This window comes from Anomalospiza imberbis, chromosome 2, assembly GCF_031753505.1.
Source record: "Anomalospiza imberbis isolate Cuckoo-Finch-1a 21T00152 chromosome 2, ASM3175350v1, whole genome shotgun sequence".
NCBI classification, from domain to species: domain Eukaryota; kingdom Metazoa; phylum Chordata; class Aves; order Passeriformes; family Viduidae; genus Anomalospiza; species Anomalospiza imberbis.
The window spans coordinates 66,306,598-66,361,620 of NC_089682.1; the positions used below are offsets into that span (position 1 = coordinate 66,306,598).

Consider the following 55,023-nt stretch of genomic DNA (forward strand, 5'->3'; position numbering starts at 1 on the left):
CTTTTGCAGGGAGTTAGACCAGGCTGCCTTTGTCCTGATTTTCAGACATCTTTTTTTTCATTTAATACTTTTCCCCTCTGTATCACTCCCAAAAATTGTACAGGATGAAACATTTCCAACTTTAACTTGAAGAATAAAGTATTTTTTTCCAGATGATCCCTATTTATGGGCTTGCAGCACTGGCCCATGTGGTCTCAGAAGGCTGAATTGAAGTAAACAACATGTTGAAATACATTTAGTGAATTATCATGCAAACCACAGAAGAACATGAAGAGAGAGAGAAGAGGTTTCTTGATGGATAGTGATTTAATGTTTTCTGTCAAAGAAATCAGATATTAAAAAGGCCTATTAGGTCACTAAGCTCAGCTTTCCTGGGCCAGGCCATAATTGTTTCTTATGATAAACATAATTTCAAGTGCTTTATCTAGTTAGGGTTTAAACCCTGCAAGTGAAAAGGCATGTACCACCACCCTCAAGGAAGAATTCCACAAACTATCACATCTCCCCGTCTCACACAATTATTAGGATGTGTAATAGTAAGGATGGGAAGTCATTTTAGTGTCAGAGTGTGCATAACATCACTCAGGCCACAAAGTTTACCTGTTGCTCTTCCTTTCCCTAACAACATAACATAAATGCTGTGCAAATGATATTAGGATAGTGCAACAAAAATTATGATAATGAAGGCAGGGCTATCACTCATTTGACATAATGTCAATGGGCTATATTTTTGGCCTGAAGAAACTACATCTATTTGCCTGTGTATATATGTTCAGTATGTCTTTACTGAATGACTCATGGAGTGATGAAATGTAAGGCATATGACATGTGTCAATCAGCTCGTTTAATTGTAGCACTTCACTGTGGCAGTCAGGGAGCTGGGTAAGGCTCCAGAGCTGGGTGCTCAGGTATGCTCTCTCTTCCTGCTTCTGGGCAAAACTTGAGGATCTTTAATTTCATATGGGATTTCTAGTCTTGCAGCAATCCAGTCAGAGCTGTTGCATGGCAGCTGCCCACTCCTGTCCTCTCTCTCCAAGCTGCTGGATGTCTATGAATAACAAACATTTCCACTGCATAACGAGTTCAATTTTACAGCACTTGATCTTGTCAATCTAGCCTTTTCCAGAAGCATCAAGCTGTTCAATAATGTATGAACAACAAAAGCACTGCACACTTGTAGAGTAGGTGCATAATTTAGGGAAGGGTCATGTAGATTTTGTGAGCATCCCATAGCACCTGCACAGCACATTGCCACCAGGCTGATTGTTTTGGGACATACAATATGATCAGCGCAGTCAATCTACAGATCAGCTTCTTATTGCTCTTGAAAAAAGTGTGTCTTTATCACTCTGTGCTCCCTTTCAGAATGGTTGTGCACAGCAGACTGTTGTTGGGTGTAATGCTCTCTGGAAGACAGTGGAGATGCATTTTGACCAAATTCCAGGTGGAAATACTGCAGCCTCAGTGGGAGTTCAAAGCTTGTATCACACTGCTATAACACAGCATGAGTATATGCTCTGGGGGATGAAGGCAGCCCAGTGTTTGGACGCACCTGTGTCTCTCAGCCAATCTGTTTGAACAATGTTAACTTGAAGGCTGCACAAGGCATTAGGAGAAATTTGACCTTCTAGCAAAGGCCATCACATCTCAGCCACTCCTATGGCAAAGGCAGCAGTCCACTCCTGGCTGCAATGTGTCTGCCAAAAATACATCTGATATTTACAGGAGGCAGAGTAATCCTTACTTCCTTTGGAATTTTGTTCCTGCCTTGTTGTTTCATCATAGTGTTTGTTTTTTAAACTTTGCAAAAGTTATGATCATTGATGATTAAAAATCCATTTAAACCAGTAACCACTTGTGCAAATCTATCCCAGCAAGTCAGTAATCTCTGTGAAAGGATGTGATGGTCTCAAGCCAGTATGCTCCATATCATCAAGATTAAAAAAAAAATCTCCACCTTACCCTTACATAGCAATAGTTTACAGCCTGTCTAGTGACCTCAGCAGAGACAACTGACTGGGTTTACAGAACTGACAATCTTGGTAAAATTCCTGGGCAGGTCAAGATGTCATGCTGCTTGTAACTCAAGTACCTCTTAATTTCAGCATTCTGCTTTCCTTTATGTCTCCGTAGCTGGGCAAAAACTGAAGGAAATCCACAGCAGTGGATGGCAAGTGCGGTACAGTTGAATCATAAAAACTCCCAGACAATTGTGAAGGGAGCACTGGATATTTTTGCATATTTTGTCTGAGCAGTAAGCTTACAAGGAGAACTTTCAAGAATGTGGATATGTTCACCAAGAAACCAGCTTATACAAAGACAGGCTTTTATTCTGGAGAACTTATGCACTTGTTTAACTCGAAATGGAGTAATCCAAGAGCTCAAAATCAGGCCAACATGCACAAGCCTTTGCAGGCAGCAGGACTCCATGATGCTGTAAACAGAGCACAAAACTGGCATTTTACAGGAGCATTGTCACACAGAGCCCAGCAGTTCATTTCCAAATACGACATCTAAAAAGTTTGGGTGTTTTGAAAATCATCATATTGTCTCTAGTCGATACACTAATTTTCTAAGACTGATACTGGGTAAGCATTGGCCCTGTTAAGTATATATCTGATCTCTATTAGCAATAAAACTCTTTATTAAAAAAATTGCAGAGGGGGAAAATGAACTCTAGGAAAGATATCCAATAGAATTTTTGTTGAAGGCAAAAAAGGGTTTTAGGCAACTTCTATTTGCTGTATTGTTTCCAAAAACAATGAAACACTTTCAAAGTTTATATTTCTCTTGACATTTCTCAGATACTAAAATACTGAAAGGCAAGACTGGGAGCCACAAAGGTACTTAAGTGCTTCTTGTTTAATTAAGGGTTAGTCAACCAAATACTTAAGCATCTAGGCATGCATGTCCTGCTTTCTTTCACAAGATGTTTGTGGCAGAACAGAGACTAGATACCAAATTTCTTTAATTTTAAATTGCCTTACAAGTCAACCTAACTTTCACACCTGGTTAATGGAATTTTTTTCCTGGGTTTAATGGACTATGCTGAAGAATTGAAGTTGTCACTCAAGGCAGAAATAATTTCAGCAGGGGAATGGGACCCAACCAGGCTTCTAAGAATGTTTAGTCATGTGTACTAGCTACTGTGGATGTAAAATAAATGAATGGATGCTATTACTGAAATCTGAGTATTTGCAAATGTTCTGATCTTAAATATTCCAAGTAACTCAGCCAAAATCTTTCTTTTACCTTCTCTTACCTTTTTCAAACATATCTGCTACCATCATTGCCAGTGGGTTTGAGTTTTGAACCAGACACTTTACTCTTCAGCTCAAATAAGATCACTTCGAGTAATTTGCTGTTCAACTCCCCTCTGCTTGTGGCTTAATAGTACTGATCCTCTACTGCTTCTTTTAAAAATTCCTATTTCAGATAACATTATAATGAAGTTCAGCAAGAAATAAAATGCTGTTTACATCATTCACGTAGTTTACTTAGATTTTAGCATTACATTCAGATTACATGATGAAAACTAACCTGTTTGGCTACCCTTCTCCCCTGGTTTAAATAGCACCATGCTGCAGTGTGTGGGATTCAGACGTGGCACAGCAAGTACCTGCACTAAAGCAAACTGTTTTCTCATGTTGGGGTGCCATTTCTAGTACACTGTTTGGGGAAAGAAAAGCCCAAAACAAGGAAAAAAAAAAAAAAAACCCAACCCCCTTCCATGTATTCCTCTCCAAGCATTTTGTATGGCTGCCTGTGAGTGTAACATTTGGATGAATTCCCAACAGTGGAGTCCACAGGGTGTCCGTCTGTTGAAGGCTGCTCTGCCTGAGGAGAAGATCCCTTTTCAAATGGATAGCAGGGAAAGAAAGGATGGAGGAGAATGTTTCGGTGGATGTGGCTTTACTTATGGTGGCAAAGTCTGATCTGAGAAACTTTTCGGTAGTTCTCAAAGACAGATCTAGGTTCAATCAGTCTCCTTTAAGGTATGTAAATTACTAATTACATTGTGTCCTTTTTAGCCAGTCAGTTGACTAAATTATACAACGCTTCATTTTGCAAAAATAGAAAGTATTCCCAGGCAAAGCAAATCAGAGTTCTCAAGAAGCTGATTTAAAATTCTTTCTCCGAGAGAAACCTTGAAAACATTGTAACATCCCTAATCTGCTTAGAAATTTCGCAGAGTAATAGCATTCTGTTCCCATTAAAAATAAAAAATAAAATCCTTCTGTATCATCATCTTTCAAAACATGAGTTATATAACGCTCGACATTTAATGAACTTTTATTGACGTCGGTGGGACTACTTATGCTGAAGCTCCTCTGTGCGCACTTCAAAGCTAAAGAGCACACAGGCAAGGGAAACTGCAGCGATGCCAAGATGCAAAAAAAAAAGAGGTTCATACCCCAGCTCTCCTGCAGATAATAGATTTGCCTCTGTCCTAATTATACACTCCATCTCCGTGCATTAGCATGGAGCCTAGAAAACCTGACTCATCATCCCTAACAATCCCGGCGACCTGAGGCAAACACACACACACACACACACACACACACACAGAGAGACTCTCGCATGCGTGCTCGCAGCTTCCCCCAGAACAAACGCCTCATCCTGCTCCGCCTGGCAGCAGCGAGCGCAGTCGTGTCCCTGCATGTGCAGCCCGCCGCTCTGGCAGCGAGAGCCGCTCGCCCCCCGCCCCGGGAACCGGGGTATCTGGAGACGAGGAGGACGGCGGTGGCCGGGGCCCGGGTCCGGCCGGCAGCAGGCGGGGTGGGAGCGGAGCCCGCCCGCGGTCACGGCGGAGCCCCGCACCGGGCAGCTGCGGGGGCAGCGGCGGCGGCGGCGGCCGGGACCCCGGCCCTGGGGGCGCGGCCTCTGCGCCTGCTTTGCATGGCGCCCACCCTATTGGCCAGCGGGAAGCACGCGCCGAGGCGCCGGCCCCGCCCCTCTCTGCCCAAGGCTGCCCAGAGACGCCATCGGCCACGCCCCTCCACTGCGCCGGCCACGCCTCTATCCCCGCCCCCTCTCGCAGGCTGCCCGGAGATGGGAGCCGGAGCGGGCGCTGCCCATTGGCCGGCGGCGGGCGGCCCGCCGCGATTGGCCGGCGGCGGCGGCGGCGGGCGGGGCGGGCGGCGCGGATTGGCGGGGCCCGCGGGGGTGTGCGCGGGGGGCGGCGGCGCGGAGCGGGCGCTGGGGCCGCGGCCGGGGATGGGGGCGGCCGGCGGCGCGGGCAGCTGAGCGGCGCGGAGCGTCCTGGGCCTCCCCGTCCCGCCCGGCCGTCGCCGCCATCCCCGCCGCCATGAACCGCCTCGGCTCCGGACCCGTGGGCAGCGCCGCCGCCGGGCAGTACCGGGTGTGCGGCAATTGCCGGAAGGTGCCGAGACAGGTATCGGGGGGCGCCCGCACAGAGGCGGCGGGAGCTGCGGGAGAGGTTTGTGGAGGGATTGGAGGAGCGAGGGGCGGTGGGACAGACACTTGGCGGGGTGGGACACGTACGGCGGCAGTGGCGTGAGGGGAAATGGGCAGTAGGGCAGCTGTGGGGCGGAGGGATGGAGGGAGGCAGTGGGGTGGGGGCTTTCCAGGAGGCGAGTGCCTGGGGACTGTGAGGTGGGGGTAGCAGAGGGAAGCAGGGCGAGTGGAACCCAGGGGGAGCCGAGGGGTGCCAAGTCCCGCGACCCCATCCGCCCCCGTGCCCCTTGGGACGGCTGTCACTTGCCCAGGCTTGTCCCGGGCTGCCCCCTGCATCCCGAGGGTTTGGGGAGCACTCGGCATTGGGGGGACTTGACCTGGGGCCCAGCCGCGCTCGTGGAGTTTATTATCCACGTATTCCACCGGCGAAATTCATCACCGCGATCTCCGTCAAGCGTCAAGTCTTGGGGGGGGGGGGGGGGTCCGAGATCAGAGCTTTAAAAATGTAAGAAAAGCTGCACAGAATTGCCAGCCCGCCGTCCCCCAGTCCGCCGAGCCACATCCCCGCAGTGCCCGGCCGCTTCCCTGCGGATCCCCCGTGCCCCCCGGAGGGGTGCGGTGGCCGCACCCCCCGCTCCCGACATCTGCCTCACGGCGAGCATTAGTGGAGGTGCTTTTTGTTTGTCCAGTGCAAATGAATTAAAATTGCTGAGCTGTTCAAATGCGCCGAGTCTCCGAGCGCCCGAGATGAACGCGATGCCGGTTTTAGTTTTATTTTAATTCAATCTCTTCCAACACATTTTGCTCCAGGTTGGTTCTAGCAAGTGCTAAGAAAGCCTGTAAGTCAATGAGCTCAAATATTTGCGCTCTTTGTCCAAAAACTGTTTTTCTTCCTCTGTGGGTCAGGCCAAGTGCCAATCAAAGTTGTTTTTCAAGCCTCTCTTCCCTGCAGTAGGACTGCTTTTTTCTTTCTTCCCTTTTTTTTTTTTTTTTTAAGGGTTTGGTTTTTGGAAAGGAGGTGTGTATTTAGGGGAGGGGGAGGAGAAACGTTAAAAATCGGTCGGAGAGGGAAGCAGATCTTAAAAATCGTGTTTCTTGAATATTTTAATGGAAACAAAATCTTATTAAAAGTGCATGCTTGGTATGTGCAGTTATTTTTTCCATAAACTCTTGGATCATATTACAGTTGATACTTGGTGCTCAGCTCTTAGCTCAGCTTGTGAGAAATGTAATGGATCAGAGAAGCACACATCAGCAGAGTCTGATTTTTAACCATTTCATTGCAGGACCAAATCCCTTCTTGGCTTTAGCTTGCTGCTGTTCCCACTTTAAGAAAAACAAGTACTTAAAACAGAGAAGTTCTGCAGGTTTAAAGCCTGAAACAGCTTCAGACTTGACATATGTCTGAAGACATACAAATTAACCAGTGCCAAATATGTCTGTAGAACAAGCAGGGAGGGAGCTTGCTTTGTTATGCCAAATAATCAAAATGTTGACAAATAAAGTGGTGCTTGGCAGCACTTGTAGATCTAAAATAAAATTTAAGTTACTGAATTTTTTTGAAGCCGTATTCCAATCCTGCTGGGTAGGACTTTTTTTGTATACCTCTTTAATATCAGTGGGAGGTAGGAGGTGGAGACAGGGTTAGATGGTACTTTTCTGGTAACGGGATACTTGCCGGATTTGATTTATTGTTGTATTTTTATTTTTTTTAAGTAGTTATGGGATGATCGTGAAACACGGGAACACATTTGGGTCTGTTGAAGAAGGCAACTTAGTGCTGCTCTGCTTTGGCTATGGTCGTTTCAACCATACAGAACTGGGGAAGAATAAAGAAACGGAGCGACAGCCCGTGAAACCCACTTGAAGCATAGGTGCTCTGTGCTTTCAGTGGTGGTACTGGGACATCGTTCCATCTCTGTTGTAGGCTGGACAATAAAAACAGAAGTGCAAAGCTTCTGACTACGTCTGTCATTATCTAAAAGTTGGTGTAATAAAAATCACTGTAAATTTTAACCTTTTGCACCTCATTGGCAAGCATGCAAATAGAAGACACAAGGAAAAAACCAAAACAAAATGGTTAGAAGGGAGATGTAAGTTTGACCTGAATCTCGAGGAGTAATAATCTTCAGATAAGTGCTGCCTCATGTGTTCTTTTGATGGTACTGGGTTTTTTTTCTTAATGTTCATGTGATAATATACGGGAAAAAATTATTGGCCTTGGAAAATGTTGAACCTCTTCTGCCCTCCTCCGTTTTCAGTCTTTATTTGAAGTCATTTGAATGCTCAGTTTAGGTAGAGCTGTTGTCAAAATCATAAGGGGCAAAGCAGCCTTTCAACTCAGTGGCATATAATGAAGTTTGAAATAGTCTAGCAGGTTTTGGATTCTCATGGATGAAGGTAAGTTTCTCTTTCAGCTGGGAAACAGGAAAAGCCAGATGCAGCACTTTATGCTTCATCCAATTTCAGATTAATCAAAGTTATATTTTATTATGGAAAGTTCTATGAGGGCAGCACTGAGAATCTCGCCACGGATTCATGGGTGGAATTTGCCTATGAAGAAGGTTTCTCATATTTAAAGGATACAATTTCCAGTTGGGTTTATTGTTATGGCACTCTTTAGATAATCAGATCTACTTGCAGAAGAATTGTTGCTAATCAGAAGGGCTTAGACAGTCATACAACAACTGCATCCTTATTTGATTTGGAGAAAGAAAAAAGGACAACCAGTAATAGATGATGCTGTCTTGGGTTTGGTGAGTGAGCTTGTTGAACAGACAACCAAGGCTAATGCTTTTAATCAGTTTAAAATAAATGGAAGCATGACCAAAACAAGTTGAGTAGCTCTGGTTCATGGGATGGATGGTCAGCCTTCGTAACAAAGCTGTGGCGTACCAGTAGGGAAAAGTGCTTAACAGGGCATAGGAGTGCTGTTGCCAAGTCTTTCCTAGAGGTGGCTGAGAGTTGCTGCCACTTCAATAACCAGGACAGTTCCAACTCTCTCCTTTGAAAATGCGACATGTAGGGGAGTCCCTGGGAGGGGAGCTCCAGGGTGTTTTCCTGGACCCTGATAGAAACCCATGGTTCTTCTGCCTAAACAAAATCCATATCCCAAGCAAGAAAGAGAATATTATATAGGCAGAACTCACTATTTCTTTGGATAAATAACTGCTTCAGGAAGGCTTTTAGGAATAAGCAAAAGTCTTCAGGGGATGGAAAAATCCTGATATGTCAGGAAATGTAGGAAGAGGGAGGATTTGCTTGTTCAAGCTTGGTTGTAAATTGCAAAGTGTGTGAAGTAAAAGGTTCTTTTACGTGTACATACAAGTTGGTAGGACAGAAAAGTATAAACATGGTTCCAGGATTTGGTTTGTGTTAGATTTCAGTGAGGGAGATAGAAGGGCAGTGGCCAGGTGGGTGATGGGGGAGTGTGTTTTAAAAGCAACTTTCAGTGTTGGCAAAGTGGAAGTGGACCCAATTTAGCTGACCCTCCTGGCTTGAGCCAGTGTCTTGTGCTGGAGTGCAACATAAAGGCATATTAAATCCAGGACTTTTCCTGGTATTTATAGACTTACCTGATCAGGGTGACCCTGTGAGAGGGGAAATACCCATAAAAATGATGGACATAATTTGCTCCTTATCCTCCCATGCCTGTCTCCTTCTTTAGTACAACTCTCAATACTGTATAAAGTTACTAAAACAAATATGAAAAACACATGTATGACATGGTAACACCAGAAGCAGGCTGTACTAGGCTAATGTAGTGATCTTCTATTAATAAGACAGCTGCTAGAGTGTCCTCTTCCAAAAGCTTTGAATGGACTAAAACTGCACTGTAGTAATTAAACATCTGAAGTAACATCAAAGGTTAAACTTGACACTGCAAGTCAATGCAAATTAAATGTTTGTATTTACTCACATCAAATGTTCTATATATCAGAAAGTTTAATTGGGTTTGAAAACTATTTGTGCAAATTCATAACAGAAAAATTAAACAACACATGTAAAAATGAAATAGCAACACCTCTCAGTATAATTTCTGTATGCTTTCCTTGCTGTTACATGTATCCTATTGTCCCCTGGCAGTGACAGGTTACTGGGCAGGAGGGACCTTTGATCTGGCATCGTTTGTCTATTTTTCTGTTACTGTTAATTACAGTGATTGGGAACTGATGAGAATGGGAATTATGGCGAGCCACGCTGAAAGGAGAAGTCACTGTTCTGAGAGAACAATACAAGTAATAAATGTTGTTGATCCAGGGAAAGAGGGACATTTCATGGAGAGCTGGGAGATCTTGAGCACAGGCATGTTTGAAGTGGTGTGAAATCCAGTGGTATGATATGTGAGAGTTACAGGCTTGGCTGTTTGCAGCTGATCACTTTTAATAAGAGCAGCTCCTTGGAAGGAGCAGGGAGAAGGATGTCGATGCAGGGGGACCAGCACCTTACTGTCACCCTGCAGGGCTGTGGTGTTGAAGAGGAGGGAAGTTGGGAAGGATAGACCCTAATTAAGAGTGGAGCTGGCTTGGTGCTAGGAGAGAGGGTGTACTGATTTTGCAGAAGGAAACTAAAAAAGTTTGTTTTTTTAATTCAGCAGAAACAAAGGCTGAGAGAGGATATGATCAGTCTATAAATACATCTCACGGTAAGAGCAAGTGAGGAGAAATTAGCTCCAGAGTAGGTGGATGTAATATGGTCATAAATCATTTAGGCTGGAAAATTGAAGTGTCCACAGGTACGAGGATCTGGAAGAGTTTGTTCTAGGTCTGATGCTGCCAAAAAAAGCACCCTCTTTTAAGAGAGAAAAATGTGTGAATGTCATTAAATGATGCCATGCTTACAATAGCACTAGCCTAGGCTCAGGGAGTTGAGGTCATAGAAAAAAAAAATTTTAAAAAAAGACACACTTTCATTCACATTATTCATATTCTTCTGTGTAGGTGAGTAAGAAAGTAGCCCAAAAGTGAACCAAAAATAGTTTAATGTCAGGTCTCATAAGCCTGTGTAGGCTAAAATATGTGTCACCATGAGTCATGAAGATGCATGGAGATGCTGTTACTTGCACTGTAAAAATCAAGAGGCCTTTCAAGGATATCTCAGCTATTTTGAGGGAAGTCAGCCTGGTTCAATCTATTCTGAGCGCAAGCAAATCAAAGTTGCTATGCCTTTGCTTGGAAAACACCCTGGGTTTTCCACAATACAGCACTTTTTTTGTTGTTGTTGTTGTTCTTGTTGTGTTGCATAGTCTAGTTGGCTTTGGAAATCTCATCAACAAACCTTGGCTGTCACAGAGAATCTTAATTTGTAAAGTCAAATTATGTCTTCTATAGTTTGATGCCTCTTATTAATAATCTCTCTTCCCATTGTAGGGAGTGTGAGGAGCTGCCTAGATGGCTTTAAATCTACAATGTATTTCTTCCTAAAGGAGTTCTCAAAATTATTTGCAAAGTCTGTAATGAAAAATCAACTCTGTTTGCATTGCTTCTAATTTACCAACATTCTGTTGTGTAAAACACTGTGTCTGCCTTCAGTATTTGTGTCTTCCAGTTCCCTGGAGCACTGGTGAAACATCGTGAAACCAGCTCAGGTCACTCCTCCAACTAATCCTGCATGTGCAGCTGGGGGGACAAGATGGGATTTTTAGGATCTAAGAATGTAAAGATATAAACCAAGAACAACAAACCAAACTTTTTAGGACAGTTAAAATTGACAGCAACAGGCCCCTCACTTTCATAATTCGTTCTTACTTTTTCTTGAAAGATTTGGTAAAAAAAAACTCCCAACAAATGAACAAGATTCTTTCCTGTGAAATAAATGCAGTGAAAATCCAGAGCTGACTGGTTTTTCTCCTTCCCCATCCTCATGAGTGTTTCAAGAATTTGTTTCTTTTCAGAATCTTATCCATTTAACTGACTGTTCTCCCATCCCCTGTGTAGAATCTTTGTGTCCTGAAATCATAGGGTGATATTGCTCTTAGCACATGTATGCTGGTCCTAAGGTTGCCTGGGTTCTCCTACTTTTGCCTTAAAAACTACTGTAAAGAAATTTATTTGTGTTTTCCTAGTTTTACTGGCTGAAAATGAGATGGCAGAACTATTAAATTTTCATTAGACCTGTAATGAGAGTGGCATGAGTGAAATGAACCTCTGGTGAACGACGCTGTTTTGCAATGAAAAGCTGTAAGAAGTGGCCTCGTAGCAACCATGCTCATTTAGAATAGTCATTCTATTTAAAAAAATACAAAAGCAAAAACACAGTCTTTCCTGAATTACAGGGAGAGAATGGAGGTGAGAAAGGAAAGAAAGTGGGCAGGAGGATTTCTTCAAAAGAAACTTTGAGGTTTAGTGTTGCGAGTGGGTTAGCCAAGTGTGGAGGTTGTCTTCTGCTAAGACTTACTTTTGTGAGTGGAGCATTGCATTAGCCAAATCACAGGCTGTGGTTTGGAGATGTGGACTCTGTGAACATTTGCTTTAAATTTATGCATATTACTTAATTAGGGCTTCAAATCTCCCATCTCTTTAAATGGCAGTGTTTTGAAATCTGAAAAAAATAATATGGTTCATTAAGCATCCTTGGTTTTTCCTCTCTCCCACATTGGTGAGGGAGCTGCTAATACTCATTTAGTTCTTTATTTGAACCGTTTTTTTCTGGCTAGGGAGGTTTGAGAGAGGGAAGATAGTGGTGTAATTCTCCCCTGGCTGTGCGTAGCTGACGTCTGGAGATTTTATTATCAGATTTCCATTTACAGGGTGGGAGAATAATGGGGGATCTCAAGCACAGTTTGCATGTCCAGGCTGAGTTTTGGCTTTTGTCTAAGTGGGTCAGGATGGACCATGGGGAAATGGGGCATTTTCAGTAGAAATGAAATTTGAATTCTCAGGAGGGAGACCTCAGTTAATGAGAAATTGTGCCTCATCATCTTTGGAAAAACCTGTATGGAAATAATTTGTGCTGTTTAATTTCTCTGTTCTTTGCAGGTGTTCCTGTTTGTATGCAGAGGTGCTCCCCATTGTCTCTGCAGCCCAGCCTGGTAGACTTTGTGCTTTGAGTAGAAGCTATAGGGAATGTAATGCAGATGAGTCAAATTGTGAAATGCCCTCACAGGGAGGTAGGGATATGCTCCACAAATAATTTTTTTTTCTCATTGTTTGCCCATCAGTCTGTCCATGAAATACATTACAGATAGTTCAAGAAATTCTGTGCAATTCTTGGTATGCTATCCTTGGCAGACCAGTGTTACAGATAATAGGGGAGGCATGATCAAGGGGTATTAATTTTAAATGTCTCTCCTAATTACTAGTTTCAAATTTTTATTATAGGATGCTTCTTGCATATCAGACATTAGATAACTATCACTTGGGCCAAAATACTGGTAGAGATGGTAGGCAATATTATGTGTTTATGAAGCTGAAAAATTATTTTGTTCCTGTTACAGACCATATCAACCACTTATTTATTCAGATATCTTCATTCTCACATCTTTATTAAATTGAGAGGAAGGTGTTTTGAAGCATAGGCTTTTTTCTTGTGGGCATAATCTTTGTGGTAGTCATGGATTTAAGTTAGGGAGAAGTTGAACTGGATGTAAGTGATGGTGCTCAGGGTAAGAGACAGAAGTCAGTGCTCTTAATCTAGCAAGATATATTAATTCTTTCCTGAATGTCCCTGTTTACCTGAATTAGGGTAAGATAAATAAACAGATACAACCTCCCGATTAAACACCTTTTGTTGTTAATGACTCATGTTACTCCTAAGGTAAGCATCTTGTTTTGTTAGACTAGCAATGGATTTCTAATGGATTCTGAGCTCAGCTTCCAACCTTTTGAACTTGGTAATAGTGTGAAGCTACCTGTAGTCCCCTTCCTCAGGGGATCAGGTGGTAAAAAATAATAATGGAGTGGAATATGAAGCATTCCTGGCTCCATGTGTTGAGAGTAGGCTGGAACAGAAGTAATAAGTCTTTATCACAAGGGAATATGGTGTGGTCAGTGTGTGGACCACCCTTTGGCTTAAGGTTTAAGTCTTCCAACATACACTAATGTTAGGGTAACGTGTCGGAAAGCCAGGAGGAATCGCATTCATGAGAATTCTTTGGAGTCATAGATCTTTGTTACCGCTGCAAGTGCAAAAGACATTTGGAAGAAAAGTAAAAGGTAACTTGAAAATCAGGTTTTCATCCATTCAGAATGAGCAGTAAAGTCATAAATACAGTCAATATGTCTCAATTGCTGGAGTTTGGAATCAAAATGCGTAATTGTGTATCTGTTTTAAAGGATATTAAATTTTTAAATTTCAAATTAGTTTTGTCATTAAACTGGAGAGAAATGTAAATTCCTTCAGAGTCATTTGACACTTTATAGGATGGATTAGAATTGTTCCTTAGAAAGGAGGAATGGTTGCAAGAATGGCTCCTCACTTAACATTTTCAAATTAAAAATTCATGCTTCTGAGCAATTGCACGTAACCTCAGTAAAAACAAAGTTATGTTCATGACAGTGAAGGAATACAAGCTGTCTTGGTGTAAACCATTCTAGAGCAGTACACAGCTGCTTATTCAAAATCATCATTTATTTGTCTCTGGGCAGTTTATTATTGCATTGGATTTGCTCTGGCTGATACTAACAAGACAATTGAAAGCTAGCATATGTTCTCTCCTCCATATGAATTCTGCAGTTAAAAACTGTTTAATAAGACAGTGTCTTAACAGTGTTGAACCTAATTTAATAGCACATGCTTGTAAATATGTTTAATATCTCCTGCTGTAGCATGTGGTAAAGGGAATATAGTTACATTATTGTCTAAATGTATCTGGAGGGGTTTTGGCCATGTGGTTCTAAATCTGTTTTAAAGTAATTATCCTATTAACTAAAAAAATAAAAAACATTGCCCTCTGAGCTGATTGACATTCCTCTCAGTAAAGCACCCTCATTGCTGATTAGAGGTGTGGAAATAGTAATTTGTTCTAACATTTAGAAATTTGATTAGACCTCTAATGAAATGGAGCACCTACATGCTGTCTAAATATTCTACCTGACACCGGCTGGATCTCATCCAGTGTGGAAGAACACTTGAAATGTTGCTTTACTACAATATGTTTTGTGTCTTGAAGTCAACGTGCTGCCTGCATGCAAATATCCACTGGCTATTCAGCAGGCAGAGCAAACCTTGTGCCTCCCTGGAAATCAGCATCAGGATGTGATTATTCCAGTAAGCAATGATTGCCTGACTGCAATACCAGGCTTAGAGTTAGAAAATTAAGGCAACTGTTTATAGAGTTATACTACTAACTCTGTAAGCTGGACTTCAGGTGGTTGTGCACATATGTTATACACAGCTTGATGTGTATATGAGGTAGAAACATGCTGAAGTTCCCAATTTGTCCCTGTTTTTGTCCAGTAATAAGGTGACAACAACACACTCAATAAGAATTTAAAGTCGAAGCACCACATTTCTCTCCCCTTTACGAGCTAGCTCATTCAGTTCCCTCCAAAAGCTGATTGCAACACCCTTTAAGTGCAGTGGCAGCTGTTTGAGCGCCCTTGATTTTTAAGTCCTCTTTAATTCAGTTGCAATTTCACTCTAGACCACTATGGCTAGAAAACTCCGAACTGGGACTCTTTTAGTATTCTGTGGTGGAAACTTCCAGTCCCCAGTGGTAGGAGACCTATCAAAATACTTTAGGAACATTTGAGGTGCTTGGTCAACAGTTCATTTTGACTGGTTACCTTCTCCCTGTGAAATCCAGAAGACAGGCTCTAATGCATCTCACTAGAATCAGACATGGCCTTTTGTGTTCTTTCTTGTGTTTTGGTTTTTATGGGGTTTTTCTTTCAGTTCTGTTTCTCCACCATATTTAATATTTTTACATTTTGCAGTTGCCACATTTAAACAAATGCAGTGGAAATGCTGAACCAGAAAAACTCCTGACTAGTGTATGCCATATTAATGGTTCATAGAATATTTTAATCTTCTTTTCCCTCCAGAAAACACAAACAAATTGTTCAATTAAGTTATTATTTTAAGTTTTGTGTTACTGGGGAAAGACTGGATGAGGTGGTAACATTGGGGGTCGGTCAGTCAAGTAGAATCTCTTCTGAAATAAGTGACTTTTATTCCAGCAATTTAAAAGTTGTCTCGTTTCTATGCTGGTGCTTGACAAGTAGTTAGGAGGAAAGGTGTGTTGGTTGAAAAGGTCAACTTAACGTAATTAAAGGTTGAAGGAGCCTGCAGCCAGCATTGTAGTTCTTCAGGAGAGATGGAGCTTGGTGCCTCTTCCACCAGGGAAGAGTCTCAGTGGAAGGGAAGCAGGTTGCAGCCATGGAGGGTATGCTGGGAACATCTTTCACACATGGCTTAGAAAAGCAAGAGGGGAATGGAGGTGGAAGGAGGGTCTCCCTCCATGCCCTTGCTCTTTAGGCCACTAATGCAAAAGGTATTAGATAAAGGTGTAGTTACTTGACCTATTTATCCAACAGAAACTTGCCATACAAGCAAAAGCAGTTTGACTATCCGGTGCTGTTGCTGTTTTGTATGGGACACTCCTTTGAGTTAAGCTGTGCCTCATGAATACATAGAGGCAGCATCCAGCCATCCAAAATTATTAATTTGTCTTGTTTGAGAAGGTAGGTCTATGGCGTCAGTTCTTGTTTCCCAGAAAAGCTGGACAAAAAATTGCATCGTCTCACCTCTGTGTAGAGGTAAGGCTGGTGCAAGTAAAGGCTGTGAATGTGTCTCTTAGGAGCTGGGCTTACTCTGCTGAAAAGGTCTCAGTTTGGGTTTGGTGACTTCATTAAGAAAAAGGGCAAGTCGACTGGAGGGCAGTGAAGAACCTTATTATGCAGTGCATGTTAATCACTCTTCCATAGCTACAGAAGTCATTATTCAAGCAGAGTATAAAATAAGTGAGTTTATTATTTCTTTATTACTTGCTGGTGTTTTTTTGGGTTTTTTTTTTGTTTGTTTTGTTTTTGTTTTGTTTTTAGGTTTGTTTTTTTTTTAATAGAGTCATTAAGTCACCATACTTTGGCAAAAGCCCTCTTAGTAAAAGTATAGGCAGTACTCTGAGAAAATGGTAGCACCTGCCAGCAGAGGCTGGAGGTTAGTCTGAAGTTCTGTAAATCTGCTGGCCTGGGTGGCTGGAGAGAGCAGGAGTAGCTGATCTGTCTCTGGACGAGTCCTGTATTTACATGCAATAAATCTTCTCTAATACTTAGGAGTCTTCATTTTTGAAAATCAACATATCTTTTAAGCTCTGTCATGAAAATATATTTGTATCTTAGGTCTCTGCTGCCACCAGCTCAGCTACATTAAGTCAGTGTGTTTTGGAGATTGTATTTCACTAATGACTCACTTTGGTAAGATGTAGCTTACGATGCAAAATTTTCTAAAAAAAAAGAAAAAAAAGGGGGAAGAAACTGCCTGACTGCAAGAATTCTTAGGGTTGGTTGCATATGAATGTGCTGCTGAGATGAAGCTTTTCCCCTGTCTGTCTATTACCCAGACTTTCCCAGATTAATCAAATGTAAAACAGTGTGTCAGCTCCCTGCTGACAGTCTCCTGCCTTTGCAAACAAGACTCCTTGGAGAAATAATTTGTTCTTATTGGTGACCATTTTAGGATTTCCTATCAGGTGAAAAATCAGAAGGGCTCACCCGTGGTTTTCCATCTGTGGCCTCAGCTCCTGTAAGATTTTTCTGGACTTCCTTCAGGGAGACAGTGTAAGAAGACTTAGTTCAGTAAACTCAGAGGCATGGTGTGGATGCCACCTCCTTCTGAAAAATGTTTACAAGTCTACTAATCAAAAGAGGCTTAAAGTCCTGGCTTAGACAGCAAGGCGCTTGCTCTTGGAAATTGTACCTTTAGGCTAGATGTAAAGCATGTTAGTCAGGGAGATTTTATTTTTGTCTGGCACATTCTCTCTGAGTCATCAACCAAAGAAAGATGGTGAAAAAAGGTGCTTCTCTTAAAGCAGGAGGATATTGCTCCTTTTGAATGTCCAGGAGGGCTATCCCTTCCCAGGCAGAGTGAGGAGAATAGCATCAGTGTGCCTTACATTATTTGAACTGTCACAGAGATGTCAGTGATCATCAGTTGTACATAAGCATTTGTCCAAGAAACTTGTGCCAAGGGGACTTCTCGTTTTCTTTTAAAAACTTTTCAATTGATTACCTGAAAATTTTAAGGAACATCAGCTACAAATTTCGCTATAAATTAGAAACCTTATGTTTCTGGCTCATGTTTTCATGTTTTGATGTTGTCTTGAATGTTAACACAAACAGCTTAAAGTTCTTTTTGGTGAGGTAGCATATGTGCTTATATTCTTCCAGTACCATCTATCTAAACAAACGTTCTCTGCCAATTAGGTGAGTAGTGAGGGTCATAAGTATATTGTCTTCATGTTTTAAGACATTAAAATACATAAAGACAATAGGCATTTTTTTTCTTCACCTTTTTCAAATCTAAATTGAGGAAACTTCTGATGAGGTGCATTCAGAAAATGGGAATAGTAGCACTGGCTTCCTAAAACCATGTTAGTAATGACCTGAAGTGTAATGTACTTCAGATTCTGAAGTAAATTATATGGTACCACCTGTGTTGAACAGGCAGTGTAGGAATGTGCTCACCCAGGCACTAAGGAGCTCCATAACATGGCTGGCATCATCTACCCTGGATTAGCACAATGCTTATTTCTGAAACGGTTCAGTTTAGCTAAAATGCTTCCTTGCTTGGGGGATGCCAATTCCTACCTCTATTAGAAAATAAGTTCCATTCTTAATAGGACGTGAAGAATAAGTGTTATTTTTGAACCAATCTATTGCAGATATATGACAGCATTAGGGCAGATACAGTGGGTCGGATTGCAACTCAGACTCTGGTCTCTGACAGTGGCCAAGGGAAGATACTGAAGAAAGGAGACACAAAATGGAACAGTTTATTATGCACTCCCACAGTACTACCTCCCAGGATCCAAGTATTTGCCATTTGAAATCTTCCTGAGCTGGAAGTGAATTTTCCATAACTGTTCTTCTATTTCTCTTCCATGAACTTGAATGCTTCACTTTTAAACACACTCTGGCTTTTTGTCTGTAGCATCTTAGAGCAAGGATTTCCACAGCTTAGTTGCACATTGTGGAAAAGGCTAAGTATCTCTGCTTGAGCTTGTCGCCTGCTGGTTGGTTCATATTTTTTTATTGAAGGTGGCAGAAGCACACTATGCATAAACTGTGACAGCAAGGAGGAAATCAATTAAAATTATTTGACATGCTTGTGACAGCAACATCAGCAGCTCAGATTTGCTGTTTCCAAGACTCAAGCTACTGTGTTTCACAATCCTGTATGAAAAAGATGGCAGAAAACTAGCTGAAGGGGCTCCAGTACTGAGCAGAGCACATTTCTCTCTTTAATCTGTGTGAGAAGATTTTGCTTTCTAAATCTTGGCGAGTTACTTCCATGTCACTAAAGATAGTTCATACACAGAGATTCAGAATAACTGGTGTGATTATTTGATACATTAAAGGTATGGGGAAAGCCATTTGAAAGCCCATGCTTGTGCCATTTGCTTGACTTCCTTATGTCTCTGAATAGAATTTGGTTTTATGTAGTACTTGGTTAGTGAAAGGTGCTTGGGAGTGTATGTCTGCAGCAGCATTTACTACTCAGCAAAGAGATGGTGTCCTAGAAATTTTTATCAGGCTGAAAACACTGCAAGGACACGGATTTATCAGAAAGGAGTATTGGCAGGGACACATGCTAAGTTTATTTTTGGAGTGTGGGGCTTCTGCTCATGTACCTATTCCCTGAAATGCAACAAAGAAGCACCTGTGGTATGCTCCAGGTAGCAAAATGTGTCTGCAGTGGATTTGCTGCACTTTTGATAAAATTCAGATTTCCCACTTATATGTTCTGGTTCAATGGCTGATCAGGGGAGCAGGCAGAGTGCACCTCCTACTGAATTTTAAAAGAACAACTGCAAGAAGAATAAGCTGTACAGTGACATTGCAGGGTGAAAAGTAGTGGAAATGCCTGGGAAGCTGGATTGTGTGATCTGAAATCTCATAGTTACAGGTCAAACAGGTTTTCACATGGAAAAGGTCCTCAACCTTTGCCTTGTTGAGTTAAATTCTGTCGTGGATTTCTACCACACTCGGCTTGTGAAGATTTTTCAGTATTTGGTAGTCTGTAAACATGAAGTGTCTGACATTAGTCACGAACATTGCTTGAATAACACTGCAGGCAGCAAAATACTTTGTGTGTTCAGGAGACCAGTGCAGGAGACCTTGTTGCTTTTATTAGTCTCTCATGCAGGTAAGTTGAAGCTGGGAAGGAAACCATTTTAGTAAGCTGGTGCAGAGGTCAGAGCCCAGCTTCCTCCCCTGCAGCTGTGGGGGACTGAGATGCTAATCAGAGGAGGATATTGTTACTGTTTTTTCCATTAAAGTGCCAAGGTAGGACTCCATACTTGCTGTTAGCAGATCTCTTTATGTTCACTCAGAGCTGTCAAGCTTCATCCTTTCAATTGGAAACTCAGCCATGGCTGACTCAACAGTTATCTGGTTTCTCAAGCCTGTTGTGCAGCAGAGCTTCATATGCCTGCCTGACTTAGGAACTGTTAACCAAGGACTTCTTCAAAACCAATGAAGCTAAGTCTTTAAAGCTGACTTGTAGAAGAGCGGCAGTTGTGCTTGCGACTGCAGTGTAGGCTTAGTATCAAGAGTCTCACTTTGGTAAAAATCCAAATCCTAATGTTTTAGGGCACACTGTGCCTAAAATGTCTCTCTCTCTCTGCTCTTTGTCACAATGAATGCAACACCAATAACAAAGAGGAGAGATGAGAGAATGCAGCGTTGATGATCGTCCCTAGTTAAAAATTCACCCCGTCTCTTTTTATAGTAACATGCTGTCAAATGCATCTTCTTTTCTATAAACCCTTGGTGATGATGGTCTCTGCTGAAACACTGTAGCATTTGAGGATTTTCTAGCATTAATTGCAGTGGAGTCCTTTCAAGACATTCTTTAAAAATTGTCCGAGTGTTGTGTAGTGTACTGCCCTTACATTAATTTAGTGTTTCAGTCATTTAGCATCTTTGAAATACTTGGAAATACCAAAACCAAACAACAAAAAAACACCAAACCCTGGGCCACTTTCTTAACAGTAGGAGGATGCCATTATGCATTTACAGTATGGATGAATACCATTCTATTTTGCTTGCTTACAAGGCATGTCTTTTTAGACAATACTTCTATTAAAAATTTGGTAGAGCATTCTTGGGAGACAGTTCTGCTAGAGATACATGATGGATTTGCATACCCCAGGGGTCTTTCTCTCTTTTTGTTTTTTAATCTCCAATTGGCAGTATGCCCAATAAATCAAATGTGTGTGTGTTTATGAATTGAAGTATTTAACCATTCAATTGCTGTATTGTAAAGAGGCTGTGCTCTCAGTCATTAATTTAGGTATTAATTCAGGCCTGTCAAAGCAGCTGCCGTTCTGACTGCACTTTCTAGCAAATGTTTGTTGTACCTGTTGGCAGTGTTCTGCTGCATGGATCCTATGGGGAGGTCAATCCAGTCTCTTCATAAGAGGATGGAGGCCACACGTGTGACCACAGTCACTGTCCTTGCCCACGCTGAGCCTGCAGCCTCCTGAGCAGATGGGACCCTTCTGGCAGACTGAAACCAGTCTCGGTTAGATGGGCTGTGCTCAGGCAGGACAAGGCAGCCCTCTGCATGGAGGCAGGGGATTAAAGGATATGCTGTGCTGCTTCAGAGAGCCTTTCTTAACATGCAGCGCTCCTGTCCTGGCTGATGAGGAGACAGATTAACTCAGTGCAGTTTTGCCAACTTAATGGCTAAAGGCTATGTTCTTGGAACTAGATAATGCTGGTATGTCTCAGTATGTCAGATGTGGACTAAACCTGAAGGTGGAAGGGAGCCAAGGTACAGATGAAACAAGTCCCAGCTAAAACCACCGAAGTTTTCTAACTTTTGCTCTTTAATATCTGGTGCTGTTGAAACATAGAAAATGCTTTTCTGCTGTGCTTGTAGTGTATTGAGTCATCTAGACATTCACTCACAAGATCTTCTGTCCTGAGGGCAGTTTTTGAGGAGCTTGCAAACTCCAGTGTTACTGCTGGGTGTGTAGGGAGGGAAGGAGGTGAAGTTCTCCATGGATGGATGAGAGAAGCATTGTTTCTCCTTTTTTCTATTCTCCCCATAATTTTGGTTTTGATTTTTTTGTTTGGTTTTTTGAGTGGTTTTTTGAAGGCTGAAGTAGACCAGAAGACCATTTGTTGTCTGCTGATGATACGTGCTTTGCTGGTCTTCAGACCTATACCTGGTTAGCCATGAAGTGCTGTTAGTCTGTGGTGAAAATTCAGGCTTTTCCATGACACAGTTGTTCTCACCCTGAGTTAGACATCACCTTCCTTTTTTCATTTTAACCTGCAGGCGGCTGGCTAACTCTGATTTGGGTGCCTGTGTTTGGTCAGTTGAGTTTCATCCTTGGTATCTGAGAACAACTGGGGCATAAGTAAGAAGTCAGACTTTGAGTTTGGCTTATATTAAATGGAAGTGATCCTCAAGCAACAAGGAAGTAGAAAACTAGCTGTTTGTCTCTTATCCTTTTCAGTGTTAACAATCAGTGTTTAGGTTTGACTTGGCACCATTAGTTGAGCAAATTTTCTTGTGAGGTTCTTTCCATTTTTCTATTTAGGAGCCTCAGACTTACTTATACAGCTAGACGTGCTCTGAACTTCAGTCAATATTAAGTTACAGGTGTGTCTTTAACTTGATACATTTAGATCTATTCTGACCAAAAAAAACGTGAAATACAGTTCAGGTTTCTTAAATAAAGAAGTGTTTTTCAGCATACTTGTTACTCTGGTGTTTGGCTTGTGGTCCTTGTCTTTCTGCTCCCAGTTGCAGTTGGAGGTTGGTTTTGGTTCATAGGAATGATCTCCAGGACAAGGAGAGAGACACAGCAATAGGAGTAGTAAGGATGCAGATGTAGGTTTGCTTTATGGAAAAGGTGACAGGCTTTTCTGCCAGTACCTTCGTGTTTGTTGCCGAGTTTTTCTCCCGTGGGCCGAGTGTACCGGATAACCATTGCGGGACTTCTCCTGCCTGACCATCCATCTTGGGTTGGGTAGAAATTGCTGACCTTTGGTTTCTAATTAGTGTGGATTGTGTTCTTAATAGCTCATAGATGGACGGGAACTTGGGATAGGCTTCCTTTTATTGTGTGAAATCCAAAAGGGCTGTAACCTGTTACCAGAGCAAAAGCTCTCCATCAATTGTACTACATTGGCTCTTTTCCCAGCTCTTTGCACCACTTCATCAGCTGTGAGGCACAAAGATGCCAAATTCTTAATGTTAAAAGTTACTGGTTTAAGTATTTTGAAATGCTGTTCCATTTAAAAAAAGATTTCCTGCTGTTTGACTTCCTCTGCTACTTTTCATCTTTATGGCTTAGCTTGCATTTTTGGAGTTGGACAGTCTGTTAAGAGGAAGAAACTGTTGCAAAATCACTTGAAATACCCCTAACAAATGACCGTAGGCTAGGACTTTTGCTTTGTGAACTCTCAATATTTTGACATTGTTTGTTCTGAACATTTCTTTTATTGCTTCTGGAGTTATATCCTGGGTTTAGTTAGAGGAATAAGTCAGCTGTAAGGAGGAGTTCTGCACTGCCTGCAAATAAAGTGTTATGCATCATTCAAATCATTGGTCTTTACATTTTTGTCTTTTGGCTTTTCTTTTTCTACAGAAATTAATTTGAATAACAAGACACCAAGGTTTACCCTTCAAATGTGTATCTAAATTTTTGAAGTTGCAATGGAAACTTCATGTGAGATGAATTGTAGATATGTTCTGAAGCTATAAAGCTCCCCATTTTATTACATAAGATGCCATAAACAGATTTTTTTCTTTAAAGAATGATACATCAATAAGTTGTTGTCAATAAATATCAAAATTTCACAGCTTTGCTGAATATACTTCTTTGTTCTTGTCAATCAGAGTCTCCCAGAACTGTCGTGTGAAGACAGGTAAACTGTGACTATTGAGGTTTTCAATCTAGTCAGCAAGATTATGTGTAGTTTTAACTATTACATTAATCTTCTGCAAATTTACAACAAATAATAAAGTTACCACCTAAAATGAATTGGATGCATCCTATGCTTCTGCCTCATTTCTAAATTGCTCTTCCTCTACCAAGGGTGGGTGGCTAAATCAAAAGGCAGCTAGGCATACGCAGAAAGAAACAAAATCCCTCCTGCATCCTAGGGAAGGGTTCGAATAAAAGTAGAATGCTAAGACACAACCAATATTCAGGTAATTTTTTAAATGCTTCTGTTTTCAGTGAGGATGGAATAAGCAGATGGTCCAGTATGACTGTATGACTAAAATTGTGTTACAATTTTACAAATCAGAGCATTTGACTGTAATTAGAGCCAGTCGAGGTAGACCCTGTTCCAGGATCCAAGAACCAAAAGTGAAAATACGTTAAGTAACTACAGTGGGAGTAGGAGAAACCAGTTTATAGGTAGGGTTTTAACCAGCAGCAGCAGCAGCAAATAATGCTGCTTGTAATGTGAACTAAAATTCAATGCATTTGTGTCTGTCAGTTGAAAACCAAATGTGGGCTCCGTGGCATTAAGTCTGTGAGATTGAACTGGTGTATTTTGAGTTTGAAGAACTGTAAGATAAAGCTGAGACTGGGGAAAAAGCTATTCCTTTGGTAAGATTCAGCCCCAGATAGGGAATCCTAAACCCGGTTCTCCACTCCCACCCAGTGACAGACTTAACTCAGATTATTGCTGCAGATGATAATGAGTATTTTAAAGAGAGAGACCACTGAATTTAAACAACAAAGATCCTTACAAATGCTAGATGGTAGCAAAATTACTTGTAGATTATAATGTAAGAAAATGTTTCATAAATAATAAGTTATTCAGTACCTTTCCTCCCCCCCCCCCCCCCCCCAAAACATTTTTGCTTGTTTAGGAAAAAGAGTTTGTTCCTCAGGAGAAGCTAATTTTGGGAAGCTCTTAGGATTTATATTTGATCTGATGTTGTTTATTATCCTGATGTCTTGGCAGTGGTGGCAGGTGTTGTGAGAGTGGAGGTTCTGAGCCCCTTCATGAGTGTTTCCCAGACACTTCCACTGCTCTGAGAGCTTGCAGGGACACAAGTGGCAGCGCTGTCATGGCTCACAAAATTCCCTCTTGAATGTTTCTTCCCTGTGATCCCACTCCCCCCATCCCGTTGAAGTATGACCACCTTGACGTCAAGTTCGGGATGAATTCGATTTTATGTGCCATGTGCATAAGAAGCCTCCCTGCACCCATAGCAGTGCAAGCACTTGCTTCTTGCTCATGTAGATATTCAGAAGTGCTTCCTAAAGCTGCTGTTTGATCAGCCCCACCAGCTAGCACTTCCATTCTCAAGCAAAACAGTCTCCTTTAACAGCTTGCTAAAAATAGCCATTTCTTTAAAGCCTGAGGACACGGTGATTCATGTGGTGAAGAGGAAGAAAGGTTATTTCTTTTGCTTTGGGCTTTGGGAGGAAAGCTGCTGTGCTATGCCAGTGCCAGCTGGGCTCTTGCTTGCTCCTCCTTGGCCTTCATGGCCACATCACCAACCCCAGTGGGTCTGGCATTCCTTGCTCTGCCACCTGGCAGCTATTTGAGATGCAGGTGCCACATCCCAGTGCCCATCTTGGCTCTGGAGGGAAGGGTGTGCAGTCACTGCCACCACTGAAAATTAATCTGTGAGGTGGAAAGTTGCAGATTTGTGTCTGGGTTTGTGCAGAGCTCGCCCAAGGATGAAGGTATTTCTTACAGTTAATAGCTGGGCAAAGGGGAAATGCTCCTACTTTGTCACCATTCAGATTCCTGATGCAAGTCCTGACACCATTGCAAGTGCAGTTTAAGGACAGGAAGAAGTCACAGGTAGAGCTTACATAGGATTTTTCATGGATTCCTGTGTCAGCTCTCCCATGCTCTGCAGGGATCTTGTTCTGCTGTCTGACACCACAATGTGACAGTGACACTGCTGCTAAACCTGCTCTGAGGCTCTGGCTTGCAGCAGTCCCTCTCTCAGGAACATGCTCAGGCATACCTTCTTCTGCTTTGAAGCCCTTCATCATCTCATTCCTTCTAAGGAAATAGCCCTCAAAAATGACCTAGTCTTAATGTAAATGGAAATTGTTCTTACTCTAGCAATGCGTTTCTGGAGGATCATGAAGCAGAAAATGACTGGTAGATGTGCGTGCAGCATTTTAGTTGCTGAGCAACCTGTTTCTTGCTCCAGCCTTTTAGCAAAAGGATCCAATTTCAAATGAGATATTTGGGACCCTGACTGACTTAGTTATAGTTAGTGCAATCTTTAAAGACTACTTGGATAGGAAAACAAAATGGCTTTCTTGGAAAACAAGAAGCTTTGCAAGAATTTTCACCCTAAAGGGCCATAAATCTACACTATTGCTTTCTAATTCCCATATACTCTTTTTTTATGTTTGAATTCTTGGGTAGACCTTAAATCATTGTTCTAGATAAAGCATGCCCAGAAGCAGTGGTTCTTATCTACAGCTCAACAAAGCCAACATTATTTTTCTCAATGCTTGTAAACTTGACATGTTTTTATTTATAGCATCCCAAGAACTTGTGCAACCAGATGATGTTTGCTCCTTTTCTCCTCACAAGCTTTTTTTAACTAGTTTGAATAAAGTAAGAGCTTTGGCAAGGAGGCAAAATAATCTTTCCTGTTGATGGAAGGGAAGAATACCCACTTCTAATATCAAAAAAACCAGCTCCCTGTAAATGTCTAGTGATAAAACTTGGCAGCTTGAATGAACGTGTTCGGGCTTTTGGGTTTTGTTTTTGTTTTGGTTGTTTGTCTTTTTTTTTTCCCCCAGGCTTGTTTTTTTTAGAATTGCCTCCACCCAAAAGGAGTTGGATTTTGTTCTTTTTGTAGTAGATTTAACATTTTTCATGTCTGATTATCTCCTGGACTCTCTGTCATCATTCACAGGAATTAACTGTTGATACTTGCCTATATTCACCCACCCAAGTACCTTTTCCTCCTTTCCTCAGCAATAGCTTATCTGCAGGCACAAAGGAGTAATAGCAGTCCCACTGAATGGGAAAACAGGGGAATGGAGCCCAGATCCTGCCAGAATCAACAAAGGGACTTTTTTTGCCATGATCTGGCCTTAAGGACCAGCTTTGCAGAGCTTGAAGAAGGTACAGATCAGAGAGCACGATGGAGAAGGTTCAGCTCTGGTATGCTCCAGCAAAAGCTGACAGTGTACAGATATCCAAGTTGTATCACTCACACAAGCTGCTTCCTTCAGATTATTTAGTGTGAAATAAAGGTTTTAAACTTTAATTTCTAGATAACCTTCATAAACCAAGTAAAATCCAAGCTTGGATCCAATCTTGGAAAGCATTTGTTTTTTTAATGTTGGTGGAAAAGACTGACTACTGGCAAGACTGTGTATTCGAGGGCAGAAGATGTCTTCCTGTGCCTTGTGTAACTGTGTGAAGAAGGGGTTGCATGCATACTTACCAGGACTCTCCACCATTTCTTCATACTTTGAGTACGTTTTGTACATGAGAAGTATTTTACAGGATTTTTGGAGCTGTGACAGTAGGCAGCAGATGCAGGAAGTTGTCTCCCGGCTGCTGGGCTTCATGCGGTTGATCCAGCTTATTTCTGCATCTTTTAGCAGCTAATTGTTCCAAAGTCACAAATTCAATTGTCCTGCGAGAGTTTGCTTTGGAACATCTTTCCTGAATAATCATTGCTGATTTTTGCATGTTATTCCTTAATCTAATTTAGAAAGGACAGGATGTTTTTAAGGATCAGGACAATAGCTATGCAGCTCCAGTGGCTTAATTTTCCTGTGTGGAAATCAGTGGCACATTCATTATGGGACTGGCACTGCTGTTTGTGCACACACGGCAGTTAAGCTTAAAGCCCCCCTGGTAGAGGTATTTAAGAGCCATTTGTTATGGAAAACTTCAGACTTTTATGTTAGGGGCATTAAATACTTAGTATGCAAATCTAATACTGCTGTTTATGGATAACATATTAAGAGTCAACAACACTGTGGTTGCAATTAGGGACTTGAGACAAGTGTGCAGCCAGCCAGATAGGTGGAAAATAACCGTAAAGAAGAAAAGAAGCAAAGACAAGAAGCAACTGCTTTAAATTATTGCAAGGGAAATTCAGATTAGACATTAGGAAAACTTTAACAGTTTGAGGAGTTAGTCACTGAAATAAATGACCCGTGGAGAGGAAGGAACCTCCAGGAGAATTGGACCAACACTGTTCAGGAATCACGTGGACAGTGTTGGTCCTGCCCTTGATGAGTTGGAGGAGCAGGCAGCCTCCCCAGGTCCTCTTCGCTCCTCTGGTTGGCAGCACAGTTTATCTTAGTCCAGTTTCTTATCCCTAATAAATCAAAAAAGTCCTCTGGCTCTTGTTACGCTATCAACTTGTTCTGTACTAAATATATCCTCCTGCCTTGGAGCTGGGGTTTGCACACCAAGGCTCGTGCTGTGTGCAGTGTGCTCCAGGCTCGGCAGTGAGCCAGGTGGCCTTTTCATCAGATTTCTTGAAAACGCATGTAAGTGGGTCTTGCTAGTTTGTTTTTCATGCCAATATTTGGCACAAAAAGTTCTTACGCTCTTCACAACACTAAGGATCTCATCAGATGCTGATACTGGAAAAAAAACCAGCATCTTGCTTATAATTTCCTTAATGTGGTTTTTTTTTCCCCTCCGTTTTCAAGCTTCCATTCAATCCAGTAAAATGGCTAATTTTAGCATCACGCCACATGTTTTGTTGCTATTGTGTGTGTATCTTCAAACTGGTCTGTACACCAACTGGGATTAGATTTTTGGGGTTTGTTTCTGCCTTACTCCTGCCCAAAATTGGTGCTGTTCCTTGCCAAATTGAATGCTATTCCTTCATGCAAAGTACAGGGGATGCAAAGCTGATCTAATGTGGTGTGGTGCCATACATCCTCAGTGAACACCCAGCAGGCTTTGAGAAGAGAATAGAATCCAGACCTTGAAGATCTCATCTTGTGAGGTGAATGTGTAATTCCTGACAGTGACTGAACTATGTGACTGTTTTGCAGGAAAAGAGAGTACAAGTCTCCCCACCGTTGACAAGAGGACCAAGTGCCTTTATACCAGAGAACGAAGTAAGTTTGCAGTTAGCTGGGCTGGGTGATAATTTTGAAAATAATGACACTGAAGGATGGTTCTGTGACCCTGCTTATTCCATGGTACCTGGATGAGCTCCCTTGAAAGCAAAAACAATGGTTTCTCTGGAGCAGGTTCCAGTGGATAAGACCCCACCCCATCCTTTCACACAAGTGGTACTATTTGACATCTTTTCTGTCACCTGCATTCCTGGAGACAGCCATGAGTGACAGCTCTGCTCTTCTCGGGTGGGTGTGAACACATTATTTATAATGCCAGACCTGAAGGGAGACCTGTCCAGTATTGCAGCAGTGTGATTATGTAGCTCTCAGAGCAGTGCCTGACCTTCAGTTTGAGAGAACCTGTAAATATGACTTCACTCCTTAGACTGTAGCTGTGGCTCTTGAGAGAATTTATGGTTGAAAGGTAGGAGTGGACATCAGACTCGAGATTTCTACCATGACAAATGCCAACTGTGGTTTGTTAAACAAACAACTGCCTTTCTCCCTCATTCCTTGTCATGAAATAGTGCAGTGAATAGAGACGGTTTAGTGACAGAATAGTAACACACTGAAGTGATAGTAGCACTACTGGTGTCAAATGCTGCTTTATTGTTGCAATGGAAAGAATATGGGCAGAGAAATAATGACTTAATTGTAAAGGTTCTATTAACATGCCACAAGGCTTAGCAAAATTGTACAAAAATGTCTGTGGATGGAAATAAACCAGGAAGAAATACATGCACAGTATGAAAAGGATAGTAATAGAGATGGAGATAAAGCTTAGAAATAATCATATGGCATATTGCTATGCCTAACATAGCAACAGCACAGTCCTACAGGATTATATTTTGATTCTGTCAGCAGAATGTCTTTCTATAGCTTGCACTGTTACAAGGAAAATTCATGACAAGCTGGAGAAGATTAGAAACCTTACCAGAGAAATAAAAAAAATTGATTTCTCCAAGAAACCACTAAATGAAACAAGAATCTCTTAAATACATGGGAGATACACTTGCTGAAGAATAAGGGGGACTCCTAGGAGTGGAGCAACATATATATACAGGGAGATAAAATGTCTCTAATGTGTGAATAAAGTTCTGATGGTAAAAACATTATTAAGGACAACTGAGAAGGCATCAGTTTGGGTATAAAACACAGAAAAGCTGCCATAGTGAAGATACACATGTAAAAAGGATGGAGCTTCCTAACTGTGTAGCCGCTTCTCCCCTTTCTTTCTGGCCCACAAATTAAACCAGGAAAGTGCAGTGGTGAGAAATGAAAATGTAGTATGTTTTGTTTCTTTGCATGTGACTTCTATATAAGATCTGATAGAAAAATATTTGAGATACGGTCCACTCATCAGCCCATCATAAAGAAGAAAACATATTTTAAGTAGAATATTTCAGCAAAAGCATTGTGCTTCTTGGTTTTAGGCACTTCCTACCTTCATGTGCAGTAAAACAGCTAAAATATGTTCTCATTTCATGGTGTTGCAATAGTCAGCTGGCTGGTTTATTACTGCACAGTATCAAAATAAATACTGGGTATTCTAGTGTTGTGCTTGTAACTTCATTGGTGAACATGTTGAGAATGGCTGTTCCTGGTGATAAACACTGAGTAATAGCGCTCATACTGTGTCAGGGCCTGCAATGCAAGAGCTATTTACTGTTCTGCTGTTTCATTTCATCTTGTGCCCAAGGTTTGGATTGGTTGGAATAATTAAAGAACAGCTTTTGTTTAAAGAAAGCATTAAATTCGTATTCTAAATAATACCTGAATGTTATGGACAAATTAGCACTTGATCTCCTCTTCAATTATACAGCCACAGAAGGGGTAGATTGCCAGGCTGTTTCTATAATTTAGTTACATAATCCAGTTCCTCTCCATTAATTTTGAAATTGATTTTAGGGCTGAGCTCTCAGGTGGTGTGTGTCTATACAGGTTGTCTTCCATAAAGAATTTACTTTCCACTTAGCTCTTACTTACTTTCAGCTCTCTGTACAGGTTTGATTTCAGCATCTGCGACTTCCTCTGTTTACAAGAAGATGCATAGAAAAATGGTTTTGCATTTTTTAGAAACGTATAAAAATTAACAGGTTCAGTGTAAAGTGCTCTTTAGTTCTCAGTATACAAGTAGGGTCTCTGTGTGTGTGTATTTGCATGCATGCAGGCATGTATGTTTGCAAATACACATCCAGAACTCCATCATTGACTTTAAGCCTGGACACAGATAAACCTTTCATATTGCAGTGTGTTTCTCCCCAGGGCTAAAGCTAGAGAAAATCTCTCCCTCTGTTAATATTTCTCCATCTTATTTTCAAGGTTATGCAAGCAAACGGTTTGGATGAACGTACTAATCTTCTTGTGGAAGAATATTCTACGTCTGGTCGCCTGGACAACATCACACAGGTCATGAGTATCCATACTCAATACCTGGAGTCTTTCCTCCGCAGCCAGTTCTATATGCTGCGCATGGATGGGCCCCTTCCTTTGCCCTACAGGCACTACATTGCTATCATGGTATGTACCAACAGGCTGCAGCTCTGACTTCTGTATTTGAAAAAAGACAAAATAAAGGAAGAATTTAGAAAGGAGAAATTAGAGTGGTATTTTGACAGAGGCTGATTTTTTTGTTGTAGATTTTTATCACAATAAAACATGCCTAGCCAGAAGGTTTTCAGTGAGGGGGAGAATTGGCAACCTACATCATTCCCTGTTTCCCACAGTGATGCTCCTCTCACAAGCCCATATCACTGTGCAGCAGTAGGATGAAATGCAGTGGACTCAAGTCACAAGAAATTCCAGATGGACACTAGGAAAACAATTCTCTTTCTGAGGATGTTGAAACATTGCAGCAGGAGCCAAGAAAGGTTCTGTGATCTCCAAGGGTGCAGATCTTGTCTGGACAAGGCTCTGAGCAACAAGTTCTAAGTCAGCTCTGTGAACAGAGGGTTCTCTTCTAGTGATCACTTCCAACCAAAATTACATTTTGCAATCCAGAGTAATAAAATACATTTTTGTTGGAGAAGCCTCCATACTGTATAGAAATGCATTGCAACGCATTTGCACAAGGCCTATTGGAGTGACATTGTACTTTTGTTTTGTGTTATTAACCTGTCTCCCACCCACAGCAAAACCAGATTACACCCTAATATGCTGCACTGTTCACTCTGTGTTTAATTATTCCAGGCTGCTGCCAGACATCAGTGTTCCTACCTAATAAATATGCACGTTGATGAGTTTCTGAAGACTGGCGGGATTGCAGAGTGGTTGAATGGTTTAGAATACATTCCCCAAAGACTGAAAAACCTGAACGAAATAAACAAACTTCTTGCACACCGGCCCTGGCTGATCACGAAAGAGCACATCCAGGTACCTCTTTAGTCATGCCCTGTAAATACCAGTAAATGTCTGGTAAAAAGAACTGCCTACAACTGTGCAAGTGCCTGGTTAGGCTTCATTGCCCTGAGATAAAAAGTTCAGGGAAGTACTAGTGCACCAAACTAGCTGATTCTCCTGTGTGACAAAGCAAATAAAATTTTCTTTTTAGGAATAGCATTGGCTTAAATAGCCCAAAAGAAAAGAAGTAATATATTAGGTGTCTCTTTTTTTATCCAGTGAGAGTTTGTGTGCAAGGGGAATATAGTATTATTGGAAGAAAGAATTGATCCCATTTTGAAATGTGTAGTGTTTAGTAGAAAAGCTAGGGGCCAAAAGAAATTTTATATTTACACTTTTTTTTATTCTCATTTCAGAAACTTGTCAAGACTGGGGAAAATAATTGGTCTCTTCCTGAACTGGTGCATGCTGTTGTCCTGTTGGCCCATTATCATGCCTTGGCAAGTTTTGTATTTGGTAGTGGCATTAATCCAGAGAGAGATCTGGATACATCTAATGGAGTCAGACTTATAGCAGTCAACAACTTCTGTGTCTGTGATCTTGCCAATGACAACAACATAGAAAATGCATCCCTCACAAGTAGCAGCTTTGGGGTTAGTGTTGCAAGAAAATTCTTTTGCTTGCCTCTGTTTTGCATTAGAAAACTTACTTCCATTCTTTCCTGTTTAAATTTTAGTTTGAAATATTCTTTTGTCTACTCTACAGGAATGCTTGAGTCTGGTAATTCATACATACACTCTGGCAATTTCCAGTGTAATCTGTTGAAAACCACACTGTAACGGTGGATGGTAGTCAGAACAGTGCGATTTTGATAGTTAATCTCGCCACCCGTCAGGCAAAACTAAAACTTTCAGCCAAAAGCTTCAAGTCCCAGTTTCTTTAGACAGTGTGGCATTGACTGGAGCATTGTTCCATCCATGTTCCTAACATAGGGAGTGAAAAGAAAAATGGGAAAAAATAGAAGTAGTAGTAATAATAATAATAATAATAATAATAATAATTTTTACTTCAAGGCCTACAGTCATGAAACAGTTTGAAACACTTCCATGTATTCCATTTCAGGAAATGTTTGAAATAAAATTACTTAATTCTTCATGCTGGTGTTCCAGTCTTGTATCAACAGAGAACTTTGAATACTAAGTTAATTAACTTGATTAATTTGATTACAAGTTAATTAACTGGACTTTTTTTTCCTGAAAGGTGCTCTAGAATGGTTTTGAAGACATGCCCTTGAATTAATGCCAACAGATGAATTAGCCTTATTGCCTTTGATGGAAGATCAGGATTATGAGCAGAGTTGCTAGATACAACTTTTACAACTTTTACAATTAGCAGTAGAATGTAAGCACTCAGTTCAATCACCTTGACTTAAATTTCTGGGCTGTAAAAACATGCCAGCTCATGCCATGGAGGTGCCTTACTCCCCATTTGTAGTGGGCAGAGCATTGCTGCTGACTGTGCTAAGTGGTGAGGAGTCTGCTAGAAACAATTGTAACTATGGGCAAAAGACCAGCCAAAAAGATGGAAAAGAAAAACTGAATAATTTATCTTATGAAATATCTGAATGATAGGTAGAGGGCACCCAAACCTTTGATGTATTTCTATTAAAAAGAGGTCTTTTTTCCTTCACAAAAGTAAGAAAAAGGGTCAGCACAGTGGCTGTTTTGGTTACACATAATGAAAGAAAAGTACTGATTTGCCATCTCAGGTTGCGTTTCTGTAAGGCAGTGTTGCACTGCGTCTCTTCAGAAGCATATTTTCCATTGCCAATGGACTGAATATAGTTACCTTAGTATGAAAAGTTGTTTATGAGAGACGTAGGGCACGCAGATAGATTTTCCTGAGCTATCTATGTGGTGGAATATGAGTAACTGTGGTTTCCACACTCAACCACCACCTCTTCACTGTTAATCCCACTGCAGTAAATTAATGCAGCAGGCCACATTAACACTTCCCAGCTCCTGTCTTCCTGCTCTGTGAAAGCTGTTTGTCTATGATGTATGTGGCAAAATGCATTCTGGCTTGAGTTTTTGTGTTTGCTGCTGTCTGGTTTTGAGAACGTTTGTTGTCAAGCATGAAATCCGAAGATGACACACATTGTCTATCTTCTAATTTTGCAGAATGTCATGGTGTTTTTGCAGATTGCAGATTCTTTAAGTGAGCTGGAGGCCCTGATGGAAAGGATGAAGAGACTACAAGAAGATAAAGAGGACGAAGAAGCCTCTCAGGAAGAAATGGCAACTCGCTTTGAGAAGGAGAAGAAGGAGAGTCTGCTAGTAATTAGCGGAGGTATTTGTGCTTTTCCAGTTCAATTTTGTTAGTGCTTTTTAAGAAATAAATGCTTGAGACTAGTTCAATGACTGAAACTTTTTCTATCCATTTCTTTATTCTGGCTCTTCATGTAGGAGGCGTGTAGTAAGGGCAGTCTTACCTTTCGCTTCATCACCTTAGGATTTCTTGATTGACAAATATCATCCTTTTTACTACTTGAAATTTAGCTTTAGTATATTAAGGAAAAAAAGGCCTGTAGGCTTCCTTAAAAAGTAGGGTGTACTTTCTTTTTTTCTTAATCCGTTCTGTATAATCAAAATAATTAACTTATTAATTATAATTAATAAGTTAGTAATTAATATTCAGTAATATTTCACAGGTGTAGGTTCTGAGGTGCTTAGAACTTCAATGACACTCATAAGTAGCTTTCAGATATGACATTTAATTTAGGAATCAGATGATGAGACTCAACTACTTTACCATTTACTGCCCACCTGGAAAGGACATTTCCAACTTGCTGCTCTGAGTGATCATACTGCTGTGCTGTTGCACTGCCTATCTTGTAGCAGAGATTGATAGCCTTTTTTTTATTCTTAAATGATTTTCCAAATTTTGAGCTGAAACCTTCTTTTCCAAAATTCTTCATATGCTCTGGAGGCCTTCATCTTTAACAAACTACTGAATGAAGCCTGCTTCATACAGATAGAAAGGTGTTTTTTTTCCAAAGAAAGTGTTAGAAGAAAGAATATTATAAAGACTATCAGAACCTCTAGCTATTTCCTCATAGTAGAAGCTACTTGAAGATGATTGCTTGTGTCTTTTTAAAAAAGTGACCACTAAAATGCTTTACATTTTACTGCACTGTTCTTAGTGAATTTAGGTCTCCACAGCTTCAGACCAAACATGTTTGAAAGAATCAGCGGGTTTGTGCAAAGAGACCAAAAGGGAGAAAGAATGTACTGAGGATCAGCAAAGATTGTTTTGCGACTATCAAGGAATGTGGAAAAATCTCTGAAAGATACATCCAGCAACATCAAGCTGGATTTTTTTGAAATGGACATTGTAAATTCTTGCTGTAGTTTCCTTTGGTCAGGCAGTATCAGCAGTGCAGATAAATGAACACTCATTGCAGTTTCATTATCAAATCAGGACTTCCATGAGTCTGTGCAACTTCAGGTGTTTAAGGAAAAGGGGTCACTCAAGACAGGAGGGATTTTTGAGCAGGGTTGCTGATGGCTTTGTTGACTTTCTTCCCTCTTTAACCATTTGCTGATTCCAGTTGAGGAGTCTGTGTGTGTGTTGGGCCTTTGCCCTTTCATGATGAAATCCAGTCCTTGTCAGGGCAGAGGAGTGTATGTGTACAGATTTTTTTATTCTTCACTGAGAATTTACTGTAGCAGATGTTGTCCAAGCTTCTTCCTACACAGTTATGTTTTGATTGTTTAATGAGGCAAAGAGGAGATAAAGCACTTCTGCAATTCTTAGATTAACTGACTTTTCAAGGCGCTAACAGTGGACATATGGCAACTGTTCTACCAATGCATGTGGAAGCAAGCCATGATTTTAACATCAGGGTCAAATGCAGTCAGCTGTGCAGTAGTCAACTTCTGCAGAGGTAGTTACACAATCAAGCCACCTGTTTATTTGGGAGGGAAAGATTGACTCCTGATAGAGAACCTGTGTGTGCTTAGTGATATGTTTTGGAGCTCTTTGAAGATGCTTAGTTACTACAGCTTCTGGTAGAATTTGACCCTGATATACTGTAGAGCTCTTTGCTTTCATATAATCTTCAGCTGATATTTACCAGTGGAGTGTTGTGTTGCTTTCTGGTGCTCATACTCCAGTTTACAGGACAGAGCCGGTGTGATTCCTGACACGAAGGCTGCTCACTACAACAATCCTGCTGTCAAGGATCCATTATTTTGTTTCTTATGCTAACACAGTGACTTTGCTAATGATGTTCATCTTCCTAACTTAAGATAACTAGCCTCCCTCAGAATTCAACAGAGAGAAAAGGAATCCTCCAGACAGAAGTATAGCCTGTCTCTTCTCTTTTTGTAGAAGTATATTAGATGTCTGGTATAGGCTGACATTTAATGGGCTCAATGAAAGCAATGTATCCAATACAAGCAGATGAGGATTGAAATGTTTCTTTCCTTTGTACCACTCTTCTCCTTTGCATAACTTCTAAAATGTCTTCTAATCCTGTAGAGTGGTAGTTGGAAGTAGGCACTAACTCTTGTTCTTGCCTAAAGCAAAGCATTTTGCTGTTTTATTCCCAGCATTTGATGATGAAGTAGTTTCTACAGATGTCTCCCGTTATGTTGAAGATCCTGGGTTTGGGTACAAAGACTTTGCAAGGCGAGGAGAAGACCATCTGCCAACATTCAGAGCTCAGGTACCACCTCTTTAAAGCACATTCACTCAAAGAATGTTTATATATTTCACTGTCTCAGAGCATAAAGTGGTTATAGTGGGGCATGTTTGTTGCACGCTCCTTTTCTTGTCCTTGTTCATTAAATAACTCATAACCTTACATAAATCTCCCTGAGATGGAGTTTTTCACTATTTGTCAATCTCTGGCAAGGCTTTCCATGTTACTTCAGTTATTACCAGTATTAATGTTTGAAAACTGTAAAGAATATCTGAAATAAAATGGGAAGGTAGAAAAGCAAGAATTTCTTTCCCATCCCTCCAGATGTTGTAGAAAAAAAATCCACTGGAGCAACTCTTTATTCCTGTCATTTTACCAAGTACTCTCTGTCCAGTGGCTTTCAATACCTGGATACCTATAGGTCTGTGAGAGTGATTTAGGGAGTATTGTTCTCATATGTGCACCAAATCTCTGGACTTCGAATGCTATGTAAGAAAAGGAATTCCTAAATATGATTACTGAAGTTTTTGCTGTATTCTAAAGCATTTTTCTCAGTGCCGTTGGAAGAACAGAATATACGTTTTACATGTACATTGTCTTATATACTGACATCCTTTGCCATGACCAGAATCATGAACTTCATATTATATATAGCAGGAGGGATATTCTAGGTGGTTCTGTTCTATCTTATAGAGCACATTCATAAGCAGTCTAGAAGTAAATGGAAAGCAATGGAAGAAGTCTTCAACCAAATCAGAGAACTTCAATTAAAATGACAGTGAGTGCAGGAAAACTCCATGGTCAGAAGATATATCTGAGCCTGTAAAATAAAGAATCCACAATCGCTCTCAGGAAATGTATTTAGCTTTATAACAGTCTCTCCTGAACTGGATAATTTATTCTGTGGTCTTTATATGAGCCTGAAGTAGGTTATTACTGCCAAAAAGAATAAGGCATAGTCAGTGCCTATAAATCAAACAATCTGCCTAACTACTTTAGGAGCAGCAGGCTCCCTTGGAAAAATGCTCCAAAGAAGTTGAAACTGGAACTGATACATCTCTGCTCTTAAATAAACAGGACAGTTTCTGGCTTACATTCAAAGAAGTCACCTTGATAATTTACCTTTATTATGTCCTGCTCTTAGCAGTTGGATATACATACCCACAGCCTCCCAAATTCTCTGCTATTAATGAATCTTAAATTTCAGTAGCATCCCAAACACCTGCAATAAGTCTGATATTTACTCTGATAAAGCAAAACTGCCTTTGTCTCTATGGTTTTAAATTTATTAATAGAAAAAAGGTATTTTATACACAGCAGAATGTCTTTAAGCTTGTTTTTGGGGGAGAAGTTTCACTGATAATAGCATCAATTCCTGAAGGGTAGTTGTAGTCAGGTGGGGGTTGACCTCTTTCACCAGGCAGCAACTGACAGAACAAGAGGACACGATCTCAAGCTGTGTTAAGGGAAATACAGGTTGGATATTAGGAAAAGGTTTTTTACAGAAAGGGTTATAAAGTACTGGAATGGACTGCCTGGGGAGGTGGTGGAATCACCATCCCTGGATGTGTTTAAAAAAAGACTGGATATGGCACTCGATGCCATGATCTAGTTGAGGTGTTAGGGCATGGGTTGGACTCGATGATCTTGAAGGTCTCTTCCAACCCAGACATTCTGTGAATCTGTGAATTGCTGTTAGTCAACAGCGCTTTCTCCTCTCTGGGCCTTCTGGCTCTCAGAGGCTTTTGTGATGTCCTGGACATCATTCCAGGGCTGTATGGGTATGGCATATTTTTCACAAGCCTTACAGTCTTCTGTACTGGCAGCCAGAGGCCAAACGTGATGGTATGACATGTTTTCTATGTCATTGATGCCTGCATGAGACAATGGAGCACTGTTCTGCTCTTCCCTGCTGTCCTACTCAGGGAGACAGGACAGTAGACGTGCTTCAAGGTGCCCAGGTGAGGACCCTGGCCTGGCAGTAGCTTTGGAAAACAGCCAGAAAGAGGAAGGACTTGGAGACGATGCCCTCAGTTGTAAAGATGCCAGCAGTGATGGGATGATAGAGCACTTGACGAGGATGTGGGCACACTCTCACCTTCTGTGTGATGGCAGTGCAGAGCACCCTTGCTCCCTGCTCTGGAGCAGGATGGTTCTTGCTGCTGTGCCACCACTCAGCAAGGATTTCCCGTTCCTTATATAAGCAGGTAGGCTTTTATCTTGCAGTCCAGGTGCTTGTCTAAGACCAAAGCAGCCTGGATTTTATCAGTTTTTTCAGGGATGGTTCAGTACTTTTTCCAATGATTGTACATCCTTGCTGGAAATAAAGACTCCATCTCTCCTTGGAGCTAAGTACCAAAGCCTCCAAGAGGAACAAGTTTTTAAACTTAAAGGCCAGTCCCACATGGAATGATACTGGTTAGAGTGGCAAAGCAGAAGAAGATTCCCTAAGCACTTCAGGAGAAGTTTTTTCGTGTCACCCCCAGAGATAGACCACAATTACCTCTCTAGGAGGGCAGAAGGTGCCCAACCCGTCGTGCAGGGAACGCTGGAGGTCAGCCTGAGTTCCTCTGACAGAGAGATCCAGGTGGTCTCCAGTTTGTGTTAGACACGTGGCTGCGGTCAGTAATAGTCACCCCAGTCTGTCTGTACCCTCGAAGGGGTCAGCAATGTCAGGTTGATGTTGGGACACACTTCAGAGGAGTCATCAAAAAATCAAGGTAGTGTGTTCACCTGCACGAGGGGTCACTAATTGTCACCGCAAAGCACCCAGCTGGGTTATTATTAGCATTGATTCTATGATTGCAGCAGGCGGATCAATAGCTTTATTATATCATCTTAAACTATATTATACTATACGTATTAAGAAACTCAGTAACTCTTACAAGTAGTCTGATACAGTTTTGATTTAATTGGTCAATCAATCTAAACACTATCCAGTGTTGTCATGGTTTGACACGACAAGTATCCAATTAAGAAGTCACTCTTTGGTAAACAAATCTCCATAACGTATTCCACATGTGCACAACAACAGGTGTAACAAGTGGAAATAAGAATTGTTTCTCATTCTTTTCTCTGATCTTCTCACAGCCTTCCCCAGGAAAATGCCTGGGAAACTCTGTGCCTGCTCTCTGTGGCCAGAGAGCTGCTGCTACATTTTTGTCTGTAGGCTAATGATATCCAGGGTTGGGGTGTCATAATGTGATAGTCATTGCCAAGAATTCTGGGGGAATGGAGCAGGTGATGTGGAAGGATTCAAAATGCAAACTTCTGGAAGAGAATAAAGTCATAACTATCAGACAACAAAAATGATGAGTTGTAGAGATGACGTAGGGAATTCACGTCATTTGTGCTTTTATATATTTTCTTCTCTTCCTGCAGGACTATACTTGGGAAAATCATGGCTTTTCCCTTGTAAACAGGCTTTATTCTGATATTGGGCATCTCCTGGATGAGAAGTTTCGGATGGTGTATAACCTCACATATAACACTATGGCAACACACGAAGATGTTGATACAACTACACTAAGAAGAGCTTTATTTAACTATGTCCACTGTATGTATGGAATCAGGTACGGACAAAAGTTGCCTGGCTTAGGAGTACATGTTAAAACTATGTAAACAGAAAAATAAACCATGTGTAAAGCATCATTTTAGATTGGGTGTTTAAAGTGGAGATGGTACCTCTGTCTGGAAGTTAGAGTGGTTTTGCTGGCATATCAGTATAATTTCTCCTTCCAGTGCAGAAAATGAATCAGGATGGAAATTTTTACAGAAATGTCTTCTTTGAAGCCAGCCTGTATCCTTCATTCAGGAAAGCAAGTTCACAGACAACACCAAGTTGGGCACGAGTATTGCTTTGCTGGAAGGAGCTAGGAAGGCCCTACAGAGGGCTCTGGATAGGCTGGATCAGTGGGCTGAGGTTCAGTGATGCCAAGTGCCGAGTCCTGCACTTGGGCCACATCAACTCCAGGCAGCACTACAGGCTTGGGGGGCAGTGGCTGGGAAGCTGCTCAGTGAAAAAGACCTGGGGGTGCTGGACAATAGCAGCTGAACACGATCCAGGGTGTGCCCAGGTGGCCAAGAAGGCCAGTGGCACTCTGGTCTGGATCAGCACTGGTGTGACCAGCAGGAGCAGGGCAGTGACCGTCCCCCTGTCCTCAGCACTGGTGAGGCCACACCTGAGATCCTGTGTTTAGCTTTGGGTCCCTCACTGCAAGAAAGACACTGAGGGGCTGGAGCATGTCCAGGGAAGGGCAGTGATGCTGGGGAAGCATCTGAGGCCCAAGTCCTAAGAGGAGCAGCTGAGGGAGCTGGGTGGGGGGGGGGGGGGTTAGTCTAGAAGCTCAGGGAGCACTTTATCACTGTCTGCAACAACCTGAGAGGAAACTGTAGCCAGGTGGGGGTCAGCCTCTCCTCCCAGATAACAAGTGACAGGATGAGAACAAATGGCTTCAAGTAGCACCAGGAGAGGTTGCATTTGGATATTAGGCAAAATTTCTTCGCAGAAAGATTTGTAAAGCATTGGAACAGCCCACAGAAGTGGGCAACCATCCCTGGAAGTGTTCATAAAATGGTGGATAGGGCACATGGTTTAATGGTGAACATGGTGGTGGTTTAGGGTTAACCGTTGGATTTGATGATCTTAAAGGTCTTTTCCATCCTTGACAATTTTGTGATCCTCCTAAGCCTTTCAGATCCTGTCTTAACACGTGGTTTTTGGTCATGTATGATAAATATTCCAGTGTCCAGGCTTAAGAACATAATGCTTCAAAAGACAATGCTTTTAGAAAGTTACATCAAGCAGAATGATTGCTTGTGTTATGTAGGTATGATGACTACGATTATGGAGAAGTTAATCAGCTACTTGAACGCAGCCTGAAGGTTTACATAAAGACAGTGACCTGCTACCCAGAGAGAACTACCAAACGCATGTACGATAGTTACTGGCGTCAGTTCAAGCACTCGGAGAAGGTATGTGCTCCAAAGCCAAAGTGCCGTCACAGAGACCCCTGTGCTGTTTGAAAATTAAAACATGGGGACACCTAAAATGGCAGCATCTGTCACATGAACTGTTCTAAATCAGAGAAAAACAAATGAGAATCATTCCTTGAATGTTAGATACCAATTTGATAAAAATACTCCTTAGTGTGCTGGAAATAATTTTTATTATTATTATTTTGAGTCACTTCTCCATAAAATTGAATGGACAACTGTAAAAGAAACGTAAAGATACTTTACTTTTATAAAGTTTTAAAGATAAACTTGAGAATGCAGAAGTGGTCAACTATGCCTATACTTAAGTTTGGAGATCAAGTAATACATAAATATATATATATGCATACTTTACGGTGTCTTTTAAGCAATAAAAATGTCAACATGCCTTCAGATATCATATTTAATGTTTCCTGAGAAGGGTTCAGTGCATGAGTTGCTGCTAGCCTATCCAGCATGGAAACTGTTCCTTGTTCTTTTCTCCAATATAATGGTCACAGGTAGTAGTAAAGATAACCAAATATAATTTAGAAAGAACTAATGCCATTAGGATACAAAAAAAAAAGGTTTAAAGGTGGCTTCTCAGATGGAAGATTGCTTAAAGCAGCAGTTGAGGCTACTTCCTTGCAGTCCTGGGATGTTGTCCATATTGGCATCACTACACAGCTGTCTCTAGAGGAACTGTAGTCCTGCAGCAGGGTACAGGGAGAAATGACAAAGTTTTCTTGCAGCGATACTTTACTAAAGGTTAGAACTTTCAGCCTGAATGAATAGACTATTTTGCATTCAGAGATGAGCTGAATAGCTGATGTAATGTTTTACAGGTTCATGTCAATCTACTTCTGATGGAAGCTCGGATGCAAGCCGAACTTCTGTATGCCCTTCGTGCCATAACTCGTCACTTAACCTGAAGCACTCGCTGGCCAGGAGTACAGGGGCTTTTACTGAGTATGTAAAGACCTTTGGAAATAGTTACACACCAGAAGCTGTTTGTGATGTAGCATCAGGTTATTCAATTCTCTAGTGTCAAAGTTTAGCCGTGCTTCTTGGCGGCTGTAATGTGCAATGACGTGTTTTATTTTCTTGATGCTTAACATTACTAATGATAACAAAAGTAACACTGAGGAGCGCTACTCTGCATTGATTCCGGCTGGATTGCTGCACAGCGGTCAGGATCCTGAAACTGGTTTTATCCAATCCTAGCGCTTTGTTCTTTAAGCACTGGAGTGAAGTGCTTAGAGACTTCTTTTTCCAAGCAATCATTTTTCAGATTAGTGGAGTCCAGCAGAAGATGAGTTCTGCCTGTCCTGAGAACGTCCCACCACGTCGTGACTCGCGACAGAGACACGCGGGCTGTGCTGCATCAAATTGCCCACTGGATTCTCCTGTGTGTCCTGGAGACTGCTGCCAGTCACTGTCTTACTACAGCAATGGGAGGTGATGCAAGATGTGGATGCAAACATTGAGCACACTTTAATGTGAAATTAATCATGATAAATCCTACAGCATGCTACTGAAGTGCAAAATTCATTCACGCTTTGTTGTGCCCCTTCACAAGGAGAAGAGGCCTCACGATTTGCCATTTCAGCCACACTTACTGTGTTTCAATCATGCATAGTCTTGTTTTACTGACAGTCACCCTCAGTTGTCCTGACGATATCCATGCTCATCACGTGTTGCAATTTGTTTAGTTGGCACCTATAAAATTAATACACAGGCTGACCAAAAATAGGGTTGTGGGGTTTTTTGCACTCTCTTCTTTATCAATGTTTTAACTAAGGAAAGTAAAGGAAGGCTAGTATATCTTTTCTTTCATATTGGATGTATAGAAATTATTTCCCATAACTTTTTCATAGCATGAAATTGTAATATTCAAAGTTTTAAAAGTTTCTATGCATTAGTGTGAGTGAACAAAAGAAAAGTGCAATATTTAAAAAGAAAGCAAGCTTTTTTCCCTGACATGCCACTGCTAAAGTGTCCTTCTTATATAGCCATAAAGAAATTTTAAAACCAAATTTCTTTATTGTCTAAGGCCTAGCAGTTTTGTTTTAGCTTTTACGGCTTAAGACAACCTGATACTGAGATGCCAAAGCATCCCCAAAACAAAGCATTTTTGGACAACCAGTAGTATTGGGGAAGGGAAGAAATAAGCTGCCAAAAATGTCACACTTTTGTGCTGTTTTCTGTTGCTTTTGACTAATTTTTGAGAGCACAAAATGTTGATATTTATAGCTTTATTTTGTATTGCATTTAATGAACCAGTGAAGTGCCTAAAGAGATGCTTAAGCTTACCCAGTAGAACATAAGTTAACTGCTTCAACTTTTGTCTGTTGGTTTGGACTTTTCATATTTCTTTTGAGGAGGGTGACCTTTATTTCTGTGGTATACATTCAAAACTAACTGGACAGGTTTATTTTTAATGTTCTGTTGGATTGTAGAAGTTAATGCAGGACTTTTTTTTCATTGATGATTGCAGAATAATTAGGAACAAAAACACCACCAGTCATATTTTGACACTTTTAATTTACAAAACCATGGACCAGTACTCTCTCTACTAAAGTTAGTTTTCTCTGTTCTTCTTTTTTTTCCTGATCCTTGCTTTGACTTCGCATGTTGTTTTTTCTGCTTTATCTGTCCGTTCCAGATTGGAAAGCCCGATGATTGTACACTTTTCTGCACTTTCAGAATGCAGACTGCATGTGAAAACCTTCTGAGGAAAAAAACAGTAATTTTTTTTAAGTGTCATGTTGGCTATTTAGAAAACTATCCAACTGACAGCACTGGTCTGTCTGCTAGAGAGCATTGGGTAGAACATCAGATTTATCTTGTATAGCTAACTGCAAAGATTTCTCAGAAATACTGAGATGCTCATATGTGTGAACTTAGATTTGCTTTCTAAATTCTTATGATCCTTTTCCCCCCCTCTTGTGATTGTAGTGGCCATACTTAATGGCTTCTGCTGAGAGAAGTTTTCATGCAATACTTTTGGTTTTTTCAAGTGATGGGAACTGTTCAGTACTACTTTAAATTTCTTTGCATTGAAAAGTCAAGTAGTCCTCAAGAAACAGAGTTGAGCTCTGGAAAGGAGGTGAAACTAGATTTGGGTAACTAATACGATGGCTTCGTTTCACCTCAGAAATGCAAAGACTTCTGGAGTAGGTTGAGTTTTACATTTGGAAACATGAGTGCCTTTACTTCTTTCCTTATGAAATATACTTGCCAGCTCAAATGCCTTCATGAGCAAAGTACATGAGCAGATTTGAAATACAGAAACCATAAATGGATTGCTTCATAAAACTTGTAGCAAACCAGTGTTTTGGTTTGGTTTTTTTAAGTGCCATATCAAGTCCCATATGGCCTGCAAGACATTCCATCACAGGAAATGTCATTGTAGAACTAGTTTGCTATTTCTCTCTTTTTTTCTTTAATATTACATGCAAACTTGAAACATCTGGAAATGTTTTCCACGTGGCATTTTTTTCAAAGTATTGCATTTACAGTGCAACAATTTACAGCCTAGTTTTTATACACAAATTTGTGATTTTTAATAGATGTTTGCTCAGAATAGGTGTTTAAAATCAGACAATGCTACCATACACTTTATGCGTGCTTTAGGTTCACACTGTGACAGCTTTTAATGTGCAAGTGTTCTTGGATTTTTTTTTTTAATATTTAAAGCATTCATGAATGTGAATCTTCACACTTTGTTCATTAATATTTTTCTTAAGGGTACCATAATCATTGCAAGTGTAGATCCTCTCCCTCTGTGTTCCTTCATTGGAACTGGTAATGACCAGCATTCATGTTAGTCCACAAAATCCCAGCCGTGACCAACATAAAAACAAAGTGTACAGTTTCCTGTCTACTGAAGAGAAAGCTTGATAGGTACAAATTAACCAGCTAGCACAGGGAACATTGTGAGTAGGGAACAGAGCTTTTGAGCATGAACAGCTTCTTATCCTTGCAGAGTCACTTAAAATGTGTGTTGCTGTAGAGTATGTCCTTGCTGAGATTGCTCTATTTTTTTGGTAATGAAGAGAAGTGAAAAGGTGCCAACTGGAGAAAGCATTTGCATTTCCCAGAACACTCTACCCACAGCTGAATTTCATGAGAGTATCATCATACATGAACAGAAATAATTGTTAAAACAGAAAAAATAATTTTAAATTTGGGTGCAGTTTGTGCAGATAGCTACTACAGCTAGTGCTGTGGTGTCCTATGAGAATTTTGGTGAGCTGTAGATGGATTTATTTTCATCAAGGCTGAATTGAATCATACATCCTTTGTCCTAAAGCCTTCATTAAAATGCAAATCACAGAATCATAAAATCTGCTGAGTTGGAAGAGGCTCACAAGAGGCCCAGCTCCTGACCCTGCACAGGACAGGCCCAAGAGTCACACCCTATGCTTGAGAACATTGTCCAAACACTTCCTGAACTCTGTCAGCTTCCCTGGGGAGCCTCTTCCAGTGCCCAGCCAGCCTCTGGGGGAAGTAACTTTTCCTGATATCCAACCTGAACCTCCCTTGACACAAGTTCAGGCCATTCTCTCCAGTCCTGTCACTGGTCACCACAGAGCAGAGATCAGTGTCTGCCCCTCCTCTTCCCCTCCCAAAGAAGTTGTAACTGCAGTGAGCCTCAGTCTCCTCCAGGCTGAACAGACCGAGTGCCCTCAGCCACTCCTCATATGGCTTCCCCTCAAGGCCCTTCACCATCCTTGTGGCCCTTCTTTGGATGCTCCGTGATAGTTTCATATCTTCCATATTGTGGCACCCAAAGCAGCAGACAGGACTTGAGGTGAGGCTGCCCCAGTGCAGAGCAGAGCGGGACAATCCCCTCCCTTGCCCAGCACCTTGATCCTTGAAAAGGATGTACCTCAGCTGTAAGAGTTAAAGAATTGCCACTATCAGCTCTTCCTGCATATTAACAGAAAAGCTTCAAGGACAGGAAAACCAGTGCTTTACTGCATCACTTGCAGTAAACAATTAAAAATGTAAGTATAAATTTAGGACAGATCGGAAGAGAACAAAAAGGAAAACATTTTGTTGCTCTATTACTTGAGTGCAGAAAGTCAAAGCACCAGATTCTTCAAGTGTATTTTTGTTTGGAGTGCTACTGATATTTTAATGGAATTTGAAAAAAGCAGCAAGCTGCCTAAATTGCAATGGGGATTTAAGCACCCAGGCACTCAGCAAAATCCTAGAAGATACCCACTTGAACATATGAGTCAGATTTTTAAAGAAACTGAGTCACCTAAATAAAATAGATTAAAATTAATTTCCATAGAGATTAAAGGAATAATATGTACCAGATCCATGTGATTCGCAGTGATTGTTAATGAAATTAGTTGTTTTGGGGACTTAATGTAGACTTGGAGAACTCTCTCCTAAAGCAGTTAAACTGTAAGCCACTGCTCTTGCAGAACAGGTTCTCAGTGTTTCTCGTGCATGTGTGTTTTCCATGAACATAGGCATGCATTTCAGGCTCATGATCCTGAATTTGGACTCCCTTTTAGAAGGGCTTGGTTGTTTAACCTGTAATTGCAGAAAACATTCATTGGTGGTAGTAAGTGGATAGCATGTGCCTGAACTAAAAATTTTTGGATCAAAAGAAATACCCTAGCTCTTTTTGATCTCAAGTGATGTTTTTGCACTTACTTTCTGTAGATGTTTGGATCCTTCTCCCATAAATGAGGGGTGATGTTGCACAAAACAAAGGAAGAGGGAGTGGATTCATTGTAAATTAACTTTGCCAGAGCAGATCTGACTATAAAGCTGTAAGAATTAGTTGCTGTTAGCAGTCATTCCAAGAGCTGGACAAAATGTCAGTTTTCATTACCTAAACTTCAGGTTTACTGTTCCTCATGTCCCCCAGCACTATGTTTGTCTGAAAAGATGCATCCACCAGCTTTCCTATATTTGGGAATTGTAAGTGAAACATTTTATCTCCAAATGAAAATTAATATACTATTTCATACCTACTGCATAGATTACAGGTGTGAGAGATGGAGAGAGCACAGTAGTATGAGGAAACTTCAGGAGCATCTTGATCAGTGTTAATTTATTCCTTAGAGCACATTTCCTGGCAGGTGGTTGTGCTGCTGCTCCCCCAGTCTGCATCAGGTCTGTCTTGCAGATATTTAATCCTATGCTGCTCATCAGGGGAAAAATTGTCATTTTCCAACCTGCCACCACCCCTGTCCTGCATCAAGTGCTTCCTGTCTTCCCTGTTCCCAGCCCCGAGCAGCCTCCCAGCTTCAGGGACAACCTCCCAACCTTAACCTTGAAAACAAGGTTCCTCTATCACTGCCTGTTGGTAAGGGCAGAGGCTCTTTCTCACATTTAGAAACACTTAATTGCCGTAGTAGATTGTTTCTGGATAAGAAAATGCTAAATGTGGTTCAAAAGGATGAAACTCAGTATTTCCTTAGTAGTCTGTCAAAGCCTATCTCTGGAGTTACAGTAAAAATGCAGTGGATCCACTAAGGAAATGCTTTCTTTGGTGAAACGCCCCATGCTTGAGCTATCAGCTGTGCATGTTTCTCAGAGGGACATCTAACAGGGAATTTGAGGTCCCCTTCTGCCAGGCAGGCTTACATGGCCTGGTTGGCAGTCCCTTGGGTGCCTTGTAGCCAGGCAGACTGCATCCAGCCTCTGGAGCAAGTGGATTTGGGTTTTTCATTCATCTGTGGGGAAAAATCCAAATGCAATGGGCAAAAATCCAAATGCACGTGGTGGAGAAGCTGCTGGAGACAGAGTTGGGTGTTCTTAGGGTACTGAGTATCATCAGGGCTTGTGGAAAATAGAAACCTTGTTCCTGACAGTAGTTAGAGGTATTGGAGATGCCAGTTGTTACAGTAATTGTGGGAAGCAAGCCCTGCTGTCAGCCTCAGGAGGCACAGGCCACAGGCACTCCCAAGGGGACATGGCCAGTGCAGAAGGAGTTGAGGTATTGGTCTGCTGAAGAAACTTCACTGATGTGTCTGAGAGGTTTTTCTGTGTGCCTGTGCATATGGGAGGTGGTGGAGGATGCCTCCTTCCAAGGTGTCCAGAGGGCTTCTTTGGGAATAGAGCTGGGACCCTTTCCTTACTCCAGAGATGGTGCAGGGGAAGGGAACCGTTCTGCCCAAGAAAAACTTGCTGCTGTGTTGAATTGCATTTTCTTCTCATCAGCCCTCTGAAGGGAGTTTTGAGGCAAAATGGGTCAATCACTAAGCATTGTGTCTCCAGCTGAGGAGTCTGGAGGGCAGCAACAGCAGCAGCTCCAAACACCAACAGTCCAAAACTGTGTCTCATTCCTCACTTCATGCTCATGTCGTGCCACCAGACACAAACCTCTTCCCTCCAGCCCAGCTGCCACATGCCCACATGGCTGCAGGAGCAGCCCGCTTGTGGTGGGTGATGTGGCCACTTTTAGGGGGAAAATAATAATATATAGGCTACAACCCTTGGACTCTGCTAGGCAGTGCAGTCAGAGGTCTTTTCACGACTGTGACCAGAACTGGATATGAACTGTAGCTTAAAAAAATAGCTTGAAATCTCTCAGTTTTACCCTTTTCTCCTTTTGCTGGAAAGCCACACGATGAATGTATATGCTTTATCTTTCTATCCAACATAACTGAAAATTAGACTGCCAACTCCTTGTTTTGTATTAGCCTTTTTAAAAAAAAAAAAAAAAGGAAAGTTTGTGAGCAATATATGTAGCATGCTGTGAACGTCTGTTTTGATCTTTATAGTTACTCTTTAATCCATCAGTATTAACACCAGTTCTTTTTTGTGTTCCCTTTGGTACTTCGTATGCAGTGTAAGCAGAAGCTGTGATCGGCTTTGCAGTCCTGTGCCATGTTACTGTAACTCCTTGATTTTTTAGGAAGCACCTGACTGTGGGCCACCCTGGGGCAGGTAGCGTGCCCGTCCACGACTGCCACTTTTCGGTCTCTTGTACTATGTATAGTTCTAAGTAGAATAAGCTTTTTAACCGAATATTGATGCGGTTTATGAGTCACGCAGGCTGCAAGTGTCTGGTGTGTGAGAGTCTTTGTATTTATAGTTGTTGGGATTTGGTTTATTGTTGTTTTGTTTTGGTTTTTTTTTATTCATAAAGTAGCAAACTTGATAAACATAGCCACTTTAAACTGCTCTTGCTAAACAGACCCTGCTGTAGATAAAATACCACTGTAGATACAGGGAGAAGCATCAGCCGACCTCTCTCGGCTGTGGGGGAGCCGAGCCCCTCTCTGCACAAAGCACGGTCCAAGCCACACGGCCACCCTGCATGTGACCACACATAGACCCAAACATGGCCAAGGCTGGGCGCTGTCTATTTCAGCCCCCTGTGCCCGTAAGCCTGCTGCAGGCTGCCTTCCACACACTGCTCACCAATGCACGGGGCAAGCATCAGCTCGCTGGCATGAGGGGGATGGACAGACTAGCTGCTGGACCACAAACATGGTCACGGCATTTCTGCGGCCAAAAAGCTTCCAAGCCTCTCTCAAGTGCAAAAATTAGCCCTTGATTTTCTGAGTACAGAGCCTGGCACATCGGGGTAAGAAGCAGCATTGGCTCCCTGTTGGCAGCCGTGGGTCTGAGCCCCCTTGGCTGGGGCAGCAGGCAGGGCAGCACCGTGCCCAGAGAGGGGCGTTACATTGCATCTCCCACCTCTAACCCTCTGGACAGGGGGTAAATTGTACCCAGCCCAGCCCAGCAGCTGTCAGCCTCTTGCCTCCTTGTGCTACAGCCATGCGGGCGTTTTGGGACGGAGGGTTAAGGACAAAGCTCTGATACTGTAGCTCCCTCCCACCATCAGGAAGTGAGGAAGTGTGGTAGCTCTGTGGGTCCCACAGTTCCTACAGCATCCTGTGGGCAAGTGGCACATCTCCTGTCCTGCCTCCCTGGTCACCACCTGTCCTGAGCCCTGGGGATAGGCCACAGGCTCCATGCTTTCAGGGGAGGTTTGCCTGCAAGGTGAGGCAGCTGCTAGGAGCTCACTGTGGGTTCCCACAGCAGCTTTTATCATTTCTTTCCTGTTGTTGCTGGTTGGGTTTGTTGGTTTTTTTTCTTTTTTGAAAGGACAGACTGACCTAGTGGGATGGAATTTTTTGTGTGTGACTTTTGTTAGTTTTTAAGTTACCCGACTTGAATTTATCTGAACAGATGCAGAAGGAACTTTCTTTTTTTGTGAGTTAAGAGACAAAAACTCATTTTTAAGCAAAGGAATCGCGTATTAACATTTTAACAGCAATTCATAAATCTGCACTTTTTATGAGGTTTTGAAAAATCTATTTATAGGTACGGAACAATGGGGTTTGTTTAAAACTGTATCGCATTTATACTTGCTGAAATTACTTTCATTGTTATCAGTAGGAATTTCATTGGTTAAATAAAACAGATAAAACCTGCCTCCCGTTTGAGCCATCATTTGCCGCATGCTGGGGAGCATATCTCTAGAGCAGAGCATGCTGTGTTTTGGGACAAATCCAGTCCTTGAAGTGTCCTTCCTCTTCATGCCTATGTAGTGGGTTTTAATCTATGTATCATTCAATACAGAGATTATTTAATCCCTCTTCCAGGGAAATCTGGGCAAACCCCAGAGGAGTAGTGGGTGAGAGCCTTAAGAACAGGAAGGGCATGCAAAGGCGAGAGGGAATGTGTGCTGAGGGTGCTGGCTCAGGGCAGTGCCAAGCTTACCTAGCAGTCAAATTGCCCCCAAGTGCCCAAACCCTGCCCTCTGCCCCATCCATCCCCAGAAGAAGGGTGACTTAGTGCTGAGCGATCACCAGGGAAGTTTGTCCTGGGGGAGATGATCATTTCCCCTCAGAAAGACTAAACTAGTTAACACAAGCTGCAGACCTGGGATGTTATGGGTGTAACTTTACCTCCAGCTGCAGGATGCACAGATCACAATAAAATAAATACATGTATGTATATAAATATCTGCACATATATAAAGTGCTTATTTATTTGCTTTCAGTGGGAGTTCCAAAACTCGGAAAATATCTGTTGTCTTAGGTCCAGGCCCCTTGGTAGAGGTGGTGGGGCTGTCACCTCCAGTCACCAGAGCAGCTCTGGACTGGGAGGGGCACCATGTCACCAGCACCATCATGAAAAAAATAAAAATCCTGTAGTATTCATCAAAGCAAAGGGCTGCTGTGGAGTTCCTGCTTGTGCCCCTAGGAGTCCCAGAGCATGGGTGATCAGCAGGGCAGGACAGTGCCACCCTCAAGTCAGCCCTGCCCTGATTTTGGTCCCTGCTCACACCCAGCATGTGGTGTGAGTGCTCAGATGGGGGTACCCAGTAGGAGAGGACAGCCCTGTTACCCTGCACCCCATCCTCACCTCTCCAGCTGGTTTGCCACAGGAAATTTAGAGCCAAAAACATTTGTGTGTTGGTGATTCCCAAGACCTCTTTGCCCATCCTCCCAGGCCACCACTCTGCTGCCATCTATCCCCTGCCCCCTGCGCCCACACGGGAGACCAAAGGGTGGTGGCAGACCAGGGACCATGTCACAGGGATGCTCATGTGCCCACACTGAGTGGCTGTGGAACAATCTCCCTGCAGCCCATAGGTGACTGCTGGGATGTCCCTGGGACCTGGCAAAGGGCCGTGGCTGAGATAACGGTAGGCAACCCTGCATGGGCAGCACATCCCTGGGGAGACACCTGGCTGGGCTGACCCTAAGCCTCACCAGGTTCCTGCCCTCCTCATGGAGCACAGGGGGATGCCCTGGTGTGCCCCATGACCATCAGCTGGGAGTGTGGGCACCCCCAGCCTCCCGTCTGGAGCCAAGAAGCCATGAGCAGGCCAGGGTGGCTGGCAGAGCGGTGTGCCACTGCCAGTGGAGACTGGCTGCCTGCTCATGGCCCAAGCAAGCCCACAGCTGGAGGGTTGGATTTCCACTTGTGCTGGGGTCTCCTTTGCTTCTTCCCAGCATGACCTCAGGCTCCTTGTGCCATAGCATGGGGGAGAAATGGTGACCATCCCCAGATCCCTGTACAGAGCCATGGGTGGATCTGCTCTACCAAGTGTACATTAACTGAATGCACCCACCTGCTAAATTAGACCAAATTATAGGCAATGTGGGAGCACAGAAACTCCCCCCAAAAACTTTTAGTTGGATCATGATGGAGTTACCTGGTGAGGCACCTGGGCAGAGGACCAGAGGCTCTACAAACTCAAGCTAGAATTACATAATTTTAAATAACATCACTCATCATGCTAATGAGGTCATGTAAATATCATTGATTTTTTTGTAAGCTTTTCAGTATATAAGGAAGATGATCACTGCATTTGTATTTCCTGCTAAATTAAAACCCTCTTCATCTTCCATGTGTGTGTTTTTTTCCTCAGGCTTTTCTCAGGCCCTTGGAGCAAAACTGATACCTTTCTTACCTGCAGGAAAGTGCTTTTGCAGAAAGGAAGCCCTCCTTCTCCTCCTTCTCCTGCCTGGGGCTGGTGTTCAGAGTATCAGTATATCCAGGCAATAAAATACAGACAAAAAACTAGATACAGCAAATGAAACAAAATATGATTACAGTCAAAACAGAAGTGTTTTAGCAGTGATGACCTGTAACATTCAGTGTTTTCTTACTCAGGAAGGAGTTCCCCAGCAGTTTGCTGCCACAATGTGCAGCCCCGTGGAGGAGGGCTCAGCTTCAGCCCAGACCACCTCTGCCATGCTGGTTCATGTCCCAGAGTCTCTGAAAGCACCAGAAGGGCTGGGCTGGGGAGGTGATGCTGCCTGAACACAGACATTTAATTTGCCTTGCAAGATTACCTGCTAATCTCTCTTGGCTCCCTCTGCAATGTGTGGAGAGAGGCAAAGGCTCCACCAGAGGGTGACATCTGCCCTGAATCATCTTCTGAGGGACTCTGATCCGCCTCCACCCTCCACATCAGGGGAAACACGGTTGGGATGCAGCGTTCGGCTCACATCTGCAATACAGCACAGTGATGCTGAAAAGATCAGCTGAAAACAAGGTATTAGAGTTAAGCAAACCCGTAGGCTTTTACTTTCTTTTTTTTTTTTCCCTGATGGAAAAACAAAACAACAAAAATAATTTTTTGTGAAAAACAGAACAGGAGCAGTTCCGTTGGAGGCATCATTACCAGCTCTAATTAATAGACCTGAATACAAATCCCCACAACCACAGAGGTCCAAAACCTAAGTGCGGTGCCCACAGGAGCCCCAGCAGCGCCAGCAGGACATGTTGCAGGAATGTGCTCAGTGTTGAACACCTGCATCTGTTCACAGCTGGAAATGGGGGATGGAGAAAGAATGAGATTTTGAAAAAGCTCCAGAAAAAAATAAAGCACAGGGTCCAGGTTCCTAGATAGATCCTATACCACCAAACCTCCCTTGGGTTGGGAATGGGGGCATGATCTGAAGCATTACAGGATCAGGGACTGGACAAAATTATCCTTCATCACTGGAGCCTGAGAGCCTGTTCACTTGTCCTTGATCAAACGTAAAAGCTGATTGTAGCCAGGTGTGGGTCAGTCTCTTCTCCCAGGTAACAAGTGACAGGACAAAAGGAAATGGCCCCAGGTTGTACCAGGGGAAGTTTAGTTTGGAGATTAAGAAAAATTTGTTTACTGAAAGAATGGTCAGGCATTGGAGCAGACTGCTTAGGGAACTGGTGAATCACCACCTTGGAAGAGTTCAAGGAACATGTGGATGTGGCACTTGGGGACACAGTTTAGTGGTGCATTTGGTAGTGCTGAGTCAATGGTAGGACTCAATGATCTTAGAGGTCTTCCAACCTCAGTGATTCTGCGTAGTCATCCTGTGGTGATGAGCTTCAGATTTGCACCCCTCTGACACCAGGACAGACACTGTTACCATTCAAGCCTCTTCTGCAGCCATGGGCCCTGTGCCCTCACAGATCTTTGGGAAGACAGCCCCTTGCCTTACATCGGACACTCATCTCATTTTTACAGGGTGTAGTGGTGTTTTCAAGTGCAGGCTGTCACCTCCAGTGCAAAGGTGTACCTCCTACAGATGCCTGAGGGTGAGGGATGAACTCATCCACCCCACAAATGTGCATGTTTTCCATGAACTCGAAAAAATTAGGCCAAGTTCTCTGGGAGCTGGATTCGTTCCACACAGGTCAGGCCAAGCTGTGTGGTTGAAGTGCACACAGTGGTTAATCCCAGCTGTTTCAACAGGGCCACACACAACCCCCACCACCACCCAAATGTGGCTGCGAGTGCTGCGGGTCATGTCCAGCAGCACTCAGGAGGCATCAGACCCTGATATTAGTCCTATCTGCATGGAAGGATTTAATGACCCAAGAGCCTTCCAAAGGGCTGTTGGAAAGACCATCCCACCTGTACCATCATCTGGGTGAACCATGT

At 42.1% G+C, this 55,023-nt stretch overlaps 1 protein-coding gene across 3 annotated transcripts; it reads left to right on the top strand.

Moving 5' to 3' along the window:
- The first annotated feature begins 5,194 nt into the window (after positions 1-5,194).
- On the top strand, positions 5,195-46,604 carry SESN3 (sestrin 3). 3 transcript variants are annotated; one of them, XM_068181472.1, is made up of 10 exons: positions 5,195-5,395; positions 28,565-28,630; positions 30,956-31,153; positions 31,823-32,005; positions 32,389-32,625; positions 34,174-34,321; positions 36,586-36,701; positions 40,059-40,249; positions 41,507-41,651; positions 42,497-46,604. In XM_068181472.1, exons 1-10 carry the CDS (start codon positions 5,309-5,311, stop codon positions 42,581-42,583), a joined length of 1,458 nt encoding a protein of 485 aa, XP_068037573.1. In that variant the 5' UTR covers positions 5,195-5,308; the 3' UTR covers positions 42,584-46,604. The 3 variants fall into 3 exon arrangements, with proteins under 3 accessions (XP_068037573.1, XP_068037574.1, XP_068037576.1); XM_068181473.1 differs by lacking the exon at positions 28,565-28,630 and having other exon boundaries at positions 5,377-5,395; XM_068181475.1 differs by lacking the exons at positions 5,195-5,395; positions 28,565-28,630 and adding an exon at positions 28,815-29,057.
- The last annotated feature ends 8,419 nt before the right edge of the window (positions 46,605-55,023 follow it).

Excerpts from the sequence above, each read along its gene's own strand:
- SESN3 (XM_068181472.1), top strand. The coding sequence starts at position 5,309 with ATGAACCGCCTCGGCTCCGGACCCGTGGGCAGCGCCGCCGCCGGGCAG. Across the intron at positions 32,626-34,173 it reads TCACAAGTAGCAGCTTTGGG|ATTGCAGATTCTTTAAGTGA; the intron begins GTTAGTGTTGCA and ends GTGTTTTTGCAG. Across the intron at positions 34,322-36,585 it reads TCTGCTAGTAATTAGCGGAG|CATTTGATGATGAAGTAGTT; the intron begins GTATTTGTGCTT and ends TTTTATTCCCAG.